This window comes from Galleria mellonella, unplaced genomic scaffold (assembly GCF_026898425.1).
Source record: "Galleria mellonella isolate WM207_F2 unplaced genomic scaffold, CSIRO_AGI_GalMel_v1 utg2721, whole genome shotgun sequence".
NCBI lineage: Eukaryota > Metazoa > Arthropoda > Insecta > Lepidoptera > Pyralidae > Galleria > Galleria mellonella.
The window spans coordinates 280,032-346,406 of NW_026442063.1; the positions used below are offsets into that span (position 1 = coordinate 280,032).

At 40.8% G+C, this 66,375-nt stretch overlaps 2 protein-coding genes and 1 long non-coding RNA gene across 5 annotated transcripts; 2 read left to right on the forward strand and 1 right to left on the reverse strand.

Annotated features, from left to right (window-relative positions):
* The first annotated feature begins 1,680 nt into the window (after positions 1-1,680).
* On the forward strand, positions 1,681-44,480 carry LOC113522814 (serine/arginine repetitive matrix protein 1). 2 transcript variants are annotated; one of them, XM_052895363.1, is made up of 8 exons: positions 1,681-2,111; positions 4,884-4,952; positions 5,394-7,042; positions 31,943-32,128; positions 35,654-35,825; positions 37,489-37,584; positions 38,406-38,579; positions 39,534-44,480. In XM_052895363.1, the coding sequence occupies exons 2-7, from the start codon at positions 4,913-4,915 to the stop codon at positions 38,546-38,548; spliced, it is 2,286 nt and encodes a 761-aa protein (XP_052751323.1). In that variant the 5' UTR covers positions 1,681-2,111; positions 4,884-4,912; the 3' UTR covers positions 38,549-38,579; positions 39,534-44,480. The 2 variants fall into 2 exon arrangements, with proteins under 2 accessions (XP_052751323.1, XP_052751324.1); XM_052895364.1 differs by lacking the exon at positions 4,884-4,952.
* Positions 38,706-53,139, reverse strand: LOC113522815 (uncharacterized). Of its 2 annotated transcripts, XR_008252879.1 has the most exons (3): positions 52,306-53,139; positions 44,152-44,395; positions 38,706-41,288 (listed from the first exon to the last, which is right to left on the reverse strand). It is a non-coding gene; the product is annotated as an uncharacterized LOC113522815 (long non-coding RNA). The 2 variants fall into 2 exon arrangements; XR_004224206.2 differs by lacking the exon at positions 38,706-41,288 and having other exon boundaries at positions 42,938-44,395.
* On the forward strand, positions 49,566-53,173 carry LOC113522813 (delta-1-pyrroline-5-carboxylate dehydrogenase, mitochondrial). Its single transcript, XM_026908637.3, has one exon. The coding sequence runs from the start codon at positions 50,047-50,049 to the stop codon at positions 51,745-51,747; it is 1,701 nt and encodes a 566-aa protein (XP_026764438.1). The 5' UTR covers positions 49,566-50,046; the 3' UTR covers positions 51,748-53,173.
* Positions 53,174-66,375: the final 13,202 nt, after the last annotated feature.

Here is a 66,375-nt window from a genome sequence, read left to right on the forward strand (position 1 = left end):
GTTTGGAAACCCCTGCCGTACCCTATGAACGTCTATAATACCAGAGAAATTACGGGCATTGCCGACCCTGCAGAAAACTCTTTACTACTTTTTTGAAGAAAGAAGTTTTCAGAAATAGCGCCATCTCACCTGCCATATATGAATTACCAATAAAACTGTTAGAGTGAAATATTATAAAATTATCTATATCCTGAATTTTGTTACAAATATACATAATAAGAAAGTTTCCCCACTGTATTGCACATATCCAATTTATCTATATAATATATAAAATACTATTTCATCGTTTTGCTACAATATGAAAAAATTAATTAAATATTCTAAGCATTCATTCAATGTCAGCTTCATGTGTCAATTTACTTAATGTTGACTTTGACAGTTGCAGTGTTGCCAAAGAATGATTTCCTCCTTTACTTTGGGCAAAGTATGTTTTCATTTATGTTTAGGAAAAAATATTTAAGGTTTAACATTGCTATAATTATATACAATAACATACTAAATCCTCAATCCAAAATCCTATTTAAGATAAACAAAGCTATGAAAATATAGAGGCACAATTCGAAATAAAATAATATTATCAATTGTGTTGCCAAATGTTCATCATTTTATTTGTCCCTATCTGACTCTGACTTTTAATTTTTTTTTATTTTCTAGGAGAATAAATGATTCCAAATGCAGAATCCTTTACTATTTATGCAAATTACGTTTATTAATGAATATTGAAAGATTTATAAATGTAAATACTAAATTTCAATTGTTGTCATAACCAAATAAAAATAGCTATCCTAGTTCCGTAATTTCTAAAGCGCTTAACCATGAATTACTATTGAACTCGATAAAAATTATTTACTTGACGTTTATCACGAACTTACTTTCTATCAAGCAGGCTGTCAGATAATTTCCCATACTGAATTGTTTTTAGATCTTACCCCTTAGACCTCATCCTCTACTAATCAGACAATAATTATCTAATAGATTTAAATCGAAATTATTATAATGTTAGTTTTTGGCGGTCCATAAAATAATTTTGCGAAATTATCAAATTATAGATGATTAGAAATGACGTCTCAGAGTCAGCCTCACTGCGTTATCATTAAGGAAACTAATTAATTTATTCGCTGCTCTTGTCGCTGTTTACATAGTTGCATATTAATTTAACTAATCAATATAAACGCTAACCTAATTTTAACCTAATTCTTATTGTTTCATTTTAAGAGTGCGGTACAAAATTTTTATTGTGATTAAATTTGATTGAAATCAATTTTGAAATTAGATTCATGAATAGACCTGTAGATTTAATTCTATTAGCCAATTAAAAAGTAATATATTGTTTGAATAAAAAAAATATTATGGCATCACAATGTTAAAACACATATACTTCAGTATTATGAAATATAACAAAATAAAATTGTAACTAAATGATGTCTGTATATGAAAGATATTAAAAAAAAAATATGAGGAGTCTTAATAAAAATAATAAAAAACAATCATTTTTGAAAATTTTATCTATCTGTTTCTCTGTATATATATGTTTCGAAGTTTATGCATACAAAATAGCGGGCAAAACGCAAATATTCAATAAAACCTAATATGATTTTTTATTTTAAAATTACATTTTGAGGGGGAAATTTTCTTATGTTAGCAACATTGCTGCTGGCACTAATGGTTGGAGGCGGGCTCGGTAGCTCGTCGACCATTCAATTTCATTCAATCAGTCATTTCTCAGTTGTCATTCCTCTCTGTCTTGTTTCTCGTGTCCGTTCGTTACAGTGTTGTTTTGTTTCTAGTTTAAAACTATGTTTTGTCATGTCTAATTTAATTGGTTTACATTTTATTAATCCTTAAAATTGTGTCTTATTTAATATTTCACCAGTGATAAATATAATAATTGTGATAACGACGCGAGCTATATTAATATTCAATCGATGCAATTTATTATACCGCTGGTAGTGAATGATCCAGGTTGATCTTGATCTCTAAAAGTGACTAAAAGCCAACGAGTGCTATAGTTTATCGGTTTCTGTTCAAAGTGCAAATGACAGTGTGGTGAGTTGCCTTAATGCGGGACTTGGACGTCGAAATTTAAAGGAACTTCAATGGATTTCTAACAGGTATGCACAATGCTAGATTGAGTACGAAGGAATTTGCCGGGCGGCGATGATGGTTCTGAATCAATCTAATTTCTCATATAATACACGCATTGCGTGCATACTGTCACTGTCTGTCAACGCAACTAATTAGCCGGCGTGGTTTCTTTGTTTACGAGGGTAACGAGGCAGTGATTACAGTTAGACGAGGTGGTTGGTGTGGCCAATCGACGCGGGGTCATCGACGCCCGGCCCGCATTCCTCGCGGCGAACTCGCAGTACACATTGTATCAGTAATAATTATCAACTGTCCATTGTATTTACGATCAGTGTCAGACAGATATCCTATTTTGTTACTGCATGCATCATTGCTTTCGTATGCGACGCTGTGTGTCGTGCACAGTCCAATAAATGTTTATTATGTTGGCTGTTGATAAACATTCAGTAAGCACAGATGTGGGCCTGTATCCACATTACAATATTTTGCTTGTTGTACGTGAGCAGCTGGGTGGCTGCAATGTCATTTCTAATATCATAATTATTTATTTTTGTCATAATTATTTCATTGTGAGCTAAATATTTATTTATGCTTTACTATATAATTATTAAGCTTTATTGTCTTACTATATATAATTGTTATTATATAATAAACATTCACATTTAAAATATTAGTACAATAAATAATCTTTTAAACAAAATCAGTTAGTAAACAGTTAGATACAAAATATCCAGTTGCAGTTATTACATTTTTTTTTTTTAAATTAACAGACCCAATACATGCACATTGTTCATTCCAAATTTAAATTTATTTTAATTGCCATATTTTTTATAAATATTATAAGTCTCACATAGATAATTATTATGCTATAAGGAGAAAGAGAACTGCATCATTGCTATACAGAGTTAGGACAAGCCCCAACAGCATTCTGAAAGTACACCTATGTACGTACTAAGAAGTACACCTCGCCTATAATTAAACATTTCATTCAGATGCTGATCTAATTGACTGTGTCACATTAAAATGAATTAAATTCTTTAGTTGTGTTCACTTTTATTTAACTGACATAGTTTGTTAGGAAATTGTTACTAACAAAGCGGACCAAATTGTAGTCTGAAATAAAAATTATTATAAGTTTAACTAGCGGCCCATCCTGGCGTCGCAGGGTGGACATTTTTAACATTTCCCTTCACTGCTCTGTCCTATTGATCATAGTGTGATGAAAAGTATACTATAACCTGTCCAGGACTATGAAGAATAATTGTACCAAGTTTTGTTAAAATCCATCAAGTAGTTTTTGTTTCTATAATGAATATACAGAGAGACAGACAAAAATTTTATTAATTGCATTTTTGGCATCAGTATCGATCACTAATCACCCCCTGATAGTTATTTTGGAAATATATTTCATGTACAGAATTGACCTCTCTACAGATTTATTATAAGTATAGATTATTAGTTAGACAGTGAAACACATTATTTTTAATTTTTCCTGTGGCTCTTGCCATTAAAATAGCATTTATTTACAAAAAAAGAATAAGGTATAATAATTAAAATTATCTTTATGAAAAAAAAAATAAAATATAACAATTTTGTAACTTATTTTAAATTTTCTAAAACCATTTTTTCATTGAATAATTTTTTTTTTAAATTAGTTGCACAGACAAGAGGAAACTCTTAAATGAAAAGAGATAATTTTTTGTGTTGTCTTTGAATTATTGTTTTAGTTTAATTCTAATCTTCTGATTGTTGTACTGTGCTGTTTCTCCCTATAGTCTAACTCCATCATGATCCAAACAGTCTCCACCTACATTATTAGCAGTTCATCACTATGTATTATACTAACTCTATACCCACAGCTTTGTCTGTGTTAATTAAGTATAAAAAGTATTGTAGTGTTAATCCAGGATATGGTTTTTTCTTTGTGCCAATTTTAAAATCCATCTATTGTCACTTTATAACATTAAATACAAATAACAATAACAGTCAAAATGTTCTTTAAAATCCATATAATATGTTGAGTGTGATTAATTAATAAACATTGTGATGTTTTTCTAACTGTTCTGTAGTATAATATTAATAGAATATAGATATATAAGTGGCAATGATAATAAAGTGTTTTCAGTAACCAGTACTCGGTTTCTTATTGGATTTTTTAAATAGTTACAACACTTGTGATAGTTGCTATATTGGTGTACTTAACATCAAGTATTTTGTCCAAAGTATTTTTAACATAAAGTATTTTTGTCCAAAGTAGTCCAAAAACAGTAACAGAACAGTAACAGAGGTTTTTCCAAGACACTACAGCATGGGGTTCTTCAAAAGAGGGGTAAAGAGGTTTCTTTAGGATCGACAATGCGTGTGTAATACCTCTGGTATTGCAGACGTTCATAGGCTACAGCAACTGCTTACCATTAGGTGGGCCGTATGTTTGTTTGACACCTCAGTGGTATAAAAAAAAATTATTTAACCATTGTAATATTAGTTGTTCCTGTAATAAGTTATTACACCTATAAAATCCACATAAGCTTTACCAGTGTGTTATTATACTTTTTAAAAGGTTTGCTCTACAAAAAGCAGTGACTTTAATAAATCAAAAGTAATATCTCATATAGGAGTATCTATTTCAAAGGCAAATACCAAAATTAGTTCATAATTAAAGAACTAACATAACATACACACGAAAAAAAGACAAAATGAGTCCAACCTCCCTTTTAATTTGCTTAAAAAATATTGTGTGTTAATGCTTATAAATTATACAATGCTTAACAATTTTTTATTTTGCTTTTACTTATCAGTTGCTTTGCACTGGGGGGAGCCACGCAAGATGATGGTGGAAACCATCCTGGAGTCCTCACAGGACTTTGGTGAGTCAAATATGTCTATTTATGCATTTAATATTTGTGGTGTCATATTCATCATCATAACAACCCATTGATATCCAACTGCTAAGCTAGCTCAGCTAGCTGAAAAATGTCGACCTGCTATTATTATGCTGGAATGATGGAATTTTCTATATTTATAATTATTTTAAGTTATACTAATAGTAACTTGTAGCATTGTCTACTTGAATTAGAATGAAAAATCTTCATTCAGAATATGGTCCATATCCATATGAATATGTCTGTTTATACATACTATTACTTTGAATAGTTATCTACAAAATTTGCTTGACTTTTGTAGATAACTATTAAAAATTTCCTTGACTATTTAGAAACAATAAGGTATTTTTCAAAATGTTATTCTTTAAAAATGAAAGAGAATGCTACGCTTCATCTCGTTGACAGTAAATCACAATTGTGACACAGGCATGTCGAACGGTTCGTTGCCACAATGGAAACGCGAGCTGCTGCAGCGGCGCGCGGCACGCTCGCGGCCCGCGCCCTGCGCTGCGCCCGCGCAGCCGCCACCGCCCGCCCCCGCCGACACCAGCACCGACGACGACGAGGAGCTGCGCTACGGGCCCGGCATCGTCAAGCGGCTCAAGTCGCGCTACCTGAGCCTCGCGCTGCGCGACGCGCCCCGCCGCCGGCCGTCCGTGCTGCGCCGCGCCACCTCGCTCGAGCACCTGCTCGACGAGCGCCCTCCGCCGGCCCCGCGGCCGCCCAGCTCGCGACCCCCGCGACCCGCCTCGGTGGCCGCACCGCCGGCGATTATCGGGACAACTCGCCGTGATTTCGTTAAGCGCGCTCGCTCCGTCGACGCGTTGAGCCGTCTCGATACTCGGGAAGAACTGCATCCTCCGTCTCCATCTCCCCCGCCGCCATTCGTGACCCAGCCCGCTGCGCCGCCACCGGTGTCGCCGCCGGTTGCACCCCCTCCGCCCTCCCCTCGCCCGCCTCTTTCCCGCTCCGCGCGACCCCCACGTCGCCCGACGCCGCTGCTTCGTGAAACCGAACGACCGCCACCCGATGTTGTTCGTTCTACCCTGAGAAAATTCGAGAGCGCACCGACGCGACGAGCGGCACCGGCCGCTAGAGTATCGGCCGTTCTTCGAGGACTCGAGACCGCTCCGCGCACCTCGACTCCCGAGCCGCGAGACCCGGCCGTCGACTGTCGGTCACCGAGCCCCGCCGTCGGTGACGTATCGGCCATAGACGAAACGGAAGGTGCAGCGGTGTCCGCGGAGGCGAGACCCGTGTCGCGCGCAGCCCTCGAGGGCATCGCACGCGCAGGTTCGTCGATGCGATTCTCCTTCGAGATGCCACACAGAGGATCACATCTTCCACCCCTAGCAGCGGCCAATCCGGTACTCATAGGACGTGCGAGACGCGTCGGAGTAATACGTCCCATGCCCGCCCCGACGCTCTCTCGCGCCACCTCGACACCCACTCCGCCGCCACTGCTCGCCGACGTCGACGAAAAAGTAGCGGAGGTAGCTCCGCGAATAGCGACCCCGCCGCCTCTGGAGAACGAGCCCGCGCTTTCCGCGCGGCCCGAACGCCGCGAACCGCCACCCTCGGCCGTCGTGGAACCTATTGTCCGTGCACTGCCGGAGGAGCGCGCATCTACCGACACCGGTCGCGAAGCGTCTCCGCGCCCGCCTGCGACCCGAGATGCGACCCCAGAACCCACCGAAACGAGACCAATAGTGATCGAAATAAACAACGTGAAACCCATTACGAACGGCCACACGGACTCCTGCAAGTCGAAATCAGAAGGTGCGCTATCGCGTCTCGGCGGAGCGGGGATCGAACGTGCATGGAACGGCACTCCAGAAAAAAATAGTAGTGGAGAACAAAAAGAAAAGAAATGCTTGAGTGAAACAAAAAGCGGAGTCCCGTGGGTGCGCGAGGCCGGCGGCGGCGGCGGCAGCCCGCTGGCGGCTCGGCGGCCGCGGGCGCCACCGCCCGCCGCCACCTCCATCGTGTTCAACTTCTCCAACCGCAAGGAGGTGCCCGACTACATTGAGAATGACGGCATCATACTCCGCGCTAGCAAGAAGGACAGGATAAAGGTGAGTTACGTTCAGATATTAATGATGCTAGTTAAGATGACGTCAAATCCTATATCGTTCTCTTTATAAATATGAATTACATCAAAGGAAATATAGTAATGTGCTACATGTTAAAAAGGAATAATGCTCTTCTTCTTCTTTCTTTATGCTTAAAGAGAAACAATATTTAACAAGTTTCGCCGTTTACAATACAATGTCTTAAAATAATAGCTGTGTTTAATAATACATGGTGTTTATATATTTGTGGAGTAGGTTATGTAAGTATACAAATAATAATGTAATTAATTATGTTCATACGGAAACGTCCTGATTGATAAGCCCTCGCGTGTTATCGCGTCACATTGTATACATATACATTATAGCACATGCCTCTAATCTATATCGTGCTATTTTACAATTGCAATAACCACAGCAGAATTTACACTCGTCTGTAACTCTCTTTATACGTCTTCATCATCGGCCCACTTGTGCTATAAATTCAAATTTCTTCCTTCACCACTACGCCTCTTTATTTGGTCTTTGTGCTTTTCGTATCATTACAAAGCTTTTCACCTTTGTTTAAATGTGGTTTTCCCTCGAGCACCATTGGTTCTGCGATCAATGTGTCATTTCAACTTCTACCTGTTGCTCGTACCAAATGTTGAGTTCTCTGAAGGATTACTTCATTTCAAATCCCAACTCTTAGAGAAACTGTAAGTATAACTCCACTCATGGCTTGATGATTAATTTTACGCTCATGGACTAGCCTCACCATAAGTGTCCATGTCGGTGTATTATATATCATTACGGGAAGGATGCAAGTTTTCCCTAAAACTTGTAAACTACGTAATTTTTATAAATGACGACTGCTAGCAATAAATATGAATGAAACAACACCTACCATGAATTTATTAATCATAATTGCAATTAAACTCTATAACTCCTAGCGAATAAGACGTTATGCCTCTTCTATCGAAGAGAAAACACCGGCTTGCTCTTCAGACAGACGGATAACAACAAAAGCATTGCTACCTCGTCACTGAAATAAATAAAAAATATGTATATTAAGTAATGTATGTAGGCAACACAGATTACTTAACAAAATTCTACCATCAGCCTATTCTTAATCCCAAGCCACTGTTCTCCACGTGCAAAACAATACAACGGGGCCTGTATCGTTTTCTTGTCACCGGAGCATTAAATAACGATTAGGTACGTGAACAGCGTTGCGTAACTGTAACAGTTAGCTTCTTCCCTCTCGTCGCAGGCATCGGCTTCTCGCAGCCGATTCTCTCGGAATAGATAATTTCACATTTGACCGCATTAATTCGCTCGTCGCAATACCTCGGAGACAATATTGTACGCTCGAGTGGCATCCATTACACGGATCATTCAGCACGTCCATCCTCCGACTTTCCATTGACACTCGATGCGGCAGATAAGCCAAGAATTCGTGTAATCATCGATTGTATAATCTATAATATGCAAATAATACTAATTTTCTTCAAACGGTGAAAGTGCTGATACGTTGTGGCAATGCTATGGGCCACATGCGCTTGCGACGCGCGGGTGAAACCGACGCGATGCCACGGGGAACGATGTCCGTCCGAATCGAATACCACTCTCGATTTCGGCGTATCGAGTGGAAAGTGCCCTGCGATGAATGCTGATGACCGGCCGCGCTCGCCGCTCCACATCGACACCGCCAACCAACGTAACACGGCCTCGGTCTAACAGTGCACCTACCGGCCGCGGCCGCGCGGCTAGTCAACAAGAGAACACACTAACCTACAGGTGGCGCGGCCGGTCTAGATCGCAGTACGACGCGCCGCTCGCCATCTGTCCTTTACCACCTGTCGTTTTACTGGTACAATCGGACGATTGACTCTGTATATTTGAGACGAGTGACGAGACAATTTTTTTATAAAGCAAAGAGAATATTATGTTGACAAACCGTTTAACAGGAATGCTTTATATATATATATATATATATATATATATATATATATATATATATATATTGTAAAGAGAAATGTGGTAAAATTTAATTAAATCTGTACTTATATAATTAAAAGTACATTAATATTAATTACCCATTATAAAATCATAGTCAACGTGATATTTTTGTAGAAGTTTGTATATGTTGTTACTTGTAAAAAAAAATAACGGTTTGTTGCTCGCATTTTTTTTTATATCTTATATAATAGGATCTGTTGCTAGTTTAACTATTGTCGTATCGCTGTTTTACATACGAAACCTTTATTGAGCCAAGACATAACAAAAACCCGCAGATGTACCGTGCCGATTCCGTATCGCCCGCGAGCTGTCCAGCAAGTTTTGGTCCTATTCGTTTTGCTCGTCTACTTCTCACACTCGGCGTCCGAGAGTGGACGGCGTTCATAAACTTGATTTACTTCCATTGACTCAATTAAAACAAGTCAACCAGCTTAGTTGCACTATGACAGTGTACCGTGTGCCTACAGTCTTTTCAAAATCATATTAAACTCGCATCACAAGGAGGAAAGCTTCGTTAGTTACTTGTTCTATTAGATCACTAGTCTTTGGAAACCATCGTGGTTAATAGTGAATTCTCCTCTGACTTGAATTCATTCTCTTCGTTTCGTCCTCTACTAGTGCCCTGCCATTCTGTCCTGTTAAATAGATGCATTATGCAGGCCGTCCATCAAAAAATATCACAAGGGTCGCCAGCGCACATATCGTCACAGTCGTAGAATACTGACGAATCTTTATATGTAATATTTGTCAGATCCGTCAGTATTCTACGACTATGACGTTATGATGTCTCTGGCGTTTCAAGTGTCAATGGGTTGCGGTTGCGGTGGCATGCTTACCTTACCGAGAAGTATGCGAGTCATTATCAACCTTATGTGAAAAAAGCAAAATATTTACGCCTGTAGTCATCGCATAATGTAACTTTCCTAATCCACTGCCAAATGGCCAGTCCAGTTACAAAAAGGTCAAGAGCTTGTTCGGCCAAACAAGTTCGCGCGGCACCTGCGCACTCACCGCGCATGACCAGCTAATTGAACCAAAACCAGCCTTGTTATCACATGTCTATATTGCAGCCGATCGGTTTTAGCCGCCGTTGCAATACTCTCGTTATGCTTTTGTCAATTTTATCACGTGCCAGTGCTATATTGACGGATTTAATTACCCCTTTCAAGGCTATTATTTTTTTACTGTCGCCGCAATATCTTGTTCCTTTTAAAATTTAAAACTGTTCTTTAATTTTATAAATGCATACGTATTACGACTGATTATTACACTTTCGAAGTTGAAAACTTTAAATCCATATAACATTATTTGCGGAGTAAGTTGCTTACAGGTAACTAGATGGAAAATTTTATCTTCTGACCAGATTTTACATTTATAAACTTAAAAAAAAAGTCTAAGAATTTGCATCTTTTTTTTTTATAAAATTTTCTAACATGGAAAAGAATACATAACTGGGGGCCTACCATGAAATGAAATTCCGAAATTTCGGACTCAATTTCGTGTTTTCGTTCATACCTAAATCGACTCAGTAAATGGAGCTTAACATTTCATTCGTCATAAATCCTGCCATAAAAGTCCAAAGGAATAATATTTTCATATTTTTAATGTTTTTAAACGGTAAGTATTATGTAATTTTAACATCAAATTTGTGTTTCGTTCGGCATCGAAATTTCGGAAAACATTTCATGGTAGGCCCTCTGTTTATAAATAAATAAACTATTATTGTAATGATGTCCCCGAATATGTATCGCTGTCTTACATTGTATCTCTTCCGGTATATAATACGATCTATAATATCTATGTTGTATTTTTAAATATGCATGAGAGATGTCAAACCATACATACGAGACAACGTCGAGCATGCTCATATAACGGTTATTCGGTTAGCAGCCCGCTAAGTGCTGTAAAGCAACCTTTATAACCACATGGCCAGGGGGGAAAGGGATTGTTAGTAATGGAGACTGAGAATCCTATTGCTAGCAATATACCCAACCAGGTCGACCTCCTCGCGGTTCTCTCTGGAAACTATCATGGTCACCCTCCACTGATGCTCCGCCAGCGTATCCCGTTAGCGCAGGCAAGGTTACCATACCATTTTCACCCATGAAAAAAAAAACCACATGGCCAGACCTTGTTTGCGCCCCCGCACAAACGTTTCGTGGTTGCCATCAAAAGGAATAACAAACATCTCATTTTTATCATTAAAATGTACATCCATTATAAGTTAACTCCAATGTGGTTAGCTTATTTATTTATTTACATATACACTAAACAAACTTTTCACTTAATAGTATCATTCATTAGGTATTCTTTTTGAAAACAAAAAAATATAAATTTTACATGTTAATATGACAAGACCAGTTGTTTCAAAATAGCATAAAATTTAAAATTACACAATTATATAATAACATCATTATTCTATTTTAATTAAAAGGAAAAAAATGTCGTCACGTCTATTTTTCATCCTCATAATGTAAAAACAAAAACGAAAAAAACAACGCACAATACATCAATCTCTTTTCATTTAAAAGTTTCCTCTTGTCGGTGCAACTAATTCATGCATCTTCCTCCAGCCAGCTCTATCCCAGGCCATATCCTTTATCTCCCTATACGACATGACGCCTAGTGTTTCCTTTATCTGTCCCATGTAGTTATTCCTCGGTCTTCCTCTTTTGCCCTCTATCTTTCCTTCTACTATGCTCCTAAAAAAATCGTCATGTCGTGGTCAGGTGACCCAGTATTTTGCCTCTTCTATTCTTTATTATTTCAATACATCAATGTATGAGGGGAAATTTGAAATAAAACTCTATAAATACCAACTTGGTAATTGAAGCAATGTGGAGGTCCTGCATAGAGTTAAGGAAAAAAGACAAATTATTAGAACTATTGAGGACAGAAGGGGAAAAATGTTGGGACACTTGAGACGACACGACGAACTTATGAACATTATAATAGAAGGTAAGATAAAAGGAAGGAGGGGAAGAGGGAGACCGAGACATAATTACATCAGGCAGATCAAGTAAGGAGTTGGTGTCGTGTCGTATCAAGAGGTGAAGAGACTCGCTGAAAATCGTAGTGAGTGGCAAGAGCTCCACCGACAAGGGCGCAGCTCTTAAATAGGATAGATAGATAGATCCTCCTCCTAAAGGAGAGGCCGTACCCAGCGGTGGTACGCTAATTGGTTTTTACGGTAAGCCAGTTATTTCAAGATAATGGAAATTAATATCACTATCAGATAAGACGTGCGTATAATTCAACCACTTATAAAATGTTGTCTAAACGAAGACTGATAAATATCACAAAAAAATGTGTCGTTTCAATATAACTGCGATTGTTTGGCCATTAGCAATTTTATATACGATGAATTGGGAACTTGTTTGCTATAATGAGCGAGGCTCAATTAACGTCGTCGGTCTTTTTTTTTTTAATGGATGATAATGGAATGGTAACCACGCTAGCGCTTACGCTGTACGCTGGCGGGGCACCAGTGGGTGATGATAGGTGAGAATGAAAAGGCAGGTCAGTTAGCCCATCGTGATGAATACATCTGTAATTCAGCACAATGGTTTCCAAGGCGGGCCACGTGGAGGTCGACCTGACAGAGTATATTACTAGTAATGGGATTAGATAGTTCGCATTGCTAACAATCCCTTCCCCCCCTATGTCGCCGTGTCGTCGTCGCACCGATAACGCGGAAACGTGCAACGGTAATTAATGATTACGCTAATGATATCGACGCTTTCTACTCGTTAGGGAAACACGCGTGTGTCGCTCGTGGCGTTGGCGGACCGCTAACAATGGGCGTTGCCAAAAAAGTTCGCTCCCATGCTCCCACAGCTGCGTGAGAGCGACGAGGCACCCGCCACCCGCGCACACCACTGCCGGTGTCGACGTACTCCACGTGACACGGACGCCGCATCTTCTCATACTTTTTTATTTAATTTTTATCTTTAAGTACAACGGGCCCTAACATACCCTTAACTCGTTTCCCAAACTCCAAACTACGTACCGTGACAACCTACAGAAAGAGAGAAATTAAAGAGAGTCAATAAATTAGATGTTCAAAAACGTGTTTATCTCCTCCTACAATCTCCAAGCAGTTAAAGCTGGATGTGAATAGGCATATACGAATTTATCTTGGGGAGTGTTCTGAGGAATTGTTCGGATTGATACCTGCTGCTGATTTTTACCATCGTACAACCCGCCACAAACTAAAATTTCATCCCAACCATCTGGACGAGTGGCGGTCCTCTACCGTGCGTTTTTCAAGGCACTTTCTTCCACGCACAACCACTCTTTGGAACCAACTTCCAGCAGCAGTATTTCCGAACCGATACGACAACATAACCCACAAGAAAAGAGCATAATCCTTTTTAAAAGGCCGGCAGCACACCTGCAATGCCGTTAGTGTTGTGGGTGATCATGCGCGGCGGTAGTCACTTACCACCAGGTAATCCGCATGCTCGTTTGCCCCCTGTGTTGTAAAAAAAACGTGTATGTGTGGGGTCAAGGTGACGCATACATGTCGTCAGCTTAGCATCTGCTGGAATGCTGAGAACAGAGAAAGAGCAGGAAAAGAGCATATTCATTTTTAAAAGGCCGGCAGCACACCTGCAATGCCGTTGTTGTGGGTGATCATGGGCGGCGGTAGTCACTTACCATCAGGTAAGCCGCATGCTCATTTGCCCCCTGCGTTATAAAGAAAACTCATATTTTCACTACACCACCCATTCACAATCATGTGCAGTGTGGTTATTTTAATGAGTTATTTAAAAAAAAAACTTATTCAGGCTTAGCTAATATAATTTAGATAAGGCCAATCCGTTTAATACATATTTATATATCAGCCTATATTGCTTGAATATGTACCTGTTTCACGTGTCGCGACCCAAACGGTAGAAAAAACTCACTTGGACATGTGCGTCTTACGAACATCGATGTCCAATTAAAGATGTGGGTGAAACTGCAGGGCACAAGTCATTAATAACCGGAAGTGTTGCGCAAGCGCATTCCACAGCCGAGAGCCACTTGACGATTTGATCTTGGCGATATTGTTTGATTAATTATTAGTAATCATCCGTATTCAAATCGGAATGAATTGTTTAAACTAATATTATAAAGAGGAAAGCTGTAGTACGCACAATAGAGATGTATACAAGGAGTATTTATATAGAATATGCATATACAAATATCGCTAATAGCAATCTCTTACAGACAACCTGCGGGCCTACATTGAAATGTTTTCCGAAATTTCGGAGCCGAACGAAACACAAATTTGATGTTAAAGTTACATAATACTTACTGCTTAAAAACATTAAAAATATTAAAATAATATTCTTTTGGACTTTTATAGTAGAATTTATGACAAACAAAATGTTAAGCTCCATTTACTGTGCTAATTTATGTATGAATAAAAACACGAAATTGAGTCCGAAACTTCGGAATTACATTTCATGGTAGGCCCCCAGGTCATCAAATCATCACAAATGACAACGCATGAAGGGTACCACCGGCGCCATAATGTTCTTCTGTGATGGCCATGGTGCTACTATTCATGTCTATATGCAACTGTTACTACCTGCTATTCATTACTGTCTGCCATTTCCAGTTGCATTTAAAAAAAAAAAAACAATAGTAATATATCAAGGCAAGTCTTTGATATTTATTAAAATGCGCATTTTAATAAGTACGTTTTTCATATGTTAATGTTATTATGTGCATAGTATTTATATACAATAAATCAATTTGTCATCATAGAGAGATACTCATGTAAAGAATATAGCCGTCTCAAACAAACATCAAGAAATATTTAAAGACGACTGTAACAAGACATGTCGCTTCAGAATCAATACTTACAATACTGACATAAGCAGAATTGGTTTTACAAAACTCATGTATTTTGTTAGATTCACTGCATATATGTATGTAAAATTGCTACCTTCATGTGCTTGCAAATTTAATAAACTGTATAAATTTTAAAGTAACCCGTCAAGTGTTTTCCAGAATACAAAAATATAATCAAAGTTCAGCGATATCTACCTCGATGGCGTTACATATTTCCAAGTCTTCAAAATCGCTATCTACGCACCAACTAAAAATTCAAATGTACATTCATCGCCCATACTAATTTAGAATAGTGGCTTTCCAAAATTGGCTCGATTATTTGAGTAATACACAAAGGCGTAGGTAGTTTCACGAGATTACCTCATGAGCACCATAGAATCAATAGTTTTTAAAACTAAAACATCTTGAAAAAAGGTGGGTTTTAATTTGTTTACATTTTTGACCATATTACACGATTACGTCGCGAATTCGAAACCGATTTTCACAATATTTTTTGCAATGCATAGAGTATGAATTAGTCGCATATTCATTTTGTGACGATTGAAACTACGGGTATCTACGTATATCTTTGCAGGCCAAAAGTTTTGTTACAAAACTAGAAAATATTTGTTTATTTTATTATATTTTCTCGGGATAGGAAACATTGTCCTAAACGATAAATCCGGTGAAGGCACGGGAGGCCTAGTAAAGTCTGTAATGTTACGTCACTTTATTATATTATACTGTTAGCTGGATTTAAATACACACGTAACAATACGTCCACCGAAATTAAACATTCGTTGCATTACCTAATCTTACATTCTTTGCGAGTATCGCGTACACACACATGGTCGGACATACGACTTTTATCTAGACGACTTTAACACAGCAGTACGGGATATGTGTTTATAAAAGTGAAGACAACGGCTGTATAGGCTTAATCCTTTTGGATTCCCCATGTAGAAGTGAAAACGGAAACAAAAAAAATAGAAGTATAGTCCAGTGTGTTTACAATAGTGATCGTGCTTCATATTTCGTGCTATGTACATAATAAAAAATTGTTTTATTCTTTTTTCATATTAGACAACATGGAGCACCTTTATCGCTTGTTCGAAGACCACTGTCTATTGTTGAATCGCTGTTTGAATAACTGTTCGTTGTAACTGTCAAATTTTAAATCATCTACTTGGAACCTAAAGGAAATATGGTTTTATCTCTTATTAGTGTTTTGTATCTGCAATTTTGTAACCGTATTCATCAGAAAAATAAAGTCCCGCTTTTGTTTTTTTTTTTATACCACTGAGGTGGCAAACAAGCATACGGCCCACCTGATGGTAAGTGGTTACCGTAGCCTATGAACACCTGCAATACCCGAGGTATTACGCGTGCGTTGCCGACCCTGAAGAAACCTCTTTACCCCCCTTTTGAAGAACCCCATGCTGTAGTCTCTTGGGAAATCCTTTTTGTAATTTTGTAATAAAACTGACAAAGAAAGAACAATGTAATATGAGTAAAGAATAGTATCCTACCGCCTGTATAACGGATTGTGCTCTGAAGATCTCTTTAATATGATGCCTACAACCGTCTTGCACCATCGTACTGCTCGCCATCGGCAGGGAAACCATCTTTACACTTTAGAACGAGAATGGTCACGCACAGTGCGGTTTCAAAAGAGCTTCCTCGCTTGAACTCTCAGGTTGTGGAATGATCTTCCTGCCGAGGCTTTCCCTAGAGATTACAGCATGTGGTTCTTCAAATAGGACGTATTAAGATTTCTTAAGGATCAATATAGATATATATGTAAAATAATTATGTAACATAGAACGAACAGTGACAACCCTGGTCTTGTTGATTTGTTATTAACACGGAAAAATAGGCAACTCGCATGCAATTGTTTAGAACGTACGTAAATTCAATAAGGAAATTATGTTGATGGTGTATCTCGATTAATGGCTGCGACAACGAGAACAATGGCAAAGGTCAGTGTTCTGGAACGAGAAGCACCGCCGACAGATTACTTGCAGACAGTTCATGTGGAATGGTCAGGCAGCGGTTGTCTTACCACGACATCGCTATTACAACTATACGCGTTCTTAATGTACTTGGAGACCATTGGAATACGTAATAATGATAAATTATGTCACTAATTAGTACGCGATTATGAATATTGACGAAAACAAGTGAAACGGCAAATTTTTATTCTCATTTCACTTTAAATTGCTTATATTATTTTTTAATTTCTTTCTTTCAAATAATAATATTCTTTATTTCAAGCAACATGTATATCAGAAAATAATTTGAAATCTTTTAAATGTAAAACACAAGTATAAGTGATCATTGACGGTGTAACTTAAATCTAAGTTGACTATACTATGACCTTATTTGAGTTTAAGAAATCGGTACATATACTCTCACTGCAATTGTTACTAATATCGCCGACGCAGTAACAAATCTAAAATCAGGTTCGCAGGACAAGTCACCTATTGGCGAATCACAACTCGGATCAACCGGACGGAGGCATGTTTGTTTTATTTACTGGCATCTCGTACTCAAACCTGTTTATACACTGTGGGAACCGCGTCGCTACGCCGCGTCGCCGGTGAATGTCGGCCGACGGACTGCACCTAATTAATAACTAGTTTATTGTATTCGCCCCATCAATTGAGCTCTTTTAAATAGTTATCTGCTAGTGAAGTGCAGAGTTCTCGGTCTCAATATTTATTCGCCCCAGCAACAAGTAAATTATTTTCGTATTGTGCATCTTTTCGAATCGCCTCGCACTTGTGATTATTGTATTGCGCATTTGACAAGCGTGACGATCGTAGTAACTATTTCAATGGTCGATAGAGCTATAACTTTTGTTTTTATTGTGTTCTTTTCTCAGACTCCTCTCTGGCAATCGCGCACTGTACGTACAGGAAGTAATGTAGAAAATTGTATTATAAGATTTCAGTCAAGGGTGAAGTTATTTTAAGGGTGAACGAAATTAATGAGTGTATATATTATATTTGTATACGAACGAATCCATCAATGTCTGATAAGAGAGCAACGCCCACGGACGTTCCGCATTGGCCCGCATACTATCGTTCATTTCACAAACCCGTATATCAATATAATAGGTAGAAAGTTTTAGACGTTCTCACAAAATAATTTATAGTCTATGTCATCACAACAGAAAAGAAATCAATTTCTGCTAATATATTTACATTCGCAGTATTCTACGATGTCCATGGACGTATCTACTATACTAGGCGACAGTTACCACTTCCCATAAAATAGGCTGGCAGCTTCTTTACCATTCCATTATTTCTTTGATCGATAATGTATATTATAGCCCTCTACGTACACGTATTTGTCTAAATATATACATAACTGTATCTCTAAAATGGTCTTCTAAAAATAAACCTTTCGTATATAAACACAATTTTGCTTCTGCAAATGGAATCTAATCTTACCATTAGCCACAAAAGACCTTGAGCGACTCGCCCCACAGTTTATTACCTAAACGATAAACTCGATAACAGATAGTGAAACTATGATATATATACTAACAATGTAATGGTGTCCGAATATCAGAGATATACCCAATCCAACTGGTCAACAAAAAGAAACAAATATGACAGATATGTACAGTGGGTAGTATCCAAACTGGCGACTCGCTACATTTTTTTTAATAGGTGAAAATGGAATGGTTAGCCCGCCTACGCTATCGGGATACGCTGTCGGGGCACCAATGAGATAAAGATAGGTGAAGATGAGTCAGTTGGCCCATCGTGATGAATTCATCAAAAATTAATCACGATGGTTTCCACGGGGATCCGCGTGGAGGTTGCGTGGAAGTTAGGGTATATTGCTAGTAATATATCTGTTGGATCTGATTACTAACAATCCCTGTCCCCCCAACTCGCTAGATTGGACGTGGTAACCGTTGCCTATACCAGCACATTGGACATTAAAGAATACGTTACAATGCTCATGGTATCCCTCATGTGTTGGCAAGACTCGAAGATGTTATCGAAGACAAGAAGGTTGTGTCCTTACCCCATACTTATTAATTTCACAATTACAGCCCAATCTTCAAATTTTAACACGGGTATATGGCTGTATTTGCATAAACATATGCTAGTTTTATCGTTAAGCGAGGCAAAAATACAAATGTCGATCTCATGTCTTCGACCTAAAACTGTCTTGTTGAACACGTTGCAAGACAAAATTTTGAAACAACCTTTATTTATAATTTACATAGTTATAAAATATTTTTTATGCAGACGACTTGACACGTGTTTCCATTTGGTTGTTTCTAAACTATCTATATTACAGTTTAATATTAATATGTAATAGGTACGTAGATCTTGTCGTTGTATTAATTGTGGTGTTCTGATGACGTGACATTTCACTGCATACTATCACGACACGAATGTAGTATGCTGTGTGACGCGCTACTAAATTATCGTTGACCCACCGTAACTATCACTTTTGTATTCGATTCATTACATTGTCACTTTCAACGTGTTCGGCGTTCATTTGTATTGTATTTAAAGTTCTTAACAGTTTAAATACAGGTGCATCGCAATTAATACCGCTTTCTATACTTCTAGTAGTTGTGACAATAAATTTCACTTTTATTATTTTTAATTAATCGATGGCATCTATCTTCGCGCGGCGTCCCCTTTGAATAGAAATCATGTTTATTTAAATATAGTTGTTTACATGCTCTTTTAAATCGTCACCTTATTATAATTCTATCACTGGATTGTCGTATTTTGTTGTTATCTGCTCAGAAGAACCACCAAAAAACTCAACACTAAGCATCTGTTAAGTGCGTACAAAGTAATTTTATATTTGTTTAACTATAATCTCTATAATCAGTTAGTGTTAAATGTTTATGTGTTATTCGAAGTACTTTCAAGTGAAGATAGAACACTAATTAAACCTCATATCAGCGGCTCGAACCTCTTATCGCTTATCAATATCTTACAAAAATTTTTTATATAATAATTTCGGTGCCCTTGTGGTACCATTTTCACTGATAGCCGTCGAAACTGTGAAGATAAAATCAAATATTTGGGCACAATTGCATTAGGCATCAGTAAAAACTTAGGGGAAAGTATTGTTAATAATGGGATCAACAGCCCCATTGCTAGCAGTATACCCATTCAGGTCGAACTCCGCATGGATCCCCCCTGTAAGCCAACTGACCTATCTTCATCCTCACCTATCATTACTCATTGGAACCCCGCTAAGGTATACCGATATCACAGCCGGGATTATCATTCCATTATCATCCATTTAAAGGTGCGTAAGGTTACCAGTGACGGTGACGGTGACGGTGACGATGGCAGACGCGACGGCGGAAATCATAATAATGAGCACAAAAACAGTGGTGCGGTTATCACGCGTTCCGGTCTGATTGCGTACGTGTCAGCGGGCGAGCGAGCGCCGCGCCCGCGTACCGCCTCTCTAGCGCGCCGCGAGCACGACCGCGACCTCATTCCACCCCAAATGATGATGATGCTGCTGCATGCTGCATAAAACAAACCCCAGTCGAAAACAAACATTAACGCTTATCCCAAAAATGTCTTCATTCTTGCATGTTTACATAATGTTGTTAAAGGAAAAGCTACTCATTCAAGGGCAGGTAGAGAATATACAATCTAAAGGGCGTGCCCTACTAAATGGTCTGATAGTGTACTCTAAGCTATGCATGCTGCGAAGGATCCTGTTGAATGTAGAGAAATCATTCTACGCTCCCAATTCGTCAATCCCCAGACAATGGATGAACAAGATGGTCGTGTTTACTTCTTAAAATTATTTAGGACAATTTCTGCAAACGGATCATAGATTTTTATAATTAAACTATTTTGTAAGTACTTGTTCATCTAAATGAAGGTGCCATGAGAGTGCTGTATTTCCTCTAAACAATCCTATTTTTAATGATCGTGAGAAACTTCCGTCAATGTTGATTGAAGGCTCGTAGGTGAGAAAACAGAAATATGTTCATTGTGGATTAATTTACAGTAATTGACAAACTTTGAAACATTCAATAATAGAGCAGAGTTAATTGTTTCAGCAATTAGCAGAATTTATATTATCTGTATGAAACCGCAAAAAGAAATGAAAATAAACTTAAGAAAGGTAATAGTGAATATATTAATCTATAAAATGTAGTCATTAGTCATTTATTCAATAAACAATGTACATTGTGTCTGAAATAAGGGATAAACATACAAAAATCATTACATTAACCTGAATATTACAACCATCAAATAACTATAATAATAACAATAAATTATAATAAATAAATTTTACAATAAACAGTGTCAATTTCATAAAAGAAGTAATTTTCAGTAAAGGAAGGTCCAAAAGTAAAATGAAAATATATGCAAGCTTATGTTTATTTTCATGCTATCATGTACGACGAGTGTGAATGTGTAAAGAATCTTACAGTTAGACTAACTTTCCGATATTCAATTAAACTGAAATTTATCATACGTATTTACGAATAAAGGAAGAAGTTTATAAAAAACAACGCAACCTAATTAATTTTGGGCTCTCGTTCATTTAGTCTCCTTAAGTAAATATAGTAAGACATGTAACAATTGCAATATCCACGTAGCTGGTTAGGTAATCTGTATTTGGATGGACATTATTCGGTGCTCGTAGTTCCAATAACTTACTCGTCGGTATTTGATGACCCAGCGAGTACGCGTAACGTATTGAAAATGCGATACAGCGCGCAAATGTAATACTTTCAAACGCCACACGTAACTAATGGCGACGCCAGAGGACTCGACGGTGAATACCAATTAGACCACCAAATTGCTGTGTAATTGCGAATTATACTTTTATTCTGATGTTTCAAAGTTTAATGTGCGTAAAGTTGTGTTTCTACATATCTTTATTGCACCAGGTTACATGCAGGGTAGCTCGAGAGAACCGAGTTCCAGAGGTCTTTATCCTTATGCATTTTAAATTTCACACTCTTAATTATCTCTTAGTATTCGAATAGGATATAATCGTAATAACTTTTCGCTTCAGCCTGTTTCACTTTCACCTATAATTCACATTATACCTATGTCTATTGTATCGTAATTTCATCTGTTATGCTTGCCACATGGGCAAAATCAAAATAGGTTTCCCCCTCATACTTATTTTTACATTGACACCCATTCAAGTTAATTAACTTTCGTGCTGTTGTGTTTATATTATATGCATTTTTATTGTATGATGTTTTTGTGTATTATAGGTAAAAAATATTAATTCACTCTTGCGCCACCTACCCACTTCTATATGTTCTCTTTTAACCAAAGGTTGTAAGAGATTGCCCTAGCGATAAGACCGCCTTTTATACCTTTATATGTATATTTTGGTGTGTACTTTATGCTACTGTATTTCAGTTGAATTGTTTGTCATTTTTTATTTTTATGTTTTTGGTGCAATAAAGAGTTAAATAAATAAGTTTTTAGGATGCTTAACCGAATAATACTTTGCTCAGTCTTCCTATCAGTGCGTTACTCATGCATCCGCTGACACCGACAGGGTATTATCCGTTTTCCTCTTATTCAACATGTAAACACACGTACGTACTCTATTTCCAGAGTCGTAATCTAATACAGCCGGCCGCAACAATTGATAGGTTGTAATGACAACCAACCTATGACCGCAAGCCGCAACCCACGGACATGAATACGAGTACAATGTTTTTCATGGAGTTATAAAACACAAAAGTTACCATAGGAACGAAGTCCATCTCCATACACTTCTACCTCATGTATTTCTGTCGTCGAGCAATTTGCTCGCCTTGCATGCTGTGGACCAGTTTTAAAATAAGAGTACCGAGGATACTTACTATATGTCCAAGATTTTCAATATCTTAAAAAATTTTGCATTGCAAATGTCCATGGACTACATCTACATTTTGGGATCGTTACCGTACCTATCTTCCTCGTTCAAAAACTAGATATCCAATTGACATAATTGTTTGCAACGAAATTATTAAAGTATGCTCCGATGACTCCGGCACGAAAGCGACTGATAGGTATGTAGATGCAATTCTACCTGTGACCCTAATGGAGATAAAAGTATTTTGAGTTAATAACATACAATTATAAAAAGTATTTTAGCAGTATAAGCATTTGAAGTCTCGCCTTTAGTACCTTAAAATAAATCTTTCAAAAAAGAAATAGGATAAATAATATATATCTTTTAATTTGCATGGCGGTGCCTTACATCCCCGGTCAACATTTTAGATACTTTTAATCACGGAAAATTAAAGAGTTTCCGTGGAATAGTTAAAAAACTATAGTAACTTATACAACCTACTTAAGTAAAGTCATTTTGACCTAAGGCAAAGAGTGAGAACGACACGTCATTTGTTAATTTTGATCCAGTATTCCCGGACATAATAAATAGGTAGGTACATACATCGATACATACTAAACAGGAATAACAAATTCCACGCGGACGAAGTCGCGAGCATCAGCTAGTGACTTAATATATCTACAACATAATTGTATTTCGCAAAACAAGAAATCACAAAATATTTTATATTTGCCGTTGTATTTTAGAAGACCTCAATGCGAGTGCGTTGATGAGATCTTGATGTGAATCATCCTCTCATGTCACGAATTTTATGTCGATTTATAAAATTGTGGCATACAGACGTTGATGGCCAATGACACAATTTATAGATATGGAGTCCACTTTGGTCATTTGACACGTTTTACTCGTTTCAACACAACCTTGCTTTGTATTCTATTAATATCTTACCTATATATGAAAATTTATGAACATGTTAAGGAGTATGTTGAATAAGAAGATAATGACTTCCATACCAGTAAATAAATGGGCGCATTGCGTGATATAGATATCACTAAATCTAGATTCTATTCTTGGTGGGTCCAATTTAGGAAATGCACTTGTTTAAATCAACTCGAATCTGTGTGTCTTAAATTGTGCCTGCAGATATTCGTTTTTGATTTCTTATAAGTGATTATCACTGTAATATGTGGAACAGGCATAGAGTGTATTCAACCAACGATGTCGTATGTTTTTCTAACTTATTGACCATTGACTTCACTCGTTACACTGTTATACCTATATATTATCTAGAAGGAAAACATTGTTATATTTGTATTGTATTGGTACATTTACACAGTTTGTGAACCGCTACACAGTAATTTATGCAAATAAAGAGAACACACGTGTTCGTGTACTAAAATAGATCAATTTGAGAAACGGCGCGTGCGTAGTAGGCAAGTAAGTATAGTGTATGACTCATTATGTCTAAACACGCGAATATGTAACGGAACGCCACTAAACTGACGCTCAGCCCTCGCGAAACGCAGTGTCATTCCCCTAGTCTCATGTCGTGGTCCCTTCGTTCCAAATGTTACAAGTATTTGAAAACGGAAGCAAGACACCTGTCTTACTTCTTAATAATACCCGAGTCCTCAGGAATGACAACGTATGGGGGTTATCATGGGCGAAACGGTATACTGTGTTATGCCCATGGTACTGCTCGTGTCTACAGGCGACGGTTACCACTTTCCATCAGGTGGGCCGTCAGCTTGTTTGCCATTCTAAGTTGTATAAAAAAAGACAGTTTTAGTAAAATTATGATCCTAGAGGCTAATTGTCAATCTCCACGTAGTTCTATTCGTCACTGACTTCTTTCTCCTATCATCCCTTACTGGTATTCCGCTAACGTCAACCATTAGCACCGGCAGTTATTCCATTTTCAACCCATAAAATCGTGTTCATAAATCGTGACGAATCCAGCAGGAGTTAACCACGATTGTTATGATTTCGATTCCTGTATAAATAATATTATAATAAACAGTCTTTCCTTATTCAAACAAGTGATTCAATATTCCACTTCTAAATATGTTTACTTAGTTTCCCTAGTAAACTGTCATGAGAAACGCCAGCCACTTGCATCCACTGGCTCCGTACAACTTGCGACATATTTTAGGTTTTCGCTGCATCTGCTAATTTTACGTATTTGCCATGTAAAGTGTGATCTGTGTTACCGTCACCGTCATCGTCAGCACTATTGGCTGCTGTTTAGCTGCCGAATGTGAACGCTGCCAGGTACATCCGGTAAAAGTGGCATGTAGGTCATCATGCACAATTATAATATCGTTATGAACGTTGCCCACTATTGTCGTATTGCCTACTAAACTGATTTTAGAGAAATGTCCAAAGTTAAATCACGTTGGATTAGAATTTGAGAACTAAACTGTTGACCAATAAAGAAGGTGCAAACAGAAATAATTCTTATAAAAATATTATTATACAAATAAACTTAATTATAAACATTTTGAATAATCTATTTTTATAGCAAACCCTTTTTATAAATTTGATCTAAGATCAATGAACAAATAAAAGTTTAAATTAGTACCGAGTACTCGTACTTCAGTTCTGTGTTTACGTCGACTTTATTTACGTTATTATTATTATTGTTCGACAGCAAGTAGGTTATTTTGACCTTACTGAGGACAAATAATAAAATAAAAGCAGTGATGACTTGTACTCTTGAAAGCTTGGTGATCATAATAAAAAATCTACAAGTAGATTCACATTCCCATATAAAAATTACACTCAAAAGTGTTCCAAAATCAATAGAAGTAATTATTATAGGACTAGAATGAATGGTTTTTAATTAGTTATCATAAATATAAAACTCCCAGGTCACTGCATTATTTTTAAAGAATTTGTAAGAATGTCTCACCGCATTTGACAACGACAAACGTCGCCGGATAACTTTTAAGTAGAAGTGAATCTAAAATTGGCTTGAATGCACTCTATTTTCAGTGCCGTATTTTAGCTTCCGATTATGCATCTTGCGTTTGTTTTTTTCGCCAATGTTGATAATGAAAGTAAAACGGCAGCACTCCACCGGTCCGTCCAGTAAACGGGCGCGAGCCGCAGGCCGACATCAGGCGCATCTCAATCGGCCGAGTTGCATAACAAAATTAACAGTGGGCGCTCCACTTGCTCGTCTCCGCCAACCTCGGACCCAGCTCCACACTGCGCTATATACTTTCTATTGCTGTTTAATATTTATCGCCACTGCAAATTCAGTGAGCCCCACGGACGGCCGAAACTGACATTAAGCGTAACGGTATTTGACATATTCTTCCTAGAAGCTTGCATACGAAGACGGCCATATTTTTTTATTACTAAGAGCCTTATTTACCTTCCCTGTTACTCTTATCGGATTTTTTTTTGATGGGTGAAAATGGTATGGTAACCCCGCCTGCGCTAACGGTATACGCTGGCGGAGCACCAGTGAAGGGTGATAGATGAGAATGAAAACAGGCCAGTTAGCCCATCATGATGAATTCATTAGGAATTAACCATGATCGTTTTCAGGGAGAACCGCGAGGAGGTCGACCTGGTTGGGTATATTGCTAGCAATGGGATTCTCAGTCTCCATTACTAACAATCCCTTTCCCCACCCCTCTTATTGAATTTGAAACTCATCGATATAGTCGATTCGAGTCGTGATCTATGTAACAGAAATGACTAGATTACAACGAAGAAGACTGCGTTGTAATCAAAATTGTTCTACTTACAGTATTCGGCAAGATCTGGAAAGAAGTTACTATACACAAGTCATCAGACATGTGCATATTTTCACCTAATTAATAAAATATCGTATTTACTGAATGTTTAATGTTTACGATTACATCATCATACATCAAGTATATCATTTTATACAAAAGAAACTTGATAGTTGTGGAAATCCTAGATTCTGGGATGCGTTGATTTTCGTGACTGTCCATACTGGTAGCCGTCGTCCTCGGGCCGCGGCATGTCCGGCCGGTCGCATCGATCGTATACACGTATGCAGCTATGCACCCCGGCGCCCGGCCTACTGGGGACTATTCTACATGTAACAGGATATTCGTTTAGTCAACCGCTGAGTCACTGCAGTTTTAATGTTCCTCTAAATATATCTTCACCTCTTTTATTCACATTTCCAGCTAATTCTCGCAAAAAAAAACAATGTACTGAGTACAACTTTTCCACCTTCTGATTGTATTATAACATATATTCTTTTAATTCTCATATCAATTGTTTATGAGTCATATTATTGGATATGGAATGAGTATTTATTTTTATCTGTTGATAATGCTTATTCGTCACACAACTTCCTTTTAGGATAGTGATAGGCGCTTAACATACTCCATCTATCATATTCGCTTTGAAGACAATTAGACAAAACATGCTCCTTGTGCCACTAGATTCTCAACCCTTGAATCACGCGTTCCTATTTCAATCTATATAGAATGGGTTTGAAGACTATGATTCCATAGAACCCTATTGTTGCATACCGAATCTTCAAGTCGCTTAAAAAGAAAACTAATAGCTTATCGCTTAACCCTTCTTCGCTATGGGCACGTGATCCGCCCGCTGCGTTTGTAGACACGTGCCCAGTCCGGCACATGTGTCACCAGCAGCAATCGTGCATATACATAGCTAACGTACAGCTACCCACGCGGCGCGGACTGCGGCGACATCGGATCCGATCACTGGTGGCGAATGTGCACAACCACACGACTCGTGCAGAACCGAAACTATCAAAACAACACGTAATCCAGTTTTCACGCTGATTGTAGCAGTGGCGTGATATGCGGTTGTTTTTGCGGTGTATACGACTTCAATGTCATTACTAATTAGTTTACATGTTATAAAAGCTATAAACACTTAGATGAAACAGAGATTGGTCCCACTAGAGGGAGCGACGACCTCAAATGTGTCGCGGCTGCTGCGAGCGATCGATGGATGTAAAGCGTCTAAGATGGTTTTCGATTTCCAAAGAGATGTTTATCTTTGAATATCGTAATTCCGACTTCTAACTAGAGGCAAAATAACATTTTTTTTACCATATTAATGTAAAAAATAAATAACGACAAAATTATAACAATACTATAGGACAAAATAAAATTGTCAGTTATTCGAATTACTAGGATTAATTTTTGTTTTTATTTTTGAGTTAGTTTGGCATTATTATATTGACATATGTAGTGTTATGTAGGTATTAAAAATACAAATATGGATTTTCCATCCTGCTCACGATCATAACCAGAATGCTGTTGATTCTCCCCCGGTATTGAAATACAATGTCTTTGAATCTTTCTTGTTTTATTTTAGTACAGGATCTCGCTTGATATTTCCATGCTTTCTCTCTAATATTCTTCTTCTCTCATTTAATCTATTTCTTATGTTTGTATTAGAATCTTTTTATATGAAATTCTCAAACTATATACTATTAGATTATTTGTGTTTTATCCTCCATGTTCTTACATCTCTTTGTGAATGCTAACAACTACACTCAGGTTGTGGAATGAGCTCCCTGCAGAGGTTTTCCCAAGAGACTACAGCATGGGGTTCTTTAAAAGGGGTGTAAAGAGGTTTCTTCAGGGTCGGCAACGCGCGCGTAATACCTCTGGTATTGCAGGTGTTCATAGGCTACGATAATCACTTACCTTCAGGTGGGCCGTATGCTTGTTTGCCACATCAGTGCTATAAAAAAAAACTAGACTTTGATAAAGAATTGACTCCATTACGCACGTACTCGAAGTAATTGTGTTTCTTGATTATCATTATATTGACCGTTAACTGTCCACTGCTGAACGTAGGGGTCTTCCTTACGAGGTTTTGCCAGTAGTTGCCACGCTTACACTTTGGTGAAGTTTTAAGTGGGACGCTGCTGCCCAAATTTGTGTTTGATACTTGTTTATTATTTATTTACTTTTTTTTATACAACTTAGAATGGCAAACAAGCTGAGGGTCCACCTAATGGAAAGTGGTAACCGTCGCCTATAGACATGAGCAGTACCATGGACATAACAGAGTATACTGTTTCGCCCATGATACCCCCCATGCGTTGCCATTCCTGAGGACTCAAGTGTATTATAACCTAGCATTACTTAGACTGTGTTCATGTAAGTGCTGTCTTTCATTCCTTTATTAAAAGAAATAGTGTACTGTTATCGACTTGGTCGATATTTTTTGTCTAACTACGTACAATCACCTAATCCGCTTCATAAAAATGAACGTATTCTAATCAATTTAAACGACCACTGATTACGTAAAGACTAGGAATTAGTATTATATTACGCTTACGTTCGACCATAACTTTGAAGTTGATAAAGTTTAAAGTTCTTCAAAAGGGGGTTAAAGAGGTTTCTTCAGGGTCGGCAACGCACGCGTAATACCTCTGGTATTGCAGATGTTCATAGGCTAAGGTAACCACTTACCATCAGGTGGGCCGTATGCTTGTTTGCCACCTCAGTGGTATTAAAAAAAAACACAAATAATTTGCAAATCTTGTTCAAAAGATGTTGATAATCTTTTGAACGAGATTGTCTATGGGTGGGACTATACTTTACAATTGGTCTTTACTCAATACCACCCGTAGGTTTATGGAATGGTAGCGTTCGATAAACAATACCACCAAAAACAGGAAACTGAAAGGTATTGATGATGCATCAAACAAGCGTATTATTATTGAAAACGTTCTCGTGTTTCAATAACTATATCACGTGTGACATGTGATGGGTGATCAAACACGCATTGTGGATACATTTAACAATATGTATATACACATGTACAAGTAATACATGTATATTAAATTATATATTTATTTAACTTTATTGACCAATAAAATGTGGTACAATACAATACAAAGTGATTGGGGGGAAAGGGATTGTTAGCAATGGAGACTTAGAATCCCATTCTTATTCTTATTCATTGCTAGCAATATACCCAACCAGGTCGACCTCCTCGCGGTTCTCCCTGGAAACTATCATGGTTAATTCCTGATGAATTCATCATGATGGGCTAACCGGCCTGTTTTCATTCTCATCTATCACCCTTCACTGGTACTCCGCCAGCGTATCACGTTGGCGCAAGCGGGGTTACCATACCATTTTCACCCATAAAAAAAATACAAAGTGATTAATTAAGCCGTTAAAATGCTAAGAGGTAACAAATTCACTCACATTTTAACATCATCGTTATATCAGCCTTTAACTGTTCACTGCTAAAAATAAGTTTTAAGGGGTCTTGCCAGTAGTTGCCACGCTTGGCAGGCGGATTGGCAACCGCAGTCAGGCTTTAGACATGTTTAGGAGGGACGCTGCTGCCCATCCCTCGCCCTCCCTTAGTCGGCTCCTATGATACCTACGGGAAAGGAAGAAGTGGCCTATTCTATGCTAGGATCACACGGCCATTTACCACATTTTAACATAAAATATTAAATTTTAGTAAACATATATATTTAATATCAGTAAGGATGTGTGAGACACAGAGGTGATCAAAAATTTGTCAAAATGGTACCCCTCAGTTTTATATCGCAATCGAGAAGCTAAAATTATAAAGTATTAGAGTAGTTAAACTGATTTGAAAGCATACGTACGTCGCTAGAATGATGGGCGTCGGCGGCGACAAGCAGCCGCGCCCGAATCCGGTCGACGAACACGTTTCCATCATATATGTCCAGCGACATTCCACTGTTGGAATTACTAAGAAGTGACAGACAAAAACGCAACTGTTGTGATACCCGCCTTCTCGATCTGAGAACTTGAGAAGCGAATGAGGCAACACGGGACGCAGCTATCTGCGGTATCTTTTATATACAAGTATTACTAGCGACCCATCGCGGCTTCGCACGGGTGGACATTTTTACAACATTTTAAAAAGTGGTTATTGTGACATAACGATAATAGTTGGACATATAGTAACGCGAAGTTTTATTGTAGTTACTGATATTTACTTCAATATTGTAGAACATACTTTTGTTCTATCACCAATAGTTTTCGCAGCGCACGCGACCAAAGATATTTTAAAGAATTTTTTTACATCTTGAGTTACGTTACTAAAGTTTTAGTAAGTATCCCTAATCTTTTCTATCAATAAATATAGCGTATGCTATTCAGGGTGAATGTAGCTTTCTAATGCTGTAAGAATTTTTGAAAACGGCAAAGTAGTTTTTATTTTATTTATTACAAACATACATACACACAAAAATAAAAAAAAAATCCTCTTTATAATATTAGTGTAGATATTCAAATAGGTGTTTGTATTCCATGATGTAAATGTTTTTTTTTTTCCTATAAGAACTTTCTAACTTGACACTAATGAGAAAGACAATTAACATGTTTGACCCTTCATCGTTGACCGTACAATTGGTGCAACATTATGACATATTTAAACATCTCGTACGTATGAGTCGTATTCCTAATTGTTAGCGTTTTGCTAGGTTGATTGACTGTTAGCAATCATACAATGTTTTACAACAGAAATTATCTTTATTTGCCTGTTAACAAGCTATATTAAATCGTCGTGGAATGTTGTTGTGTCGATAACTCTGTAATTTAGTATGCATAACTTGTTCTTGGAACGTTTGGACGCCTCTACCAAAGGTTAAACCTAGTAAATGACCCATATAAACCTAGTAGTAGTTTTAAGACTCCATTAAACTTGTTGTCGTCGATCGACGCCCATCAACGCAGCCCCGGCTAATGTTTTGACAGAGAGCTATCTAAAGCAGCATATTTTTTTTTAATAGATGGTAATGGAATGGTAGCTCCGCGTTTACGGTATAGGCTGGCTGGGCACCAGAGAGGGATGATAGGTGAGAACGTAACAGCAGGTCAGTTGGCCCATCGTGATGAATAAACCTGAAATTCAGCACGATGGTTTCCAAGGGGAACCACGTGAGCAGTATATTTTAACATACCGATTTAAAAGTTTTTATATTAGGTACTTTTTTTAAAATGGATTATAATGGAATGGTAACCCCGCCTGCGCTAACGGTATACGCTGGCGAGGCACCAGTGAGGGATGATAGGTGGCAATGAAAAGGCAGGTCGGTTAACCTATCGTGACGAACTCACTTGGAATAGAACACGATAGTTTCCAGGCGGAACCGCGAGGAGGTCGATTTGACAGTGTATATTGCTAACAATGGGGCTACTAATCCCTATTTTTAAGAATCCATTATCCCGCCCTGTATTATGTACTTGCAATGTATTATGAATTTAATATATGTATCGTGACGCGTTGCAGGCTGGCGAGCCGGGCGTGGTGGTGCTGGACCCGGCGGCACTGGCGCGCTCCGATTCGTCCGACGAAGGGGAGGAGGAGGAATGCGGGCCGCCGTCACCGTGCGGCGTGCGCTTCGTCAACGACAACGTGCTCATCAACGGCCGCTCCTCCATGCACCACAAACACAACCGGGAGCGCATCGGCAAGGTAACGCGCATCGCACACCGCACACATACCTTCGAATGCTTAACGGGTAACGCTCTGCAGTACGGCAGAGATCGGACTGTCTCTGTTTGTTTTTATACAACACAGGGGGCAAACCAGTATGATACGGCTCACCTGATGGTAAGTGACTACCGCCGCCCATGATCACACCCACAACACCGCATTGCAGGTGTGCTGCCGGCCTTTTAAAAAGGAATATGCTCTTTTCATGAAGGTTATTATTTATTATACAACAAACAACGGCAAATAAAGTAACGGACCACCTGATATAAAGTGGTAACTATCGCCTATAGACATGTACGTGTCGAGGAAATCACAGTATAATTTGTTACACCCTCGGTAACTTCGATACTGCGCACGCATTGTCTACCTCGAAGAATCTTTTAAACAACCTCTGAGGTTTTCCGAAATTTCGGAGCCATACGAAACACAAATTTGATGTTAAAATTACATAATACTTTGCCGTTTGGAAATATTAAAATGTTGAAATATTGTTCCTTTGTAATTTTTTGATAGGATGTATGACGAACGAAATGTTAAACTCCATTTATTGGTCCGATTTTGGTATAAATAAAAACACGAAATTGAGTCCGAAATTTCGAAATTTCATTTCGTGGTAGACCCGCAGATGTAGTGTACTAGGGAAACCTCGATTGTGTTTGTTCAACGACCGTTTTGTATGTAACATGAAATGACAAGGTGACAGTTTATGGTAGACAGTCCGCCTGATGGGAAGTGCTAACCGTCGCTTAGAGACATGAAAAACAACATAGACGTCACAGAATGAACTCTGACACTTATAGTGCGGCTCATGTGAATTATATAGCATTACGCCTCGGTGCTCTGCAATTTAACTGCTATATTCCTTTCTTTCCTTTCCTTTACAGTCACTTTTTTTTATTATACCGGCCATCAACTGCTCTCTGCTAAACATAGACTACCCCCCATAAAGGGGGTTTTGCTAGTAGTTGACGCGCTTGTCAGGCGTCCGTAGGCTACAGTGACCGTTTACCATCAGACGGGCTGTATGCTTGTTTGCCACCATTGTTGTATAAAAAACAACCTTTTTTTATATACCTTTTTTTTAGCAACCGCAGTTAGACTTTAGTGATGTTTTACAAGGGACGCTGCTGCCCATCCCGCGGCCGTTAGGTTCCCTTAGTCGCCTCTTACGACACTTACAGGAAGTGGTAGTCCATTCTATGCCGGGATCATACGGCAGTCACCGTATATTTCGTTAACTTCTCGTATAATGTGAATTTACAGGGTACAGAGGAATAACACCTGAGTCCTCAGGAATAGCAACTCATAGGGGGTATCATGGACGAAACAGTATACTCTGTTATGTCCATGGTACTGCTCATGTCTATAGGCGACGGTTACCACTCACCATCAGATGGGCCGTCAGCTTGTTTGCAATTCTAAGTTGTATAAAGAAAAAAAATAACGAACATTTAAATATCATATGGGGGTTTGATTATGTAGTTTGAAGACCTCACGTGATTTGCTTATAACAGCTGCTATTGGAATATTGCAGACATTCTAAAATCCACTTACCATCAGGCTGACCGTATGCCTATTACCAGTGTCATTAAAGAAAAAGTGTTTAATAAGACTACATTCCAAAAGTGCCGTATCCTAATCTTCTTGTATCTAATATAGATAACGCTTAATATCAATTGATTGAGTAAATAAAATGTTATCACTTATCGTCATTACGTTATTTAACAGTTATCATTTAATGACAGTAGGTACGTACCCTACGCACCTACCTCGTTGTTGCTACCGCCAAGCAACTAGCTGGCAACCAGATGCGATTTTTTATTTTTACCCAAACATCAAATATTTTTCACTCCGAAACAATACTATTTTCAGGACTTTACCCCCCTCTCTGGGAGAAAAGGGATTGTTAGTGATGGAGAATAGGAATCCCATTGCTAGCAATATACCCAACCAGGTCGACCTCCTCGCGTTTCCCCCTGGAAACTATCATGATTAATTTCTGATGTATTCATCATGATGGGCTAACTGGCCTGTTTTCATTCTCAATTATCACCCTTCACTGGTGCTCCGCCAGCGTATCCCATTAGCGCAGGCGGTACCATTCCATTATCACCCATCAAAAAAAAAATACCCCCTCTCTCTCTTTTACCCTCTGTGTCTTGTCATAGAAGGGTCATAATATTACAGGTTTTTCTGTCTGAAAAAGTCCGTCTTTCAATGATAATAATAACAAATAGCACGCATGCTATAAATTGTTTTGCTTAACAGTTATCACTTTGCAATGTTCAGTAAATATCAGTTTGACTTGTGACGCCACCGTTCGACCCCGGTGTATTGAAGCGGCATAATTAATTGATTAATTATACCATAACATTGTTACCATTTGACATTGTATATGTAATTATTTTTAACTGATAAAATACATATTATTAGATAAACATGTTTTCATTGCGACTTTGTCCCGATCTGACAGTTAAGTGAATGATGCTTATAGTGGGATAGTAAACACTGTGACGTCTATGGTAACTCTTCATGGCTGGGGGGAGAAGGTACTTTTCTTGATGGATGAAAATGGTATGGTACCACGCCTGCGCTAACGGGATACACTGGCGGAGCACCAGTGAAGGGTGATAGATGAGAATGAAAACAGGCCAGTTAGCCTATCATGATGAATTCATCAGGAATTAACCATGATAGTTTCCAGGGGGAACCGCGAGGAGGTCGACCTGTTTAGGTATATGGCTAGCAGGGGGGAGAAGGTACTGTTAGTAATGAGGATTAATAGCCCCATTGCTAGCAATATACCCTGCCAGGTCGATCTCCTCGTGGTTTCCACTGGAAACCATCGTGATTGATTTATTTACTGTCTGCTTCATCATCACCTCTCGTCCCTGGCTGGTGTCCCGCCAGTGTATACCAATACTGCAAGCGGGATTACCACTCCATTATTATCCATTAAAAAAACTCCTCATTGCTAGAGTGAGACAAAAGATTGTTAGTAACAAGAACTATTGTAACTAACGGCGTCATTTCTAGAAACAAAGGTGGACTTCTATATTGGTCTCCCTAGAAACCGTCGTGTTTAATTCTTGGTGAATGTATCACGATGAGACTAACTTTATACTCACTTATCATCATTCGCTGGTACTCCGCCAACCCATAACGACATCGCAGGCGGGGCCAAAAATCCATCCCATACAAAACAACATTTGTCGTTAGCGACATGTTAGCATGTCGCATAGAGGGAAAAGGGATTGTTAGTAATGGAGACTGAGAATCCTATTGCTAGCAATATACCCAACCAGGTCGACCTCCTCGCGGTTCACCCTGGAAACTATCATGGTTAATTCCTGATGAATTCATCATGATGAGCTAACTGGCCTGTTTTCATTCTCATCTATCACCCTTCACTGGTGCTCCGCCAGCGTATCCCGATAGCGCAGGCGGGGCTACCATACCATTTTCACCCATAAAAAAAAACATGTCGTATACTACTGTTTCCAGCTGAAGCTGCAGTTCGACGACTCGTTAACGCGCACGTTCGAGTACCCGTCGGAGACGTCGCTGTGCGAGGACTCGCCCGCCGACGAGCACGCGCCCGCTCCCGCCTCCGCGCCCGCGCCCGCCGCACACAAGCTGCCGCAGCAAGCGCAGCTCGCTGCCAACACGCATATAGGTAAATATTCACCGCTCTCTTCATCGGTCAACCGTTGCAACCAGATTTGGTCTTAACCTACCCCTGGGTACATTTTTATCGCCCTCTACAATGTAAGTTAAAGATAGGGGTGACAAAAAAGTTCCCCTTGTCACACAGTCCCTCTGTCAAAAATACTAACGTAGAATTTGATACGACCTTTTAGGCCAACTCCATACTCAATTTAATTTCTACATGTGAATTATATTTTATTTTATTTATTTATTGTTTATTAATCAATCTCGAACATTTACCACTGACCATACCGAAAGCGGAGCGAGAGCAGAAGGCCTACCATGAAGTGTTTTCCGAAATTTCGGAGCCAAACGAAACACAAATTTGATGTTAAAATTACATAATACATGCCGTTTGGAAATATTAAAAATGTTAAAATATTGTTTCTTCGGACTTTTATGATAGGATGTATGACGAACGAAATGTTAAACTCCATTTATTGATCCGATTTTAGTATAAACAAAAACACGAAATTGAGTCCGAAATTTCGGAATTTCATTTCGTGGTAGACTCGCAGCACTTTGATGTGGATCCATCCTTACTGGCTTTTAGAACAAAATAGAAATCATCATTATGGAAATAGATTGATTAAAAATTCTTTTGAATCGATAATTATTTATGACTACTGCTGTTGTGGGTTGTACCCCAGATATTCGTTGCCTGGTCTCTCATAACAAGGTATTTTAAATTGAGGAGCGAAAAATTGTAGTGATTGCGGGTCATCCTGTTTATCCCGTTTTCTAGTTGATATTATTGATCGAAAATTATATCTAATGTCTTTAATAACAAGGATCAAAATTAAAAGTACATTTGTGGTTGCAAGTGTACTGCCGGCGGCGCGTGGTGGCGAGGCCGGCGCCGCCGCCGCCCGCCAGCCCGGTGCCCGACGAGACCTTTGTGTGAACCGTGCCCCACCTCTCCCCGTTTTAGTTTTCAATCTCATATCACATTACTACGTATGCTCGCGGTACCTTTCACACCGAAAATTCTATGTGAATGGATCATTGTACCGCAGTAAAATGTATCCTAGTTGGTATCCCCTTCAAGTACCATCACTATCTGTCCAGTAGTATGTACCCGATGCCTACACGCACAGTGACGTTTTGTAGTTGTATTACACTATATGTATAGATGATATAAAATCTTAACCCATTTGCTAAGTACACCTGTCGTCGTCATATCAGACTTCAACTGTCCACTGCTGTACATAAGCCTTGGGGGGGTTTTGCCAGTAGTTGCCACGCTTGACAGGCCGGTTGGCAATGACAGTTAGACTTTCGGTGATGTTTTAACAGGGGCGCTGCCCATTCCACGAATACAAGTTGTCTTATAGTTCTTTTAGTTCCTGTAGTTCCAAATAAAAATTAAATCTTTTTTCAGTTACTAGTTGACACGACTCTTAGACGACTTTCTGTAAACCTATCTCTAAAATTATAATTCCAATTTGATATAACAATGAAATGTTTATAAGGACCAATGTGGACTAAATTTGTAATAGATCAAGCAGTGGACGGATAATGGCTGAAATGATGATGATATGACGATATTTCCTCATGTTTGTGGTGGCTAGTGTACCGTACAGTGCACATAGTGTAGTGTAGTGTAGTGTAGCGCTACATGTTGCCCGCAGCGTCGGCGTCCCTGGCGCGGTACACGCCCAGCAAGACGCTGGCCGCCGCCTTCCAGCTGGGCGTCACGCGCCGCGCCGCACACGGCCTCGCCAATGGTTGGTTTATTACTATAATTTTTTTTTTAATAATTACTGGCCCATTTAAAGGAAAATTATGAACGTAAGCGACTTTTTAAGGCAGCACCGTAACTATTACAAAAAATATTATGATCAATGCCAAAAAGCGATCTTTGCTTACGCGTTTTCATTTGAGTAAATTAAAATGTTGACTCCATATTTTGTAAATTGTAATTATTAATATATAGTTGCCGTGAAGATGAGTGACACTATGGGCGTTACGGAAAACATTATGACTCGTATGGTGACTCATTTACTACGCTGATATTTCTGAAAACCGTGTATCCAAGTTTTAAACCGAAGCACAGCTAGGCGATTGCAGCTCTGACAGGAGAAACACGAGAGGGACACGGGTGTCAGTGCAAAATACTTTTGTACAAATTGCTCTGGTAAACGACTAGTGGCCACAATAGAGTATCAGTGTTTTGCTCTCTTGGGGGCAAAGCAATAAACTGAGTTGTGACCATTTTGTGTTACTACAGTAACACACTCACGAGAAATTGTATTACCTCTTTTATGTACTCTTTTTGTTTTTTTTTTTTTATATGTTATGTTTTATTTCTTTAAACATGTAGATAGATAGATAAACACTTTATTTGAGCCATTTATGACACACGTAAATTAATAAATAAATTTATACAATCTAATTATTTACATTTTTTCAAATATAAAACAAAAGAGGAATATTGGAGATATGTTCTGTATCAGTAGCTTATGTTATTTGTATTTGTTGTAAGTGATGCAAATAAATTATATCTATTCTATCTATCGAGTGTAAACGAGCACGCTAAACTGTACAGATGCATCGTCAGGAGAGGCTAAGGTGACCAACGGAGCGGAGGCGGAGGCGGCGGCGGCGGCGGGCGACGCGCGGCCGTGCGGCGCGGACGCGGCTCGTTCGTGGAGCGACGCGCGCGCCGCCGCCACCGACCTGCTGTTCTAGCGACCTGCTGCGCACGCGCACGCGCCACCAGGTGAGCCGCCGTCGCCCTGCAAACTACGACGCTTTAAAATCATATCACAGTGTCTTAGTTTAGTACATCATATCGGCCTTTATCTGTCGGGGGAAAGGGATTTTTCATAATTTTATTTTTAATTTGTTTATTTATACATTACAAATAATTACAACATTATGACAGCAAAAGCCAAATCAATGTTATAAACCTAGTGTGCTAACATACAAAATTATAATAAAACTATTTAACCCGAATATCAATGATAATTTAATGAAGTCAAATAGTCCCATTACTAGCAATATATCCTGTTAGGTCGACCTCCACGTGGTTTCCCCTGGAAACCATCGTGGTTAATTCTAGTTGAATGCGTCAAGATGGGCTACCTGACCTGCTTTCATCCTCATCTGTCATCTGTCACTGGTGCCCCGCCAGCGTATACCGATAGCGCAAGCGGGGCTACCATACCATTATGAACTATTAAAAAAACTATCCAGTGCTAAACATAAGCTTCCCCCTTAGAAAGTTTTGCCAATTGTTATCACGCGAATATCACGTTATCGAAACTGTATACTCTGTTATGTCCATGGTACTGCTCATGTCTATAGGCGACGATAACCACTTTTCATCAGGTGGGCCGTCAGCTTGTTTGCCAATCTAAGTAGTATAAAAAAAATCACGCTTGACAGACGGATTGACAACCGCAGTTAGGCTTTGGAGATGTTTTAGAGGGACGCAAACCAAGCCTGCCAAGCGTGGTAACCACTGGCAAACCCTCCCTTATGCTGAACATAGGTCTCCTTCTATGTTTAGCAGTGGGCAGTGACAATCAGACATTCAGCAATGGCTAATATGATAATATGATGATCAAGACTGCATATTTTTTTTTGTACTCCTTTGTGGTGTGTCTAAGACTATTTTTATATCGATGTCAATGTTTAATACATACTTGAACAATGAATGTATGTGTTGCAGGTCTCGCCCTCTCCGCACCGCTGAAGCCGCAATTTTCAAGTGAAACTCTACATTTTCGAAAGCATTTACACGACCAGATGTATTTTTGATAGCCTGCCGTATTACCGTATGTATGTATGTATTAGGCCGGAGCGTACTTGTGAACCTGTTTAGATTACGGTAGTCGCTCCTCGTGCTCACTGCCATGTAAACGTATATTTAGACATGTTAAGTGCTGTAATGAAACAATGCTCAACTACTGTCCACTCACATCGGAACAGGGGTTTTCAAAGTGGCGGGGCCATTGACCCGCGCGCCCCGTTTGTCTGCGTACGCCCCAGATTGACATAACAGCAACGTAACTCTTATATTTGATCATGTGACCACGTAATATATTTTTATTACATCTATTATGAAATTGTTGACTGTAAAAGTCAATCGGATGGCTCTAAAATTAAGATAAAAACGTTTATATAATTTATTAGTGCAAATAAATTAATATATTTATATATTTTTAATTGACTGAGTATGTAATACTCGAAAATATTAATTGTGACGAGGAGGGCATGAAATGCTTTGTTTTAAGGCTTTTTTTTTATCAGGGGCCCGATAGGCTAAACTTTGAGAACCCTTGCATAGGAAGGGTGGAGTGGTCGGGAACGCGTTTCCCCCTGTATTGGATATATGTGGGACTGAGTGACGAACTCGACTGACTAGCAGGTAGGTAGCGGGTTAAGGTTTTGATACTTTTAATGACGATTTATATGGAATATTAATGCAAACTTGACAAATGTCGCGGCAGACACGCCACTGTGACTGGTGACTGCCACTATATACTGTAAACTCATTCCTATTGTATCATTCCTAGTTGTCTATGATATGTTACCGTTGAGATTGCACTAGGAAATAAAGAAGCTGAATGTTCAATGAAATTCAATGGTACTGCTCATGTGTATAGGCGACGGTTATCACTTTCCATCAGGTGGGCCGTCAGCTTGTTTGCCATTCTAAGTAGTATAAAAAAAAACGTGCAATTATTCGACAAATGTTTTTTTTTTTTAATGGATGATAATGAAATGATAACCCCGCCTGCGCTATCAGTATACGTTGACGGGGCACCAGTGAGGGGTGATAGGTGAGGGTGAAGCCGGTCAGTTAGCCCATCGTAACAAATTCGTCAATATATCAATGGTTTCCAGGAGGAACCGCGAGGAGGTCGACCTGACAGGGTATATTGCTAGTAATAGGGGTGCTAATCCCCATTACTAACAATCCCTTTTCCCCCTCGTCAAATGTTACAGTAGGTATCTATTGACATAATATTGTTTAAGTGGCCATTTGAAGCGTGCTGGACACAGCGGCCAACAATCAAAGACGTGGCCTTAACAGACTTTTTAAACCTTCTTTGCATAACGGTGGAAATTTCCATCATAACATTGAATGCCCAAAAATTATATAAAAGAACATGTTCACTTTAAGTAGATCGTGTTTGGATGTCTTTTTAATGTCCATTGTATAAAAAAAAAACATAGCTGTCAAATTTATTTTTTTAACCATTTTTCGTTTCATTTTGAACATGAATTATATCACCTTGATTTATTTCACCAATAAAAAAAATCATGCAAAGAAGCGTTAATAAATAATTACGTATACTGTGACGCCGATAGTCTCTTGTCGTGTACCGTCGCTCCCAAGCGGTGACAATTACTTAACAGCACTCCGCCACACAGCACACACTCAGTTGTAACTTCCTGGTGCAATCTTAACCGGAAAAGTCTGTAAAGGACAAAATGTCCGTTGATTTTGTCTACGAACAGAGTTGCCTTTATTGCTGACAATTTTATACATGTAAATATAAATGGTTAGCACTCCAGTAGGTATAAGAAAGTAGCGACCGATCGACGGAACTCGCGGGCGTAACATATACTGTAAGAATGGATAATATATAGTTACAATATCTATACATATATTGGCCCAATAACAGATATATTACATATCGGTTATCGAATATACATGGAGAAGAACCTATTTATAATGAATAATAGACTGTATTGTACAGTGCCAAGTTGAAATGTTTGCTCGGCGAATATACTAGTCCGCATACGTGTCGCCGCGTCCACATTACCGTATCAGCAGGTTGGTAGCAGAATGCAACATTCTGCACAAATACCACCACGCGGCGACACGTGTGTGTAGACGCTGCAGTTAAAGTTAAAATTTCAATTTGACATTACAGTGAAATAATTGTGTTAAAAAAACAGTATAAATTAAATTTTTTAATACAACTGTATCGGAACTTTTCTACAATCGATTGTCTATGGTCCACAGCGTAATAGTTTTGGTAAACAATTAAAAATGTAATTTTAGAGATAAGGTTTTAACAAAGGTATTCGTACCGCAGCATCGACCCCACTGTTTGTTAATTCGTCTGTCCATATTAAACAATATCCAATTTGAAACTGACCCACAATGCACGTTAGACTTTGTTAATAAGGACAGGCGAGTTGTGCCTTGCGTGCGTGCGTCCGGCGGCACTAGTGTCCGAGCCACGAACTGTCCGGTCCATCGCCTCACTACTAACTGTTTGTACTAACCCGACGCTCAGTTATTCCAAATGACATTAGAAATAAGTTATTAATATTAAAAAAAATACTCATTTTTATATATTAAGAAAAAATCAAGTTATATGCTTAAGCCCAGAAAAGAAGCAGGCACAAAATTATTGCAAGAATATGGGAATATACGGAGAATTAATATTTGACATAAAATTTGTTTACTTAAACTTGTACACCTATAAATTTGAAATATACAAGTACTGTCCCACAGTAACAACATGGCAGTTCTCTCACAGTACAAATTAAAATTTGCCTTTTTAACCCTTCTTTGTACAATGATAGAAATTTCCATCATAACATTTAATGCCCAAAAATTATATAAAAAAACCAATTCACTTTAAGTTGATCGTGTCTGGATATGTTTTTAATGTCCATTGCATAAATAAAAAAAAATCATAGCTGTCAAATTTTTTTTTTTAATAATTATTCCTTTAATTTTAAATATGAATTATATCACCTTGATTTATTTCACCAATAGAAAAAATCATGCAAAGAAAGGTTAAATACTGTTACATATATAGTTAAGTTAGTAAAAACTAATATTATTAATAATTACTTAAGTCCATGCAAGCTAGTACTCACTTGTTATAAGGTACTTTTTCAATTGAAGCAGGTACTGTGTGTGTGTACAAGTATAAATCGTGTCTGCTGTACCGTGCCGTGCCATACCGATGTCGTGCTGCGGTTAACTATATAAACTGCCATACACTCAATACAAGTTACAAACATTCCAATTGCAATTTGACACAATTTATACAGGAATTAGAATCATAAAATGGCTAATGTTTTTTGTTGCATTTACTCTTTTACTTCAGTAAATAATTATTTACTGAAAGTATGTATTTTTTTTTATGGGTGATAATAGAATGGTTACCTCGCCAGCGCTATCGGTATACGCTGGCGGGGCACCAGTGATAGATGACTGATGAAGATGAAAGCAGGTCAGTTAGCCCATCGTGACGAATTTCACAAGAATTAACCGCTATGGTTTCCAGGGGGGACCATGTGGAGGTCGACCTGATATATATAATTTTTAATTAACAATATTGAATGTATGAATGTTGCTAAAATTGATCGACCGGACAGTTCGCGGTGAGGGTGCCGCCGCGGGCAGACGCTAGCTTCATAACTTGCTGCGTTTTTTCTTATATTATGGAGCCAAAGCTTGAAGGGGTCGGCAGCCAGCCGCGGCGCTGGTTCGCATTTACTTTACACTAGGTTAGTTAACGTAGTTACAGTTAGTTACGGAGCTGATTCGTTCAGGCACGCTGTAAGAGTGTCATATTATAATATCGTTTGTATGTAACGCTGCACGCACACATACGGACAAACACCTAATTATTATTAGAGAGGAGTGCTATACGACATCCTCGAACACTGACGTATACAACATAGATTTTAATGCAACAACTGCCGGTTTAACATGGCTGTGTTTCAGTTTGTAAGGATGGGATATGGCGTTTACTGGGTACGGAGGAATAACATTTGACTCCTCAGGAATGGCAACGCATGGGGGGTATCATGGGCGAAACGGTATACTCTGTTATGTCCATGGTACTGCTCATGTCTAAGGCGACGGTTACCACTTTCCATCAGGCGGGCCGTCAGCTTGTTTGCCATTCTAAGTTGTATAAAAAAAAAACGTAATTTGGTCGAGAATTAATGGAACTTATAATAATAAAAATACCAATGTTTTTTTTTATTTATTTTCAAAGTATTTGCTGTATTGACATTTGCCAAAATAAATAGTTTAACTAAAATTGTTTGCCACGAACTATACATACGTTGTTATTATGACGAAATAGTTTTTTTTTCTACTTTTTATAAGATTTACGCCATAGACGGCGCATGTACTTGTGATATACTGTAATACGATGGTGTGGTGCGTGTGTGTGCGTGCCGCGACGGCCGCCCGGCCAACACTTGCCAATGCCTAGTTTGTATTGTACGTACTTATGCATATTTTGACATTATGTTAGTTTATTATTATTAGTATCCGATTTATAATTATTAAAATTAATTACCTGTTATTATTGTCATCGTGTGGTACGCGGGCTGCGAGTCGGACGCGCTGATCTCTCCGCTCAGAATTCACTTGTTATTTGCTCAATAAATATGTAATGACATACGATTTATATATTATATAAATTTATATATAATATTGTATGTATTGTTTGGAAATTATTAAAGATGGGAACAGCTTAGCGGCGGAGCGTAGCCGACGGCAGCCGGCGACGTGGCGCCGCCTCGCAGGGCTTAGTCATTGCGCTGCGTGATCACATAAACATAGCATTATGTAACCTAGTTGTATTGATGCTACAGTGGCAATAAAATATATTGAATCGTAACCAAATGAATATTTTTTATTTCATACCCACGAACGTCGTAGTTTTATTTTTACTTTATTAGAGTAATGTTTTATACAATTCCTGGAACATTATTAATATAGTAATAACAAGTGAAGTTTCACCAAAAAATGGTACATTAAATAAACGAGAGCTGATGATAAATATGGGGGGAAAAGTACATGATATAACAAAAAGAAAAATATAAGAATAACAATAAAAATAAGATATTTTTTATTAGAAGAAATTTGCAAAAATAATGTATTTATTAAAATAATTAATAACTACTTAATAATTAAAATTTTACCAGAGGGATACTTTGTACAAAAGTCGATTGCTTGGATACCTCTGTCCCATTCGTGTTTCAACCGTGAAGCAGTTGTGTTTGCATGGCTGTGTTTCGGTTTGAAGGGTGGGATATGGCGTGAATTTACAGGGTACAGCGAAATAGCATTGAGTCCTCAGGAATGGCAATGCATGGGCGAAACAATATACTCTGTTATGTCCATGGTCCACTTTCCATCAGGTGGACCATCAGCTTGTATGCCATTCTAAGTTGTATAAAATAAAAAAAAAATACTACCGGCCTGTCCCGGCTTCGCACGGGTGGACATTTTTATATTTTATAAAGTGGCCATTAAGGCTGCACACGCGACGGAAGCTTAAAAATGAAGTAACTTCTCCCGTTTTCCCAACATTTCCCTTCACTGCTCTGCTCCTATTGATCGTAGCGTGATGAAAAGTATACTGTAACCTGTCCAGGAGTATGAAGAATAATTGTACCAAGTTTCGTTAAAATCAGTCTAGTGGTTTTTGTTTCTATAACGAACATACAGACAGACACAAGCCTTTGCAGGGAGCTCATTTCACAGCATGAACGTTCGCAGTAACAAAAAATTTTCGAAACCTCACTGTACGCGACTACTTAGATTCAAGCATGTGTTGATGCATCTGGTAGTTTGTATTACTAACAAACCCTTCCTGCCAACAGGGTATATATTTTTTTTGATGGATGAAAATGGTATGGTAATGGTATGGTACGCCTGCGCTAACGGGATACGCTGACGGACCACCAGTGAAGGGTGATAGATGAGAATGAAAACAGGCCAGTTAGCCCATCATGATGAATTCATCAGGAATTGACCATGATAGTTTCCAGGGGGAACCGCGAGGAGGTCGACCTGGTTGGGTATATTGCTAGCAATGGGATTCTCGGTCTCCATAACTAACAATCCCCCCAACAGGGTATATTGTGAACAATAGCTAGTCCCCATTAGTAATTCATTAATAAAATAATAAATACCAGTAAAGGAAAGGGGTTGTTAGTAATGGAATGGAATGAATGTTAGCAATTAGATTGCTCCATTACTGGCAATACACCCTATCAGGTCGGCCTCCACGCGGTTCCCCATGGAGATCATCGTGGTTAATTCTAGTGGAATTCGTCAACTAAACTCTCAACTCTCACTGGTGGAGAGGGAAGTGATTGTTAGTAATGTGGACGACCAGTCCCATTGCTAGCAGTATACTCTGTCAGGTCGACATCCACGTGGTCCCCCTGGAAACCATCGTGCTGAATTCCGTGCTGTATTCATCACGATGGACTAACTGACCTGGGGGTCTACCATGAAATGAAATCCCGAATTTTCGGACTCAATTTCGTGTTTTTGTTCGTACCGAAATCGACCCTGTAAATGGTACGTATTATGTAAATTTTAGCATCAAATTTTTCATCCTCGGACCTATCAAAACTCACTGCTTTCATCGTCACCCTGCCGTATATACCGATAGAATATATTCCGTTAGTGCAGGCGTATACCGTTAAATCCATTCCATTATCAATAATTGAAAAATGCCTCACTGGTGCCCCGCTAGCGTATATCGATAGCGCAGACGGGGTTACCATTTCATTATCATTAAAAAAAAAAGTGCCTACAAAGTAAATTATTTTATCTGTCCACCTACATTTTCCTTGACCTTACATCGGTATAATATTAGCCCTAAATATGTAATAGGTTTAAATTAAAAAAATTACAGTTGTAGAACGCCTGCGCTCAGCCGCATTCAATGTAGGTCATTTTTCAGACATGCGCAGTCAGAAATAAAAAAAAATGTAAAGGTGTATTTCCATTAAAACGATATTTTTTTTATTCTGTAAGCAAATACGCGAAACATTTGCCTCCTTCTTCTTCGTCCTTTTAATTTTTTATTCACGGTTTATATCACTCGAGGATTAAAACTGCAAGTCATCAATTAAATATAGGCACCTTAACTGACTATTAACTATTTTTTTTTATACTACTTAGAATGGCAAACAAGCTGTCGGCCCACCTGATGGAAAGTGGTAACCGTCGCCTATAGACATGAGGAGTACCATGGACATAACAGAGCATTCTGTTTCATTCATGATACCCCCCATGCGTTGCCATTCCTGAGGACTCAGGTGTTATTCCTCTGTACCCAGTAAATTCACGCCATATTATATATTCAAACTGAAACACAACCATGCAAACACAACTGCGAATGGGACAGGGTCCCAAGCAATTGACTTTTGTACAAAGTCTCCCTCTGGTAACTAAAAACATTGTTAAGATTTCATAAAGAAAATTTCTAATATCGAAAAATAGATAAATACTCTTTATTGTTTCCTCCGAATGATTACAATAGTAAACTTATCCTAGATATGAACAATTACAAGAAATAATCACAATGAGAAAACAATGGGCGACCTTATACAAACGGTACAACATGGAAGATTATTATTATTTGGTCATTAAAATATAAATAATGAAAATTAGTAGCCCCATTACTAGCAATACACCCTGTCCGGTCGACCTCCTCGGGGTTCCCCCTGGAAACCATCGTCTTCTATTCTAAGTGAATTAATCACGATGAGCTAACTGACCTGCCTTTTCATTCTCATCTATCCTTACTGGTGCCACGCCAGTATACACCGTTAGCGTAGGTGGAGTTACCATTCCATTATCATCCATTAAAAAAAAAAAACGATAGAACACGCATAGTGAGGTAAAATCTCTTCTAAGCGTTCGATACCGCTTTTAAGCCTGAGATCACCGAAAATTCTCATAGCTCGTCGTTGTACTGAGTCAAAGGAATAGTTTAAGCTGGTATATATGTAGATGCTCAAGCTCTAAGTAACAGCAATACTCCATGTGGGTCGTTAAAAAAATATAATAAACTAGGATATCTAGCTTTGCCGTATAATTTTCTTGAATGAACCCTATACCCGGTAACATAGGAGTGACAATTTTCAGTAAAAAAGGAAAATCACACTGAAAATGACACATACCTACTTTGGGCGAGAAGGGAGCCCAGAAACGGAAATAAATATATACTATAAAAAGAAACTTAGAAGAATTGTGAAGGGGAGCCAAAGGAAACAATAGAAAGATGTGTCAATGTCGAGTTTATTAAATAATAACATAAAAACTACAAATAATATATTTAGTCTATACGCGACACCTATCTATTGTATTATTTCCGTATCGATCTTTAAATCGATAAATTTTAAAAAATCCATATATTCGATATTTAATTATATCGAATCAGCTCTAAAGGCCAATAAACTACTTTTGCGTTGATTAAACTGTAAAATAATTTACATCGTCTCCGTCAATTCTCACCAATTTAATTCAATCAGTTCAAGTTTGATTTTAAAGTAATAATAATAAAAAATTTATGTGCATTAAATAGGGTAGGTATCGGTGGTCTCATATTACATAAAGTTTCGTGCCTATTTAGCCATTATAGAATAGCATGCAAATGTCCCATTTTGATAGGAACTGATTAATTTATGCATCGATAACTATATTAGATATTTTTCTCAAACATGCTTGGAAATGTGAGCATTATTTTGACAATCTTCTTCGAGATAAATCAAACTTGCCGTACTGGCCAGATAAATTACTATGTAAACTCATATCTGTCCTGTAATTTAAAAATGAAATAACCTTTTACTTTGAAACATGGCTACCAAGGAGGTAACTAATAAAAAGTTTTATTTAAATTTCGAACTGGCTTGCAAATAGAAAGCTGTTTATTGAAAAAAAAAAACAAAGGAACATTATGGCGCGTAAACAATTATTAATGTTTGTTATTCGTCATTGAACTTAAAAAGTAAAGTTGTGTTTTTGATTTCCGCGCATTGTTTGAGAAAAGTACTATACAAGCCTTGGCCACAACTAGACATTGACGGACTCACGTATGTGTGCCTCGGCTACGCCTCGGCCTACATTTGTACGTTCGTCCATCAATGCCTCAGTTGCTGGCCGCTACAGTAATGTACTATATCTATTCTTTCTTGAAAAATTCATCAACAGAGTAAAAGCTTTTGCTAAGTAACCATTTACGTATTTATTTAATAGAAGTTCCTTTATATCCGTAGGTATATTGTTAAAGATTTTTATGCACATCATATAAGAATTTCTTAATAAACGGCTGGTTTTAGGAATTATATTAGTCACTAGTTTTTTAGGGTATCTTGCGGTTCTTTGTATTTGCTCTTTTGATCTGCAAACATGTGCTTATTTAATTTAGTTGAGTTTATTTGTAAATAAAATATGCCTGTAGAAAGAACAATTACCGTAAAGAAAACACAACCCACTGAATACCTTTGATTACCCCATTTGAACTGTTTATCACAGAATTATTATGACAGCATGTAGTACTCTTATTATAAGCTGTTACAGAAAATTTAATTTTTAGAGCCAAAAATTATTTGAAAATTTTCCAAACAAAATATGAAGTAGGTGCAAAATATTTCGTGATCATTTATAGACAACTTATTATTATTGTCGATATTGTTGTTGAAAATTCACAAACAATTGCAAAGTACCGAGACTTCAAATTACATTCTATTCGAAGTTTCATCAGCGAAATAAGTATTACTCGTACTCACAGATGTAGACAATTGTTATAAAGATAAGGCGTTCTAACCTAATTAGTGCCTAATTTAATACGTTTTAACATTAAAGACGAAATTAGAAAAGTTGCTTCCAATTGAAATCGCTGTAGGGAAACTGCATCTTAAAATGTCTATGGTTAATTTGGATGAAAGAGGCGATCAAATGACGAAGTGACAGACGTCAGCTGAGCCGAGTCGCATAGGTATAGTCAATCTAGCTCTACTTTAGAAAAAAACATCCTAATACTAGTATATAGATCTAAGTAAAATTATATCAAAAACAAAGAAATTTTTGCGTAGTTCGTTCGCGTTCGTGACTCGAAATAGCAATAGATCTATTATGTGCTAAATAGTGGAACGTAAACGCTACCAAATAATTTAAATTTCAAAAAACATTACAACGCCTTTTCGTTTCGATTCGACAGAAAATGTGAACAAGTGTGAAGGTCATCATTCGTCACTTTGTTGCCAATTATTATTAATACTAAGCCGTCGTTTAAACTGCGTCTCGCTCGCTCTAGCGGGTGACGTCGAGAGGATTCGCCGTTTACGTAACACTGTAACACGGTTCCTAAACAGCTGTTCATTTCAACAGCTAAAACGAAAAGAGTCGAGTTCGTCTTAATAAAATTCATCAAGCGACCGGCAACATGCTGAATGCATGCACCAAGTCGTTGCGCAATGCGCGCTCGCTCGAGCGCTGTATGTCCAGCGTGGTGGAGCTGCCCAAATTCCAAGATAGCGGCGTCAAGAATGAGCCTGTTCTGGCTTATAAGAAAGGCAGCAAGGAGCGGACCGAGCTCGCCAACGAGCTACAGCGCGCCGCCGCCGTAACCGAGGAGGTGCCCATCGTGATCGGCGACGAGACCATCAGGGATGGTGAGCCGCGTTTTCAGGTGATGCCACACGATCATGCGCGTAAAATCGCCAAGTTCTACTATGCAAGTGAAAACACCATAAAGAAAGCCATTGATGTGTCTGTAGAAGCACAAAAACGTTGGGATAAAACACCATTTGAACAAAGGGTGCAAATTTGGAACAAAGCCGCCGACATGATGGCGGGAGCTTATCGCCAGGCTCTCAATGCTGCTACTATGCTGGGCCAGTCCAAGTCAGTCATACAAGCAGAGATTGACTCAGCTGCGGAACTCATTGATTTTTACCGATTCAATATATTCTTTTTGAAAGAAAATAGCAAGTATCAACCAATCTCTGAGGACCCATCAGTGACCCGTAATTCCCTAAGATTCCGTGGAATAGATGGCTTCATTGCAGCTATAAGTCCATTCAACTTCACTGCTATTGGAGGCAACTTGGCCTACACACCTGCCCTTATGGGAAATGGAGTGCTGTGGAAACCATCAGACACTGCAGTGCTGTCCAACTGGCGAATCTTCAATATTATGAGAGAAGCAGGCCTTCCTGCCGGAGTAGTAAATTTTGTTCCAGCAGACGGACCCACTTTCGGGCGCACCATCACAGCTTCCCCTCACCTTGCTGGAATCAACTTCACAGGCTCAGTTCCCACTTTCAACTGGTTATGGAATGAAGTGGGCAAGAACCTACAAGTGTACCGTAACTATCCAAGATTAATTGGTGAATGTGGAGGTAAGAACTACCACTTTGTACATCCATCGGCAGATGTGGAGTCAGTCGTGGCTGGAACTATTCGATCAGCATTTGAATACTGCGGACAGAAATGCTCTGCTTGCTCCAGGATGTATGTGCCTAGATCTCTGTATGAACAGATCAAGGAAGGATTGTTGAGAGAGAGGGCAAAACTTAAAGTTGGTGACCCGACAGACTTCAGCATTTTCACAGGTGCTGTAATTGATGATAAAGCTTTTGCTAGAATAACAGGATATATCAAGAATGCGAAAAATAACCCCAAAAATAAAATCATTGGGGGTGGCGAATTTGATGACAGTAAAGGCTATTTTGTCCAACCTACCATCATAGAGACAACTGATCCCCTTGACAAACTTATGACAGAAGAGATATTCGGCCCTGTACTCACTATCTATGTGTATGAAGATAAAGATCTGCAGCAGACAGTGTCACTAGTGGGCTCCTCTACCAAGTTTGCCCTGACTGGAGCTGTATTTTCAACAGACAAAGCTTTCCTTAAAACGGCACTAGAAGAGCTGAAAATGACTGCAGGCAACTTTTACCTCAATGACAAGTCAACAGGATCTGTCGTAGGCCAGCAACCATTTGGAGGTGGCCGCATGTCTGGAACCAACGACAAGGCGGGTGGCCCTATCTACGTTATGCGGTGGACCACACCCCAGTCCATCAAGGAGACCTTTGTTCCGCTCCGTGACATAGACTACCCCTACATGAGAGAGTAATTACCAAATTAACTGGAATGGGTGATAAACTATGATCATATCTGTCTCTCCAATTCCATGCTGGCTAATGGAAACATCACTTCATAAATTTATGAGTACAATAATAGTTAATTAGTGAATAATGTAATGATAAGTTATTATAAATTATTATAATACTTGCTTGTCTGTCTAGGATGTGTTATGTTAACGTAGTGAGAGGTGACGGTAGTCAGTGTAGGAGCAGTCTATATAATTGTATGTAGCATTGTTTGCTTACAATAATTCACTGTACTTTATAGTAGGTGTCCAAATGTTAACTATTTCAGTTAGTGAAATAAGCTATCAACATTTAGACATTATGTATGTGTACAGAATATAACAATAGGTATTGTACCTACAGCATGATTATCTAACTTGTTTTGTCGAGTATTTTTGCAATGAACTATAATATTAACACAAAATTTATACATATTTCCTAAGAATATCGTAGCACTGACTACTTTTGTGTGTACTGCAGTTGAAATTTTAACAATAATATTATGTGACATAAAAATTAGTGGTATAAATTAAAGTTCTTACCCACACTACTGGATTGAAGTGATGTGGATACGTAGAGAGTTAATATTAATCATAACAGTTTAGCTGGCGGTGCAGCGGCTTCACTAGCGGTTTATTGTGGTTTAATTGTATATATTGTATTCAGTTATGTTTACGTAAGCGAGTCCGTGCTACGTGCTGCTCCAGGCCACGGGTCGCGGCTCGCGCCGAGCCAATCGGACTGTCCCCGTCAAACCGTTGCCTATTTGCTTTCCTCTTATCATTAAAACACGCATTCATATCTAACTCGAGTACGTTTATCTATTTATAGTTCGGTTATCGCCCTGCTCTCTGATTTAATTGACTGCATTTATGCTTTTATATACTTATATACATTAGAATATTGGACATTAGAGATACCTAATATGGCATATAATTACTTGAACTAAACATTCTACCGCTTTATAACAGTGAAGGTAAACAAATTGGTCGATTCATTTGCAACCTTTGACATTATACAGATGTTACAGTCCAAAAAAACAAACATGATTTAAATAATATGACATTATTTGAATGTTATCGCCGCCTGTATAAAGAATTTATTTTCGTATTCCGAGTTTTGCAAGTCATCGGGGAAAGTTCTTTATAATACGCTAGATTTCTGATTGACATCCTTTAGTTACATACATAAATGAGTACATGCATAGCTAGACGTTGGCAGCGTCCGTCTCCCGTGTTAAATGTTCTTGGATAGTCATTATTTTATTATTCTGCTTTTTATCATATATTATACATTGTTATTAACCACTTTTTATGTTTTACTAATTTATTATGTTCCTTTTTACTATATTATTGTTAATGATATTTTATAGTATTACTGTAAAGATTTAAATAAAACATTTCAGCAGTCTGTTTAGTGTGCAATGGATTCCTCCCCTCCTCTCCTCCATATATTACGTACATATTTTGGGAACAATAATTAAGCGTTCGGATTTTCTTGGTTCGAGCCTGTAGCCTATCTATTCTCTTGATACTCTTGACATGATAATGATTGGTAATCATGTAAAATTGCTGTACTAATTTTGTTGAACTTAAGTGTATGCTTTAATTAACAATTCGGTACAGACCAAGCTCAGATTACAATCTCTAATCTAAGGGTTTACAATTCAACACTGAACATAAATGAGGTTTTAAAATTGAGTTTAACAAAAACTTCTTGGCAGTTATTCAAAGCGGCGCAGTTGAAAATACAATAGTAAATAGGTATGGTAGACTAGATTATGACACGGGCCGCCCACACGAGATGCAATCACGAGATTCGTGCCTCGTGAACATTCCAAATGTTTAGCATATTATTACCTATTGCACTTCATCAATAAGAATTGAATAAATATACGCGCCTGATATATAAAATTAGTTGTAGTTTGCAAACACTCGTGTTTCTGCCGCCTAGTTGAATAAACAGCTGTTTCGGTTTAAAGATTGGGATACAGAGGGGGACCTACCATGAAGTATTTTCCGAAATTTCGGGCACGAACGTTTTAACACAAACAAAAATTTGATGTTAAAATTATATAATACATGCTATTTAAAATTATTAAAAATGTTAAAATATCGTTCCTCTGGACTATTACTGGATAGGATTTATGATAAACGAAATATTAAGCTCCATTTACTGGCTCGATTTTGATACGAACAAAAACACGAAATTGAGCGCGAAATTTCAGAATTTCATTTCATGGTAGACCACCAGCAGTAAATTTACGGGTTACACCTATCGTCAATAATGGTAAATGGGGATTAAATCAAGCCAGTTTACCCAGCATGAATTTATCACGATTCTAGAGGGAACTGCGTAGAGGTTGATAGGTTCTATCAAAACAATCTTACTGCACACTGTATGTCAGTGGGCACGCAGTGTGCTAGGTCATACCGGTCAAATGACGCGCAGCCGTAACTTAAGAATTTGAACTAATATATTTAATACTGCGAGAAAATGCAGCAGCTCCAACCATGCGACCGCTAAATACAAACTTCTTCATGTACGGGAGTTATGAAATGAAATATTTATTTGCTTTTAACAGACATTTAACATAATTAAGGCCACGTGACAGCACTTTTTGGCATGTTAAATTGACTTCAAAATGTACTATGCAAATTTAATGTAGGTATTAATTAAAAATTAATAAGTATGCGTGAAGCAAACTCGCGCAGTTACAACCACCTGCCCTAAGCGCAAACTAAATAAATAGAGTTTAAAGATTATATTTATTTATTTATGCTGTTGGTGTTCCTTAAATAAATAAATAAATAGAGTTTAAAGATTATATCAATTAAAGTGAAAGTACTATAAGTAAAGGGTATAGTAATTACTATATCCATTGGGGGGAAAGGGATTGTTAGTAATGGAGACTGAGAATCCCATTGCCAGCATTATACCCAACCAGGTCGACCTCCTCGCGGTTCTCCCTAGAAATTATCATGGTTAATTCCTGATGAATTCATCATGATGGGCTAACTGGCCTGTTTTCATTCTCATCTATCACCCTTCACTGGTGCTCCGCCAGCGTATCCCGTTAGCGCAGGCGAGGTTACCATACCATTTTCACCCATCAAAAAACAATACTATATCCAGGGGAAGGGATTGTTAGTAATGGGGTCTTAACAGCCCCATTGCTAGCAATATACCCTATCAGGTCGACCTCCACGCGTTTCCCCCTGAAAACAATCATGGTTAATTCTTATGGAGTTCATCACGATGGGCTAACTGACTTGTTTTCATCATCACCTATCCTCTATCACTGGTGCCCCGCCAATGTATGGTATACCAACAGCGTAGGAAGGGTTACCATTCCATTCTCGTTCATGAAAGAAACATTACTATATCCTTCTATAGTGCAGAGAGACATAAATGATAAGAGTTCCTTAGTCGTGCCGTGCATGCCAAGCATTATCGTCACGTGGCGTCACACTTGTTGACCATATTTTGTAGACGAATGCATGTATATCTAGTCCAAATGACAGATGTTGATAGATTTGTTTACATTAGTGTCTCAGGTATTCCTAATCTGTTGGGAGCAATGTTGTTGTTTGTATTTGTGGGATACGGGTAATTATCTATTGCAAAAACTGTTATATACACAGAAGTTTACTAACAAGATGTTTTGTATGATGCTTAGAATGGCAAACAAACGACCCAACTCATCGTAAGTGATAATATAAACATCACAGAATAGAATCGAATAACTCTGCACACCTATAGGTTGACTGGTAGAGATTTTTTTATTTTTTTAATGGGTGATAATGAAATGGTAACCCCACCCGCGCTATCGGAATACACCGGCGGGTCACCAGTGAAGATGATAGGTGAGGATGAAGCAGGTCAGGTAGCCCATCGTGACGAATTCAACAAGAATTGTTCACGATGGTTTCCAGGGGGAACCGTGGAGGTCGACCTATTAGGGCATATTGCTGGCAATGGGGCTGTCGAACTCCATTGCCAACAATCCCTTCCCCCCACTGGTAGAGATTGTCTATAGCATTAAGTCCGCCTTTTGTACATATATTTATTTATTTAAATTTTATTGACCAATAGGTTAAAAAAATATACTGTGATGCCCATGGTACTTCTCTTGCATGACCATTCATGAGGACGACGGTGTTGTGCTTTCAAACCAAAACACAACCATGCAAGTACAGCAAAAACACGAGTGGGAATGTTTGGAAAACTATAATAACAAAAACATTTTTGCCAGAAACATAGATAATATGATGTTACAGTTTGTTTTTTAACGTTCAGTATGTTTCGCCATATTTAATAGCATGCAAACGTTTTTAAGTAGTATCCATTAAACACAATGAATCCGTTACATTAAAATTTTAATATAATTAACATTGATTAACTATCTAAAATCAAATTATTTCAAATTAATATTTATACAAATACTTGTGTCAATATATTTAAATCTAGAACAAGTTCAATTTTAAAATCCCAAATTACAATAAATGGTATACAATATAGCTGAATTGTTTATACATTTACATACATACATTTCATTGTTTTAAAAAGTCATTTATTGAATAAAAATTGTCTTGCGTGTAACCATTTTTTTAACCGTAATTTAAAGTGACTTACTGGCAGTTCCCATAATTATTTTGATATTTAATTATATATTCTAATGGTCATTATATCACAATTTTGTTGATGCAATGTGGTCCTGCCGATAGGCAATTTCGACCTTCAACCAAACTACGCAATAGTATAATAATAATAAGATAAATATAAGAAAGCCGAAACTGAGAAAAAGAGAAAACATCTCGACCTGGCTCACGAAGTGACCGAAATGTGGGGGATGGCATCCACCGAAATCATTCTAATTGTCATGTCGGTAAACGGTCTTATCCCAACCAGTCTGGAACAACATCTCAGACGGTTGGGATTCCGTGGCGGCTCACTCCCGGGAAAGATGCAGAAAGCGGTGCTCTTAGATTCTGCCCGCATTGTACGCCGGTTTCTCTCCCTGAGGCCCTGAACCCCGGCCGACTGTGCTTTTGCTGGGGGTTAGTTTGCCATCTCCTCTCCTTAAGAGGGAAAATGTGAATTTTCTAAAAGATAAATATAATATCCGAAGAGATAAATAAGTCTAGAACAACACAGACGGTTGGGATTCCAGGGGGAAAGTTGCAGAAAGCGGGATATAGATTTTGATAGTATAGATACGCCGGTTTTCTTGGGGCCTCCAAAAGAACAATGTAAACTTATTTAAATATAAATAATTACAATAATTTCAAAAAAATAGATGATAATGAAATGAAAAACCCACCTGCGCTAACGATATATGCTGGCGGGACACCAGTGAGGGATGATAGATATGAGAATGAAAAGGCAGGTATTTTATATGACAGGGTGTATTGCTAGCAATGGGAAAACTAGACTCCCTCCCCCATCACTTGTTTTACGACAATATATAGAACATAAACATACGTTCTGAGCGTGGTTAAACGGAACCGCCAAAATTTCTCTACCGCCTAAATAGACTATAAAAAGGCGTTCGATTCCGTGCCCCATTCATAGTTCCTGAGGATACTTGAACTATACAAGATTGATGATACAACTCGAGTGCTACTGGAAGCATATATAGGGCAATAGATGACGATTCTTACTATCCAGGGCGAATGACTAACGAATGCTGCAGACCGGATTGAGATTAAGAGGAAAATATTCTAGGATGATTATTTGAGACCACATTGGTTTTGCCTGTCTCCGAATCCTCTCAGTATTTTACTGGAGAATTCGGTGACTGGATTTTAGTATCGGGGAGTAGTTACACGTTATCGGCTCTCTCATATTTCACGTTCTATACATGGATGACTTGAAACTGCTGGCTCCCGAAAGTTCGAACGCCTGACAGAACTGCTAAAAATCATAAAAGCTTATAGTAGACCTGTTAGGATGGAGCTCGGAATAGACAAGTTGTTCGCGACATTATTGTATATATAGTGATATTTATAGCAATGTTATAGTTAGTTGTTAAGTTTCTAGTTTGATCGTTTTTTGTATTCTGTTGTTTTGTATAGATTTACATAGATTTAAGATAGTGTAAGTTAAATAAAGTATTCCTTTGCGTGTTGTCATTATTACCTACGCAATAGAAATTGTAACAAAAAAATAGAATTAAGAGATTGTAAATTTCAATAAATAAATAGACGCTATAGAGTACCGATCTGAAGAGACACGCGTCTCGCTCATTTCTCGCCCCGTCCCGCTCGCGCAGATTCGCTAACGCGAGTTGGAAACGTTATCATGCGAGCGGGCGGGTATAAAGATAGGCCGCCTCCCGTCGAGCGGCATTCGCTTCCGGGCAGCGACACACTACACTCGAGAAGAAATAGGACAAAAAGAAAAATACTCTCTTCAGACGGTACCGGAGGCTTCAGAATACTAATCCCTGTGTTTCACTCCAGCCTGAACCAACGCCCCTACAGTCCACGCTCACCGTACGGCAGTCCACACCGTACATCGTGGTCCTTCGAGAAGCCGGATTGCTGGAGGAACACCGTTGGTACATCAAGAAGTCGGATCGCTGGAGGAAGACCATTCTGAAGCCGGATCGCTGAAATGCCGACTACGAGAAACATGAAGTCGTCACAACAAAAAATCGCCGTCACCGAAGCCACAACGTCCGCCGCCACCACGTCGACTACGACCGCCGGAACGCTGTCCGTCGCTGCCACGCCGTCCGTTGCTGCCACCACGTCGTCTGCGGCTGTCAGAATGTCTTCTGTCGCTGCCACGTCGTCTACCGCCGCCACCACATCGACTACGAACACGTCCGGCGATACGACGACCACAGGAGCCACGGAGACTACCGAAGCCACAGGAACGACAGAGGAGACAGCAAGGAAAAAGGAACCGAAGCACGGCACGGCACGCACGGTTCGCACCACGGCCTCGCAGAAGAAGAAGGCTCTGGCCAAGGCACGGGAGGAGCTACTTCGAAAGGAGGTGGAATTGGCCGCCGCACGTGTCGCCGCCCTGGAAGCCGAATCAGAAGACGACGAGGAAATAGAAGACGACGACGCTACCGTCAGAAGAGAACGAACGTCGGATTGGGTTCATCGAAGCACGCTGGCACTCACGATGGAGCCGCATGTACCAGAGATAGAAGAAGTCACCGGCAAGCGTCAGGGGTTCGTCCCATCGAGACCCGTTGAAGAGGATTCGAGAGCGCCGCCGCCACAGCCGAGCAGCGACGCACTTCACCGGGACCACGCACGCCACGTTGACCCACATGCCGCCATGCCTACGATAGCAGCAGCGATGCAGTCGATGAAGAAGGAAGAACCGGTGCTGAAGGTGGGCATCGATTGTAATGAGTTTGCGATCGCCATGCAGATGGCCGCTCGCAACATACTACCCTCCACAGCGTCAAGAGTCACCGAGTTGCCAGTCTTCAATGGATCGTCGAGCGAGTGGTTACCATGGAAGATGGCCTATGAAGAGAGCGCAAGTCAACTCACAGAACAAGAGAACCTAGCAAGACTGCGCAGAAGTTTGAAGGGGGCCACAAAGGACGCGGCACGCTCCCTATTCGTCGGGTCTACGACCGCAGAAGAAGTAATGAAGATGTTAGCCGCGAGGTTCGGCCGCCCTGGAGCACTCGTCACAGCCGAACTGAACAAACTCCGCGCGCTACCACGACTCTCGGACAACGCAAGAGACGTCTGCCTCTTCGCAAGCAAGGTGCAGAACGTCGTCGCCACGATACGAGCGCTGAACAAGAGTCACTACCTCTATAACGAAGAAATAGTGAGAAACGTCACAGAGAAGATGCCGTCGGTACTACGCTTCAAGTACTACGATTTCGCCAACGACCAACCGGAGGGACAACCGGACCTCATAACACTCTCTCAGTTCCTGCAAAGGACCGCCGCACGATGTGGAAACTTCGCCCCCGCCGAGGAGATACCGTCCGAAGACCGGCGGGAGTCCGCTCCTAGGAAGACGGCGAAGACATACACGACGCAGGAGAAACCCGCTACACCACCGTGCCCGATGTGTCGACGAGAGGGACACGCTCCATCGGACTGCAAGACGATGAAGGAAGCAGACACATCGGCGAGATGGGAGCTAGCGAAGACTCATAGGCTGTGTTTCCGTTGCCTCAAAGTAAGAAGATTTCGCCACGCCTGCAAGAGCAAGAGATATGGAATAGATGAGTGCACGCAGACTCATCACCCTCTGCTGCACGCCACGCGACAACAGCCGGAGAATGAAGTAACAACACACGTCGTCGAGGACAAGTCCGCCGCAGTCACCGCATCGGCAAGGGAAAACGACAAGATCGCGTTCCTGAAGATCCTGCCGATACGAGTCACCGGTCCCACGGGAACGTGCGACACCTACGCGCTACTGGACGACGGGTCGACTTGCACCATCATCGAGACGACGGTGGCGGAGCGAATCGGTGCTACGGGTCCCCCCGCACCATTCTACATGGAAGGTGTGGCCGGGGCGCGGATCAACGCAGCTCAATCGACGCGTGTTCACTTCAAGATCCGCGGGCGGAATTCACAAGAATACACAGTGGGGGCACGGACGATGGACAGACTGCAGTTATCACCGCAGTCGGTACCGCACAGCGTCATCAAGGGCTGTCCACATCTACAAGACATAGAGAGGGAATTGGTCTATGAAGAGGGCAAACCGACGGTACTGCTGGGGCAAGACAACTGGCACCTACTGCTGGCCCACGAAATCAGAAGAGGATCCGACACGCAGCCGGTCGCATCACTCACCGACCTGGGATGGGTACTGCACGGTACGAGTCGCGGCAGGACAAGACAGCAGGTGCACAGAATCAGCCACATAGTGACGACACACGAAGAGGAACAATCGATGGAAGAAATGATGAAGCAACATTTCGCGCTCGAATCGCTGGGAATCGCACCGAAGAGGTCTTACAATGAAGAGGAACGTCGCGCCCTGCGCATTTTAGAAGAGAAAACTCGTCCGTTACCGGCGGGAGGATACGAGACGGGGTTACTATGGAAAAAGGACGACCCTGTGCCGCCGGACAACTACGAATCGGCAATGCGACGTCTCCAACTGGTCGAAAGGAAACTCGACAAGAATGAAGAAATTAAGAAGAGGTATGAACAGCAAATAGACACGCTACTCAAGAACGGGTATGCTGAAGTCGCCCCGCCACGGAGTTCCCAACGGGTGTGGTACCTGCCACACTTCGCCGTCATCAACCCGCAGAAACCGGGGAAACTGCGGATCGTGCACGACGCAGCAGCCAAGACGAAGGGCATCAGTTTGAACGACATGCTGCTGCCGGGCCCCGACTTACTTCAATCGCTACCGGGGGTCCTCATGCGGTTCCGGCAACGACGGGTGGCAGTCACGGCGGACATAAAGGACATGTTCATGCGGATCACCATACGGGAAGAAGATAGGGACATGCAACGGTTCCTGTGGCGAGGAGATCGACGAGAGGGTCCACCTGTGGAATATAGGATGAAGAGTGTCATATTCGGCGCAACATCGTCACCGTGTACAGCGATCTACGTCAAGAACAAGAACGCAGAACAGTACAAGGAAGAGTTCCCGGAGGCAGCAACGGCGGTGGTCATGAACCACTACGTCGACGACTACCTCGCCAGCTTCGACACGGAAGAGCAAGCCGTACGCGTCTCAAGACAGGTCGCACAGATCCACGGTCGAGCCAACTACTATCTCCAACGGTGGGCGTCGAACTCGCATCAAGTGCGCGCCGCGTTCTCCGACACCGGCGGAGACAGCGTGGTACAACTCGACGCGGAGAAGATACTGGGAATGGTATGGCGACCTTCTGAAGACACCTTAGGCTTCAATTTCAACGGACACAAGCTTCCGCCACAGATAGCCAGCGGGGAACAGACGCCGACGAAGAGGGAAGCGCTACGAGCGATCATGTCGCTGTTCGATCCACTGGGCCTCGCCACTCCCATCACCATACAGGCGAAGAAGATATTGCAGGAGACGTGGCGTACCGGTATCGACTGGGACACCGAGCTGCAACCACGGGAAGCGGACGCCTGGCGGAGCTGGATGGACCACGTGCGACGGCTGTCCGCGCTGGAGGTGCCGCGGTGCTACCCGGAGGTAGCCACGGCCGATACAGCGGAGCTGCATACATTCGTCGACGCCAGCTCGGACGCGTACGCCTGTGCGGTGCACTGGCGGGCCGTAAGCGCGACCGGCGAGGTCCACGTGTCGCTGATCGCGGCAAAGGGACGAGTGGCCCCACTCAGCAAGGTGACCACGATACCGCGACTGGAGCTGCAAGCGGCCGTCCTCGGGTGTCGCCTATCGCGCACGGCAGTCGAAGAACACGACCTGAAGCCCGCTCGCCGAGTATACTGGTCGGACTCACGCACCGTGCTCGCATGGCTACGCACCGGTCCTCGCGCATACAAGCCGTTCGTCGCGCATAGAGTCGCCGAGATCGTCGAAGAAACGAAGACGAACGAGTGGAGGTGGATACCGACGCGGCACAACGTAGCAGACGACGCCACACGCGACCCACCGACGGATTTCGGCTCGCAGCATAGATGGTTCCGTGGGCCGGACTTCCTGTACCTCCCCGAAGAGCAGTGGCCGCGTGAAGATAGTACGAGCGACGATAGTCAAGCGGAAACGGGAGAAGAACGCGTACACAAGCTACAGAACGCGACGCAGTTGTCTATAGCATTACCCGATCCGTCACGTTTTTCTAATTGGTTAAAACTTGTTCGCAGTTCAGCACGGGTGTTGCAGTTCATCGACCTCCTGCGACCGACCAGTCAACGCTGCACCGCCATCCGAAAGAGAAACAAGAAGAAAGAGAGCGCCGACCCCACTTGGACCCGCACGAAGAAAGTCGATAAAGAGAAGACGAAGATGAAAATCAAGAACAGCAATAGTCCATCTGTGTGTTTCATCCCCATAGACACACCCTACCTAGATCGCGCGCGACAGCTATGGATTCGCGCGATACAACAAGAGGCGTTCGGCGACGAAATCGCAGTATTGAAACAAGGGAAACAGCTGCCGTCATCCAGTCGACTCATACAGCTGTCGGTCGTCATAGACAACGACGACATTCTGCGACTTCGATCAAGAATAGCAGCCGCCGCCGATTTGTCAGCCGAGCAACGAGAGCCCGCCATCGTCGACGGAAACCACGCCTGGGTGCGCCTATACATCGCATGGGTGCATCGAAAACTTCACCACGGCGGCTTCGAGATCACCACGAACGAGGTGCGACAACACTTGTGGGTGTTGCGCCTACGACACGCCGTCCGCAGTGAACTGAAGAGGTGTCAGCTGTGCCGCCTACGAAGAGCAAGACCGGCGCAGCCATCAACGGGCAACCATCCACAGAGCAGGCTGGCGCATCATCAGCGACCGTTCACGTTCACCGGCCTAGACTACTTCGGGCCTATGACCGTGACAGTGGGCCGCACTCACCAGAAGCGGTACGGAGTGCTCTTCACCTGCCTAACGACGCGCGCAGTCCACCTAGAAATCGCCGGCAGCCTCAGCACGGACTCCGCCATAATGGCCCTGCGGCGCTTCATAAGCCGCAGAGGGTGTCCCACTGAGATATGGTCCGACCAAGGCACCAACCTCAAAGGTGCTGACGTCGAACTGAAGAAAGCAGCCGAGGAAGCCATCCAAGAAGAGTCATCAGTCCATTTCATCCGGTGGCGCTACATTCCCCCGAGCGCACCCTTCATGGGAGGTGCGTGGGAACGGCTGGTGCGTAGCGTGAAGACCGCACTAGCCGCTACGTTGAACGAGCGGGCCCCCAAAGAAGAGGTCCTCCACACTCTGCTGGTCGAGGTCGAGCACACCCTCAATAGTCGACCGCTAACCCACGTGTCAACATCGGCAGACGACGACAGCGCCCTAACCCCCAATCACTTCATATTGGGCGGTCCATCGCGCGTCCCACTGCCAGGCAGCTTCACAGAGAGCGACGCGGCGGGACACAAGGAGTGGCGTGCCAGCCAGAGGCTAGCCGACTGCTTCTGGAACCGGTGGGTGAAGGAGTACCTACCCGAGTTGCAACACCGGCGGGAGCCCCGAGCTACACACGGGGCGATCAAAATGGACGACCTGGTCCTAATAGCTGATGGGACCTTGCCTCGCAACACGTGGCCGCGAGGCGTGGTGGTGGCGACCTATCCTGGACCAGACGGCGAGGTTCGAGCAGTCGACGTGCGGACGAACAAGGGCATCCTACGGCGACCCACTAAGAAGCTGATCATACTGCCCACATCGACATCGAGCGACGCGAACACGAGTTAACTCCAGCTACGAGAGCTGCGGCGGGAGATTATGTTCGCGACATTATTGTATATATAGTGATATTTATAGCAATGTTATAGTTAGTTGTTAAGTTTCTAGTTTGATCGTTTTTTGTATTCTGTTGTTTTGTATAGATTTACATAGATTTAAGATAGTGTAAGTTAAATAAAGTATTCCTTTGCGTGTTGTCATTATTACCTACGCAATAGAAATTGTAACAAAAAAATAGAATTAAGAGATTGTAAATTTCAATAAATAAATAGACGCTATAGAGTACCGATCTGAAGAGACACGCGTCTCGCTCATTTCTCGCCCCGTCCCGCTCGCGCAGATTCGCTAACGCGAGTTGGAAACGTTATCATGCGAGCGGGCGGGTATAAAGATAGGCCGCCTCCCGTCGAGCGGCATGGAGACATCGGGACATCGGCAGCGCTTCCGGGTCTTGCTGTTGTCCTTTGTTGTACCCTGCACATGGGTACGGCGTCGGTGTCGGTGTGGGCGGCGGCGGCACTGTGTGCGGCGGTTTCGGCGGCGAGAGGGTGGGGGACGGCTATCGTGCGGTTCGCGGCGGGCGCGGCCTGCGGGGCGCGCTGGGCATCGGCGTCGCCCAAACCGGCGCGAGAGGTGGTGGCACTCGCGTGGCCGCGGATCGGCGCGGCTGGTTCGCGCGCGGAGACGCCCGGCGTCTCTATGGTGCGATGCGCGGCGCGCGCCTCTCTCCCCGCGGGGGGGGAGATCGCTGATCGCGGGCGCTGCGCACGGGCGCGCGCGGGGAGGGGAGCAGCGGTGGTAGGTCCCCCCCCCTGCGATGATGGTACACTGTACACTGGTACACTGTGGCCCTGATAAGGACCTTTTTCGTCCGGCCGCCTGGCCGGGCTCGGCATTCTCCGAATCCTTCGGATTCCCTTCCTTCTGCTTCACAGGTCGTCCTCTCAAGCAGTCGTCCGCGATCCTTTCATTCTGGGGAAGCCTATCCCCGGATGGACTTCAATCTTGTCAAAAACTGTCCGCTCCGATGACGGCCGGTTCGTTGCCTGGTACGTTTGCAACAACAAACGCACCAGACAACGTCTTCTCTCCGTGGCGCTGGCTACGGTGAGTCTGCTGGATCCGTGCGGTGCGACGTTGAGGCGATGGCGGGGCACACTCGAAGTTACCGCTTCGATGGTGCTAGTGCGGCGGTGCACGCAGTGGAGCTGGTACGGTGGTGCACAAGATGGTGTAGCCGCGTTGCTAGTACGATGGCGCTGCCGCGGTGCTGCTCGGTCGAGTTGCTGCGGTGGCGCACACGCAGGTGTTGTAGCGGTGCCGAAGCGGTGATGCTGCTGCGATGTATCTTCGGTGCTGCCAAGCTGCTGCATGCATAGCCCAGAGACCGAGGAGGAGGGGTACAAGCGCCCCTGTCAAGAGCCCTCCCCACCGCTACAGCCCACCCCCCTCGCACAGAGGGACCCAAGACTGAGACCGAGGGACACGCAGTTTGCCGGTCCAAGAGAAAACGCTGTGCCAGCTCCCTCTTATGCAGAGGCAGCCAGAGCGCCTACTCCACCGCCTGGGACATCGGCAGGGACGCCCAGGAATCCAGGAGCGCTGTCGCAAGCTACCGCAGCGCCCCCCTCCCCCGCGAGGCGAAGAAACAGAGAGTCCCGCCGCTCATAGTGGAACATCTGCCGGATTGGGTGCGTCACTTTCGCACTCTGAAGGGCAGACTGAACTACGCCCCTAACGCGCGCCCCTACGGAAAAGGGGTGCGCTTTACCAAGTCGGAGGAAGAGTACCGCGTAATACAGCGGTACCTCTCCGACTTAGAAAAAGAAGAACACATCAGCTGGTTCTCCTACCAGCTGCCGGCGGAAAAGAGTGTGAAGGTGGCCATCCGCGGAATACCAGCGGACACACCCGTCGAGGAAATAACTGAAGCCCTGGCGGAGCTTGGACATTGTCCAGAATATGTCCGCCAGATAAAAGCCCGCCAGGGCCGCCCGGGGTGCATTTTCTACGCACACAACTGAAGCGCACCCCGGCGACCATCCCCGGCATCTATCAAACAACAGAACTGTTATGCATGCCGGGGATAAGACTCGAAGCCTGGAGGGGAAAAAAAGGCCCGGCACAGTGCCATAGGTGCCAAAGCTTCCGGCACTCCTCGCACGGGTGCCACAGAAAACTTGCCTGCGTCCGCTGCGGCGAAGAGCACACGGCGCGCGACTGTCCGCGCCCCCGAGAAGAGCCTCCGACGTGTGCCAACTGTGGGGACAAGCACACGGCAA

Excerpts from the sequence above, each read along its gene's own strand:
- LOC113522813 (XM_026908637.3), top strand. The coding sequence starts at position 50,047 with ATGCTGAATGCATGCACCAAGTCGTTGCGCAATGCGCGCTCGCTCGAG.
- LOC113522814 (XM_052895363.1), top strand. The coding sequence starts at position 4,913 with ATGATGGTGGAAACCATCCTGGAGTCCTCACAGGACTTTG. Across the intron at positions 7,043-31,942 it reads GCAAGAAGGACAGGATAAAG|GCTGGCGAGCCGGGCGTGGT; the intron begins GTGAGTTACGTT and ends GACGCGTTGCAG. Across the intron at positions 37,585-38,405 it reads CGCACACGGCCTCGCCAATG|ATGCATCGTCAGGAGAGGCT; the intron begins GTTGGTTTATTA and ends TAAACTGTACAG.